The following is a 71,162-nucleotide window of genomic DNA, read 5'->3' as shown; positions in this document are numbered from 1 at the left end:
ACTAGCTCCTACATATCGTCCGTCCTCTGCCCTTGTAGTTGGAATATTGACCACAATGCCTGTCCAAGGCCACACAAGTTTCTCGTTATGGTCACAACCACTGAAAGGATCAGTGTCAGCCTTTGGTTTTGATGGGCTGCCTACATCTGCAAGATCCTTCTCCAAGTACTTAACTAATGCCAGGTGATTTGCCTTGTCCTTAGCAGATCTTTTCTTTGATGGACTCTTGCCCACCCCAGAAGCATGCTGGAGGAGATCCTTGTATAAGTAATCTCGCTTTCTCTTCTTGGGGCAGTAAGGACAAGTAAAAGTCTCATCTGAAATTTTCACAGGGTGGTTTCCATTCTTCAGTTCTTCATAAGATTGAGCTTCATACTCATCCATTTCAGATTCACTCATATCTGTGTCCTCATCCGAACTGTGATCTATTGAACTTCCCATTTAAATTGCGTTAAGGAGTACTGAAAATTGAAAGAAACATTAAAATTAAGTAGAATATTCTGCATATGATATTAACAGACTACTACTATTGATAGGCAAGCTCTTTGCAATCAGATTCCAAAAGGAGCAAGAGGAAGGCATTCAAGCCTGAATCATGTATCAAACTACAAAAATAAAGCACAAAACTGTCACCCTAAGAAAGAAACCTAACAATGAGATATGTGAGGCAAACAAAATAATATGGGAAGCGGTAAATCCAGCAAAATAAAGCTGCTAAAACAAAAAAATGGTATAGCTCCTGTGGATAAATTGATCTTTAAAGGTCTCTAGATGTTTTTGGGAAAATATAGAGCAGAACATGCACTTGAAGGTTTCTAAGTGATTAGAAAAACAGAAAGAAAATAACACATTGCAGAAAGTATCCTTTTGGTCTAATTCACATTATTTGTCACTCTCTAGAACTCAAATTCAGGATCCACGAGATAAGGGCAGTCAATTCATTAAGCAACAAAAAGTTAATAAGGGGATGAAACAAAACAGGCTGGAGTCAGTTGACACGCAGAAGTTCAAAACCCAAATATAAAAAAGTAGTGAAGAATACAAGAAAAGAATGCACAATTCAAAATGAAATGGCCCAGGCATATTCAGTGGTCAGTAAGAACCACAAAATGAAACATTTATGCTGAATGCTTCAATGAAAATATGCATGAAAAGTAGCAATAATTCCATATCAATTCAGAAAATGGAATTGTAAACAATTGAATCCCCAACAAATTACTAAAGCTTCAAGGTCCCTGTGCTTTGCCCAGGAAAACTTAGAACATTCTCCATTCTTTTCCTATATTGAGCTCTTACATATCATACACTGAAGAGACGGCAAAAATGTAATACAGAAATGAGTCAAACCGAGCATTTAATGGTCCCATTCCCGAGAAACAAACAGAAAATAGGTAAAATATCAGTTTATCTCCGCGATAACTTCCCCAAGAACCAAACAGAATCCAAAACAAAGATAAGGAAAAAAATTTTTTTACGAGACCAGAACTTCTAATACATATGATAATCAAAAAAACATAACCATGATTAGCTAAGTTTCAAACAAAAATGATACATGCAGATCAGGGAAAAGAAAGGCCACAAAACAAAGAAAAACATGAGATAATACATTATACATGTAAAAATCGAAAGCCAAAGAACCATGCATGGATCAAAATAAGGTCAAAATGAAGACTAAAACAAGGACCAGATAAAATGCGAGCAAACCAGAGAACCTCGCGGGTGGAAAAATTGGAGCCTGAGATTGAGAAACTGGTAGCTTCGTGTACAGAATCGGCGGATATGGGAGGAGTTTGGGGGGATTTGATGGAGAAGAATTTGGGCCTTCGCACTTCTGAAGGAGTTTGGTACCTGAAGAAGATGACAAGAGAGTGTCTGCGAGTGCGTGAGTTAAAGTAGCAGAGACTATGGTGGATTGCACGCGCGATTGAAGCAAGTGGTGAAAGTGGGAATTGCAGACTTGAATGAGGATGTGAGGCTAGCAAATGCGGCCTTCTTTTTCTCTTGATTTTAAACAACTTTCCATCTATTGTTTTAATATTTCAATATTAAATCACATTATAAATTTTATTTAATAATAATTATGAATAAAATAAATTTACTTTATAAAAACAAAATTACTGTAATTTTCTAATTTTTTATTTTTAAGTTAATTACTTTATATGAGGTTCATAGTGGTTTTAATTTTAAATTATGATATTTTACATTTTAATTTTATTTATTATATAATTTTTTTAATTAATCAACTCATAAAGTGATTGTCAAAATGTTTTATACCATAATAAATTTTTTTTAAAATAGCTTTCACTATTATTTTTTTAAAAGTTTTTTAGATTTATTTTTAATTTTTTTAATATTTATTATTAATTTTAATAAATTATCAATGAAATTTTGTGATCGATTATTTTCGTAATTATATTTAAATTTTTTATTTAATTAGTTACTTTAAATTATAAAATACATTTTTTCTTTTTTAAAAAAATTATTGGTTCCCATTTTTAATGCTTTCAAATTATAAAATAATGAACGAAGTTTCATATAAGGATGCTGTAAAAAAATTTCGCACAAGGATAGTAATGTCATTTCACTTGCGCTTGTTAAAATATGATTTTTTTTTTAACAATAAGATCATATAGTAAATAATATTAAAATACAAGAATATTATAAAATTTAAAATCATAAGAACTTGGTAATATTTATGGTCAATATTAACCCATTGGAAATAGCCCAACCCTCACTAAACTCAATCCCTTTATAATTTAACTCATTTTGAGATTTCCAAATTCACCATATTGTAATCTATCTAGCGCCGCGTAGAATTCGGTTAAAATCGAAAAATTGAATTGAACTGATTCAAATTGATTTAATCAGTTCGGTTTTAAAATTAAATCGGTTCAGTTTGATTTTACATTATAAAAATTTTAATTATTTCGGTTCAGTTCGGTTTTGAAGAGAAAAAATTCGGTTAAACTGAACTGAACTGAATAGTAATTTATATAGTCAAATCAAATTAAATCGAACCGAATCAATTTTTGAATTGATTTATTTTTATGAAAATTTTATGAATTATATTTAATTATATATAAATTAATTGTTTAATTTCATTGATTAATGGTTATCAGGTTCAAACTAAAGTTAAAATTAGACCAAATAACTTGAAAATCAAGTCTAAATTAAAAAATCAATAAAAAATCAAACTGATCGGTTTAAACCGAACTGAACGGAAATAGAATGGTTCGGTTCAATTCGGTTTTTCACCCATTTCGGTTCGATTTCTAAAATTTATGGTTCAATTTTTATAATTTAATTCGATTCGGTTTAGTTCGATTCGGTTTGAACCGAATGCTCAACCCTTAATCTATCCATATCTATATTTATAATCTATCTATATAGGAAATGAAAAATAATGAGATTACTAAAAATATTTTTAATTTTTTATAATTATATATTTTATTATTTAAATTAATTTTATATTATCTTGTCACCCAAATATAAGTATTAGCCACGGGATCGAAAAATCCGCAACAACATCAGCTATTAACTTTTTATTCTTTTCATTTTTAGATATTCATAATTAATTAATATATATATATATAATAAATTAATTGCTCGAATATTTAAAATTACACAGAAAAAAAGTATATATAATGAATTTGGTATATATAAATCTATATCAAAACTGCAAGGAAATAATTAATAAAATTATTTATTCACTCTTTAAATACATTATTTTATAAAAAAAATTGATATTAAAAAAACTATAGAAATAATTTTTAAGTAACTATATAAATATTTTAAGCATAGGAATATATTTCTCAAATTAGAGTATTTTTTTATATGTTGACTAAAGGACGGTATAATTATCAATTTGCATATCGATAACCGTATTATAGTAACGGTAATATATATATATATATATATATATATATATATATATATATATATATATATATATATATATATATATATATATTAATTAAAAAGATTTTACTATTATTATTTAAAATATGAAAATTTTAAAATACTAACAATAAATTTTAATCAGATAAATTAACAATTATTTTGAATTTAATAGTTATAATTTTTTTTAATAGTCATAAATTATACTTCATAAATAATAATAATAATAATAATAATTTAAAATAATAAAAATAAAATAAAATTAAAAATTATAAACATAATAATATGTGATAATTATATTTAGTAATTATATTACATCTATTTAAAAAATATAGAAAATACTTAATATTATTTTTTTTTAAATTAAAAATTAATGAATAGATATTATCTTTAATAATTCAACATGGTTAAAAAAAATTAATCATTAATTTCTCACAAAAAATTTAAATATATTTGATTGTAATTTATGACAGATATTTTAAAAGGAAATTAAACTTTTAGTTGTAATAATAATTAGATAATTATTATAATATTAGTTGAATTTTAAAATTAAATATTTTGAATTGTCAAATTATTAGTAATTAAATATTAAAGTTAATTGCTGTAAATGTGTTTAAAAATATTTTACTTTCCTTTAAAGTAATTGCCATTGACTTTTTAAATTAAAAAGTAAAAAACTTGTAACTAATGATAATTATATTTAGTAATTAATATTTTTTTTATTATTTAAATTTGAAAGATTAAAATAATTAAGAATCATATTTAAAAATAAAATTATATAATAATTATATGTTACAACTGTTTAAGAAATATAGAAAAATTATTATCAATAAATTTTAATAAAAATTTGCTTCTTACTATGAATGTGATAAATTTAAAATTTTATATTTTTTTGAATATGTTTTATAAAATCTGAACAATCTCTTCGTAAGAAAGCGAATATGAAATATACATAAATTAATATATGTGTATTCATTCAGTATAATTAATAAATTAATATGATTAACTTTTATTTTTTTCTATTTCTAATTAAACTAAGTTTTCTAAACATTTTTAATAATAATATTAACTATTTATTATAATATTAAATTGTAATAATTATATAATTTGTAACTTACATATACATAATTAAGAAATTAATAACTTAATCATAATTTAGAGAAATTGTATCATTAATTAATTTTTCTAAATAATATAACATAACATAATTAATATTAATTATTTATTAATATACTATAAAAAATATCCAAAAATAATGAAAATTGAATATTAATATAAATTTATTGTTCATGATAACTATAAAAATAAATTTTTATTTTATTTTATTTTTTCATAATTTATTTTATATAGCATTCAATATACAGTTAAAAATATATCTTTATTAAATGGATACTAAAATAAGATAAATAAAAATAAAATAATATTAAAGTAAATTAAAAATTATTAAATGTATAAAAGAAAGAGAGAAAGAAATCAAAGTGTTTAACTTCATGTGACTATTTTTACAACATAATTTTAAATTATTTTATTAATTTTAAGATATATATAATTTTTAATTTTTTATAATTAAATGAAATAATTAAAAATTTAAAAATTATTAACTGAGAAATTTATAAAATTATTAAAATATGTCTAATATTTTTAATTAGTTAATCATAGAAATTGTGATAATAATGGTAATAATAAAAATCATTAATGGTAATAATAATGATAATAATTAATTACATTAATTAATATAATTATTAAATATAACCTTTTTATATATATAAAAAATAAAGAGTTTTTCTATATCTAATTAAATTGAGATTTCTACATATTTATAATAACAATAATAATAGCTATTTATTACAATATTAAAGTAATAACTAAGTAATTAGTTTATAACTTATATACGCATAATTATTAGAGAATTAATAATTTAATCATAATTTAAAAAATTATATCATTAATTAATTTTTCTAAATGATAATAAAATAATATAACATAATTAATATTAACCAAAGTAATAATATTAATTATTCATTAATATACTATAAAAAATGTAAAAGAATGAAAATTAAATATATATATTTTTTTGGTGCATTCCCAAGAAGGTATCCCAGGCCTTTACACATTTTGCTCAGCTCAGACTAATCCCTCTGCGCCAGCTTGTGGGTGCCTCGAAGGGCAGGATGGCTGGCCCCAGGTTTTAAAGCGCTCCATACACAACGCCCGGATCGAACCCGGGACGTTGCTTAAGGGAGGACGAGCCCCAACCGCTCGACCACACCCCTGGGGTTAAATATTGATATAAATTATCTATTTGCCATAACTATAAAAATAAATTTTTATTTCATTCCATTTTTCTATAATTCATCACATATATATTTCTTAATCAATAAGAACCTTGATTATAATTTGGAGTAGATATTTTAAAAAAAATTAAATTTAATTAAAATTATTTATAAAATATAAATAAAATATAATGTTGACCTTTCATTTTTTTAATTTAAAGATTAATTACCTTTAAAATTTTAATAATTAATTTCTAATAAGAATTTAAATATCCCCTAATTTCTGATTTTAACTTAAAGCATCAATTTTAAAGTAAATTAAACTTAATGAAAATTTTTATCATTAATTTCTAAAAAAAAATTTAAATCTCTCATGATTCTTGATTCTAATTTTAAATATATATTTTTAAAGAAATTAAACTTAATTATAGTAATTAATAATGTTTTATTATTTAAATTTGGAATATTATATTAATTAAGAATTGTATTTAGAAAATTAGATTATATAATAATTATATATTACAACTATTTATGAAATATAGATAAATTTTAATTTTGATCTTTTTTTTAAATAACATTTAATAATTAGATATCTTTTAAAAAAAATCAATTATTAATTTCTCATAAATATTCAAATTCCTTGATTCTTTGTTCTAATTTAGAACAGATATTTTAAGAAAAATTAAATTTAATTAAAACTATTTAGAAAATATAAATAAAATTTAATGTTGACCTTTCATTTAAAAAAAGAATTAAATTTAGAAGTTATATAATAATTATATATTTTAACTCTTTATAAAAATACTAAAAATATTAGATCTCCAAAACAGAGTCTTTTTTATAGTTATTGTTCTTTTCTTCTTCTCCTTCATTTTATTAGTGTTTTGCTTTAAAATAACAATTATTTTTGTAATTTTTTTATGGATTCTCACTTCTTCTGCTACTATTTATAGTTTCTACTTAATTTCTCCAAAAAGAAAAATATTTCAACTTTATTTTTAAAGAATATAGAAAACATTCCTTACTAAAAAAATTATTTTTTTAGGCTTGATTTTTTACAAGAGCAATATCATTTTATTCTAATACCAGCTAAACAAAGATTGCATTTATTTATTTATTTATTTTTTCTTTTAATACTGTGGGAGGCATATTTTTATTTATTTAGATGAATCTTATGATGGATCTTTTTAGTGTTTAATTTATAGATTTGAGGTTGCAGTGCTGATCTAATAATATGTTTGTGGTACAACTTCCAAATGAAGACACGTTACTTGCAATGACTTATTTGCTTCATTTCAAATTTGAAGATTTATTACAATTCACAAATGATAGAATTTGGATCATATAGAATATAATATTATTCATTTAATTTATTGTACTCAATAAATTGAACTTTAATATTAATAAAAAAGAAAATATGTGTATTTATGCATATTGAATATTATTTTTATGTGCATTTAGACAATAAAAAATAAATTTGAATTATAACTTAAAAATTAAATAAGGGAAAAAATTACTAGCAATAAAATTAACAAATGAGGTAAAGAAAAAAATTGTTAGCAATAAATTCAATTTAATATTATCACTTACCACAGAAGAAAATATGATTACTTTAAATAGTTTTAAATAGTGCCACGTAATATAAATATAATTATTTTAAAATCCTATATAGCAACACTAGGGAAAAACCTGTCTACTTTATATATATATATATATATATATATATATATTAAAAAGTTAAATTTGAATTATAACTTAAAAATTAAGTAATAATTATCTATTATAATTATATAGGATATTAAATTAAAATTAAAGATTAAAATTATGGAAAATTAATATTCTATAAATATTATATGAAATTTAATAAATATCAATTTAATATAATTGACATATATGGCAAGAAAAAAAATTACTAGCAATAAATTCAATTTAATATTATCACTTGACATAAATGTAATAATATTAGAATCCTATATGACAACACAGAAGAAAACTTGATTGCTTTAAATATTGCTACATGGCATAAATATAATCATTTTATAATCCTATGTGGTAGCACCAAAGGAATATCACTATGCTATATATATATATGCCTTAAAAAATATAAAATTATTATTTTTATATATTCATATAATTAATTAAAATTAAAATTAAAATTAATTAAAACTTAAATATAATAAATATTATTATTATATTTTCATTTAATTAATTAAAATTTAAAATATAAAAATTAAAATTAAAAATATAATAAAATATAAAAATCAAATATGTCAGGGGAATAATAGAATGGATAGAATGATGATAATGAAGGACTGAATTTATAATGAACTATTGAAAATCAATAGATTTTAAGTAAAATAAGAATGCAAATGATTAGTTTTAAAATTTTTATTATATAATTGATAAAGCCAATAATATAATGCATTTTTAACCTTACAAGTTACAATCTCTACTCTAAATATGCTATAATAACTTTTATTAAAAGAAAGTTAAAAAATTAAAGCTATTTTGATAATGACTTTTGTTAATAATAAATTTTGATATATAAATTTAAAATATTCACTTCATGTTTTATTTATAAAATTTTAATTGCAACAATTTTTATTAAATAATAAATTTTAATTTATAAAATCAAAATATTTATATTTTCACATCAAGTATAGAATATTTAATTTATAATGTTTTAATTTACTAAAGTAATATATTTTATTAATTTTAATAGAAAAGAGAGCTTATATGAGAATTAGTTTAATAACCACTAGATTAAATATTTATATATATATATATTATATATTTATTATATACACCTTAATTAATTTTGTATAAATCTCGATAAATATATTTAGTCTAATAGTTATTAAATTTTTTTTCATTTAAGGTTAATCTTATATTAAATATATTTTATAATTTAATATAATTACATAAAAATGTGTAATATTATATCAAAAAGAGTGCAATATCACAATAAAATATAATTTATTATAAGAATGTGTAATATTACATTGGGAATAAAATAAATTATATTTTTTATATGATATTGCATCATTTTCGATGTAATATTACACATTTCTACTTCTATGTAATATTAATAATTTTTAAAACAAAAATATTAATAAATAAACACATCCAATTAATTTCAAGAAATGCAATATTGTGCTTATTAAAAAACAATATAAGAAATTATATTTTATGTGATATTAATATTACACATTTTTATTTAATATCGATAATTTTTGGCACAAAAATAATAATAAATAAATATATTTAACGAATTTCAATAAATATAATATTGTAATTATTAGAGAAACTGTATATGAAATTTTTATATATTTTTTATTAAAATTTTTTATTATAATAAAATACATAAAATAAATTTAATAAGTGTAAACCCACATGAAAATTTTATTATGTTATAAAAATCAATTGATTTATTACTACAAAATTGTACAACGTGAAAGTTTGAAATAACATTTTTCATCTGACATGTAATGGTAAATTCAACAAAGGACATTTCTTGGGTTTTGGGGTAAATATTCATGGTAATTTAATTTTATGAGTATTTTTATATAAATTATTAAATTTTAATTTATTTTATAAAAATTATTAATATTTAAATTAATTTTATAAGAGTCATTGTGATTAAAAATTAAAAATTTTTAAATTAATTTATTAATTTATCAATTATTTTATAAATAAAATTATATTATTTTATTAATTTTTTTTAAAAAAATAAAATATATTCCATTATCTCTCTCATCATCAAAACTCTTTATTTTTTTTATTTATTTTTTATTAATAATTAATAATCAGATAATTTTACTTATAAAATAATTAATAAGATAGTAAATTAATATAAAAATTTTTAAATTAAAATTTAATAATTTTTATAAAATTAAATTAAAATTTAATAATTTTTATATAAAAATATTAAAATTTAATAATTTTTATAAAAAATTCATAAAATTAAATAATTGTATGTGATAATTACCGTTGGCTTTGCCATGCCATGCTTGTTTCTTCACGTTTTCATAATTTTTTTTGGCTATTTTATTTAAAAATTTTTAATTAAAAAAAAAGTGGAAATCTAACTTAAATATAGATGATGTAATGTATTCGTGCTCAAAGCTCGTGATTTACCTTTTCCAAATTTGGATGTCAGATAGATAATTTTAGACACACAGCTCATCAGATCGGTGTACATCACGCGCGCTTGAGGGATTCGTTGCGAAAGACCAAGTAACTGGAAGATGGTACCAATCGTCACTAGCTGTTGACACATTGCTTTCATCGAAGCAAAAATTATCCAAATTTTGGAAGAGCTGATGCTTTCTCCGTTTGACACATCACTGTTTTCAAAATTATAATTAAAAAAAAAAAATTCGATTCAATTTTTTTTCTTAATTTTTATGTTTGAAAATATAAATTAATTTTGTCAATGCTTGTATTTTGAAATATAATTAGTTTGTTTGAAAAATAAATTTTATAAAAATTTAATTTAATTTATTTTTTTATTAATTTTTATATTTAAAATGAAAGAATTTAATTATTTTTAATATAAAAAAATTATTTTAAAAGAAATAAAAATTAAGGATGATGGTATTCTTACATAATTATGTTGAATTATCTTTTATTTTAAAGTGATTTTTTTTAAAGTTATAAATAATTAATTTTTTTTGTTTTAAATATGAGAGTTGTAAAAATAAAATCATTTAAATTGAATTATTATAAAATTATAGTTTCTAAATAAAGGGATATACTTTATTTGGAATAAATATTTTAAAAAAGGAATTTAATTGAATTATTGATTGATATTTATTTTTTTTTTTAATTTTTTAAGTTATAAAAAATTAAATTCTTTTATTCAAAATATAAAAATTAACAAAAAAAAAATCCATTGAATTGAATTCTTCTAAAATTTTAATTTTTAAATAGGAAGATAAACTTACTTTAGAAAATATTTATCATATTTCCAAATACAAAAACTGACAAAAAAAATTAAATTCTTGCAAATATGTAATTTTTAAATAGGCTAAACAAGTAAAAGAATTTAATTTTTTAACATAAAAAGAATTTTTTAAAAATATATAATTTTTTCTTAATAAAAATCAAGAAAAATTTAACATTCATTGTAAATTTAAGTAGGCAGGCCTTCCAAATATATCTAGAATTGAGCATTCGATTTAAATTGAACTGAATCGAGTCGAGTCATTAAAATTAAATTAATTGAATTATCATATTTTAGAAACCAAACCAAATCAAATCGAAATAAATAAAATTTAATTTTTGTAAAATTTTAATTTTTTAAATAGAAGGATAAACTTATTTTGGAAATTATTTATCATCTTTCTAAATATGAAAACCAACAAAAAAAAAATTAAATTCTTGTAAATATGTAATTTTTAAATGGGCTAAATAAGTAAAAGAATTTAATTTTTTTAATATAAAATAATTTTTTTAAAAAGATATATGATATTTTGTTAATAAAAACCAAGAAAAATTTAACGTTCATTGTAAATTTAGGTCAGCAGACTTCTCAAATACACCAAACTTAGGATTCAAAATGTCAAATAAAAAATCTAAAATAATACCAAAAAAAAAACGTTAAATAATAAGTTTGAAAGAAAAATAATTTTTTAATTTTTTGAAAGGAAGCCAAGTAAAGGAATTTAGTTTTTAAATTTAAAATAATTAATTTTAAAAGAAATAAAAATTTATAATTTTGTGAAATTTAATTCTTTTTTTTTTCAAAGGAAGTCTAAAAATTATAATTAGAGTTGCATATATTCTCAATTTTAATTTAATTTTTATTTGATTTTGATTAAATTTAATGATTAATTTTTTATAATTTTTTAATCTATTTTTGAACTCAGCCAAATTAATCGACGATTTCAGCAAATCGACATTAATTTATTTCAAAATGATTTTGATTTTTAGTTAAATTAATCTGATTTTAATTTTAAATCGAAACATAACCGAGTCTACTCACAAGGATTTAAGTGGGCCTAGCAACGCATAATCTCAGCCCCACCAGTAATTCTACCTGTATAGTGTTTTAATGGATAATTATTAAATACACCAGAAATATTAAAAAATAATACAAAAATAATACTTATTTTCTTATAAAAAAATAAATAAATCCCATTTGATTATAAAAAATAGTGTATATGTATTGAATGCACCTAATAATTTTTTGTGCTTCTATAATTTTATTGCATGCGCAAGCATAACCAGTTGTGGCAGAAGTTCTATTTTTCCTGTTACATTTTTTTCCCCTTTCACAATGGCAATAGATATCGGAACTCTGATTCATAAGGCTGAATTTCCGCCATTTTTGTTGAAGGATATTTCGTTTCTCCATTTATGCACTCCAACATCAATCTTTTGAGTGACCCAGAGCGCGGCAATTGGCTATAAATCCATTCCAGTAGTGATTCCATGCTGTCTGCAAAATCTTGCATGTGCCACTGCAGAAGCTTGGGAATCACTATTTTTCTCTTGCTTGTAACCCCAACTGAAGCTTCCAGATACTCGACTTTCGCTTTCTCCAATTCATTCGTCACTTCTTCAGGTGTATAAACCCTTAGCTGCAAACAATATCTTTCATTTATTAAACATGTAGAACATTCACACTCATGATCCAAGAATCTATTATATATGGACAGGCAAGTATTAGAAATGTTATATACTCACTGCTGGGGAGGACCAAGTGCCCCTGCAAAGAGCAAATGTCACGTTGGATTCTGGATACCCAAGACCATAAGCATGTCGTAGTAGCATTTCCTTCTCATCTGAAGGGCCCTGGAAGTGAAAACATCACCTTGTCAAACCATTATATATTAAAAGAGGGACCTTAAGGTGTACTGCATGTAGATAATGCAAGTATGGATATCTATTTGACTTACATGTTTTGATTCACATGGATGCCGGAGAATAAAATGCTCGATGGCCAAGGCATTCAGCACTATCCCGCCCACATTCAATGCAGCCTGAGTTAAAATAGTGTCAGTAAATTATTGATGATCAAGCATCATTTCACTTGAATTTCTGTTTATTCTAATATTTGGGCAATCTGTCTTGAATGGGTAATCATGTGCCACATATTGACATACCTTGTTCATGATTGCCAACAGTTTCTCCTGTGAGGAAGGCAGTCCATGCTCTAGAAATGCCTGGAAATTTCATAAAAACAAGTACACTTGATATTGATGTATAAGACATTTATTTGATTTGCATGATTTAGCTTAAGATGTCTTACTGTACATGCATTATGCTGGCGTTGTAGATATTGATCCAAAATGCTAGCTTCTGCTTGTAGGTCAAGAATGTCAATTCAACATTACCTAATTTATGAATTAAAACCCTGAAAGAAGTAGCAGAATATGACATAAATACTCAGATATGTCTGTTAAAAAAATCAGTGTCTTCTCAGGAAAACTGTTGCAACCTCAATTTTCCAGTTTGTGGCAAGCATTCTGCAAAATGACCGATATCTAACGAGTTTCTAGCAATGTGGATGAAGTTCTTGTAAGGTCCAATGTCCCTGATAGTGCTGTCTAAATCTGGCATAATGCAATAGGGATCAAGATTTGATATATTGTGGTTGAAAGGAAACATGCATGCTTTACAGTTGAAAGAGGTCTTTGAGCTTTTTGAACTCATACATGAGAGGCCAAGCTTTGGGATAATGGCTGATTCTTCTCTATCCTTTGGTGCCTGCTTTAGAGCAAGAAATATGCCTATTAGGCATTTGATTAGTTCTTCTGAGAGTTCATTTGGTTTCTCATCACAAATCTCTTTATACATATGGTGTTCCTTCTGCATTCTACCTCTTCTTGATTTTTCATCACCTGCACACAACAAACCAATGAAAAAGTTAAATTAGTTCCTGAAAGTGATACTGGTTCTGGTGGTTTATGTTTCTCATTTCGTGAAGACCTTTTACAATGTGTACATAAGTATGGCTGTTGTAGTTTTGGATCAATATTAATTTAGGCCCTTGAGGTCATTATAATCAGAGAATTATCTTATTTTAGACATTTGATACTAGTTAAAGCCTTACAGTTTAGAAATTTATTTCTATTTCCTGTTTATGGTTCATATTAATGCCACTATCTCTTCTCTTTTTCCTAGGAAATTATTGCTTAAATCTGGTTCATCATATACCCAAAGACACAAGTATGTGGGACTCATATATTTTGATATATAAGTCCCACTATGCATCTCGTATCTTAGATCCATGGTGAACCAAGTTGGATCTAGGAAAGAAAAATCCCTTCTGCCCCTTCTCTATTTTGATTCTACATTAATTTTTGTATCAATTAAAGCCTGGATTATTTTACAATTAACAATACTTTTTGTCTTCCAAATTTTGATAAACAAAAATGCCAAAAAAATCCATGAATTGCCCAAAATAAATTACATAGCTCAAATCAACTAATTTCCATTTTTCATGGCTGTAGGATACCATCAGCCAGTGCTGAAGGGATGTTATCATAGACAATCTTTTGATGGAGAAAATGGAAGCTTACTAGTGGAACCTGTGGAAAGCACATATGACATTTCCTCTGCAGAACCCAATGAAGCTCTCCTGAATTTCATGTTCTCTTTCCTGAACTCTTTATAATGCTTTGATCTAGATAGGTGACCGGAATCATCATCAAGCACCGATGAATTTCCCGGTCTGCATGGTGGTAAATGATTCTGGTGCCTCAGTTTCCTCTGCTGCTTCCTTTGTAGTTTCCATTTCTGAGTTTGGTTCCTCTCTTGGTACAAGTTCAGTTTCAGCTCATCAACTTTTCTCTCTAGCCATATGATCTCCTCCTCTACCATTGCTAGTTCTGCAAGAAGCCCCTGAACCTGCAGATGCACAATTCCTCTTTATAATATCAAACCCTTACAAAAACTAATATCATCTACTTAAATTGCTCTTACCTGAGGTGGAAGCAAAGAGGCAAGACATGGCTGTGATGAGACAGGACCATGGAGTGCACAGTATAAGACCTTGTTTATCATCTGTTCCTCTTCAAATTCTAATCTTAAATTTTCAACCTGCACCAGGTATACAACTAAAGGCTCAATATGAGTTAACTTCAATGGCATTTCTTCTATTGACCCAGATGAAAAAATGACATTATATTCACCTCCTTCTCTAGATCAAGCCTTTTCTGCTTATCATCTTTTTGTTGCATCAGGTAGTCTTCAAATTTCATTATTGGGGAAGAGAAGGGAAAAGAATCAAACTTGGCAATCTCAGCGCAACATTTTAGGTGCTGGCAAGTCAGAGACCCTTAATAAAACAGAGAGGGAGGGTTCACTTGGATCGTGGGTACCATTAAGGGTTTAGTTAGAAGAGAAAAAGAAGAGCTGAAAAAACTGAGGGCGTGGAAATAATGGAGTGGACAAAAAGGAGACTAACAATGTGCGGTGGAAAGAATCTTTAGCTGTAAATGGCGGTGGTAGTGGTGGTGGTGGGGGGTTGCCATTAGTGAAGAACATGGCTATCTCATGAACTTATTTCAAAATGTAAAAACAATAAATTTAGAACAAATGGACGAAGATGAGGACGTGAAGCCCATGAACAGTTTGAAACTTTTCTTGTACAAAAGGGTTTTCGCAGTCACCTCATCAAGATTCAAGAATGACTTTTATGAACAAAAATCTAGTAATTTTAATGGATAAATTCAATGTTTTCATCATATGAAAACAATGTACCAGTCAGTTGACTTCCGTTCGACGTCATTATCAATGAAAGTCAATCAGTTATAAAACACAAGACAAAACCGCCGTCTGTGGGAATCGAACCCACGACCACATGGTTAAAAGCCATGCGCTCTACCGGCTGAGCTAAGACGGCTAGCTAAACTAAAACCGCCGGTTAACAATTTAACTTAAATCAATTAATGAAAGAAATGTACTTGTCTTGGGTTCTGATGATTAGAGGTTTTTTGTAGTCAAGCTGTGCATATGATTTGTTGTATCTAGACTCCTCTGCAGGAGCTTCTGGTGAGGCTAGTACTTTTAGAAAATCTAATCTCAGACAAAAATGTTTCTCCCATAATTTTCTTTAAAACCAAGAATTATATTCATTAGGTATGGAAGTCAAGTCCTTTGCGCCTGGATGTGTTTTATAATTATATCAGGACTTGCCATTCATTGGTATTATTCGTGAAGCTTGAACCAAATATATAGTGTATTGAATTGTTCAACATGCTTGCATGAGATTTATGTAAATATGAATACGAATACATCAGTTAGGCAAGACAGGTTATGGTTCAAAAGTAGTTTAATCATTCGCAATGAGATGGGTGAAGTTATGGCCTTCTTGATTATTGCAGACATTCTTGATGTCTTCAGGGATTTTGATTCTTGACTTCATTTTTCATTCCTAGAACAGCCAACATGGTGGCTCATTTTTTGGCGCTAGTGATAACTCTTTCTTTGTTTGTATTAAGGAAATACACGATGTTATACCATAAATATTTTCATAAAAGTTACTTAATTAAAATTTTTTTTTATAAGAATGACTATGACTAAAAATTAAAGGTTTTCATTATTTTACAAATAAATTTACTTTATTTTATTAGTTTCTAAACAAAAAGAAAATAAGATGCATAAAATATATTTAGTTACCCTCTCCGTCATCAAATTCGTCTATTTTTTCCATTTCTTATACCATCATATTATTTATGACATAATTTTTTTAAATGAATTTTTTAAATTAGAAAGAAATAAATTTTTTCATTTATTAGATTTTTAAACATAGAAATTAATAAAAAAGACATTAATTGAATTAAATTCTTATAAATTTTAATTTCTAAACAAGAGAATAAGAGCAGGAAAACGAAAAAAGAAAAACAATTAATTCTTAGTCTCAAGCCAAGAAGAACATAAGAGTTACATAGCTGCCTAAATCCATGAAAAAATTTGATCCAAAATTAAAAGCAAATTTTTAATTTTACTATGGAAACTCAAATGTTTTGGGAAACTGAACTTATATTGTTGATCAGTATTGGCGTTGCATATATGCTAGAGTTGAGTACAAGTCTGATGTAATCTGTTAGAGAAATATTATTACCTAATACATGAGATAATTATCTACAGATACATACAAGGGATAATGAATATACAAGAGATAAACTTCACAAGACATAAAACTCTATCAATAGATAAACTCTATCACGCCCTTCAATTCTATTAAAGTAAAAATTAATGCGAAAGAATAAAAAATATTTTATTGAATAGAAAGAAATCTGTACAACTCTATTGATAATCTCAATTGATGTGCTGCTTATATAGCACTTAGATCTAATAAAATAAAATAAAAATTTCATCTAAATCTCAACCATTAGTTAAGATTAGGTCACTACTTAAAATTTGAAATGCAACAATTTAAAAAATGATGACTAAATCAAATATGTTTGAATTAGATTCTAACATTCTCTCCCTTAATTCAAACATGGACTCAAAACAATTTATTTTTTTTATTTTTTTGATTGGAGCACTTTTCTCCATCTGACAATTTGAGTGTTGGAGCACTTCTCTTCAACTGATAATTTTGGTGCATTTCTCATCATTTGTTGATGCATTTCTCACCAACATTTCCTTTGCTTCCGATTTTCTTAGAGCACTTCTCTCCAAAATTCAAAAAAGAAATTCTTCCTCTTGTGCTAAATTTGCTTCTTCATTTTTAAACGTGCAATCTTTTAACAAATGCCTATTTTTTTGCAATTAAAACATTGTAATTTACCTTTATGCCAACAATTCTTTTCTTCATAGTTAAACCTTTTGCAAATACCAAATTGTGGAAATTTTTTTCTTTGTGAATGACTTTGCTGCTAGAAAGGCTCCCTCAATTGTTCCTTCTTGTCTGATTGTTCTTCTTTGCTCCACAGCCTGCAAACCATCGATTAATTCTTCTCAGGGGGCTAACAAATATTTTTTCTACAATTCTTTTGTCAAGAAATTCTTTACCAAGCAGTTTAATTTTGTTGGCTATGGACACGAGCTTAGTGCAATAGTCTTTGACATTTTCAGACTCTTTCATTTTTTGAATCTCAAATTCTATTTTGAGATTTAAAATTTGTATGAAACTTGTTTGATCATTGCCTTCATACTCATCCTTGAGCAAATCCCAAGCTTCTTTTGCATTTTCACCAGCCATAATCTTTATAAAAATGGTTTCAGAAACTGAAGATTCTATACAAGTTTTTACCTTGTATTTCTTAGCTCTCTCCTCATTGTGAATTTTTATTTGAGCAAGAGTTGGAATTTTTTGTGGTAGTGGGGTAAGATCAGTATTATTTTCTACTGAATCCCATAAATCAAAAGCTTTAGATAGGACTTCATTTTGATAGCTCATATTTAATAATTTTCTCCTAAAATTATAGGGGTGAAGACAAGGAGAAATTGGTTGCGGCACTTAAAGGTTTGCCCATAGGATAACTGAGGCTCTGATACCACTATTAAAGTAAAAATTAATGTGAAAGAATAAAAAATATTTTATTGAATAGAAAGGAATTTGTACAATTCTATTGATAATCTTAATTGATGTGTTGCTTATACAGCACTTAGATCTAACAAAATAAAATAAAAATCTCATCTAAATAGTTAAGATTGGATCATTACTTAAAATTTGAAATGCAACAATTTAAAAAATGAAGACTAAATCAAACATTTTTGAATTAGATTCTAACAAATTCGAGATGGAGGAAGTTCGAATTGTGATTTTGTCACGGAGTTGAATGTGCTGAAGTTTAGGCAGAGGCTTGGTGAGTATGTCAGCAATTTGATCTTTTGAGGAAAGATAGTGAACTGTGATCTCCTTCTTGGCCACTTTGTCACTTACAAAGTGAAAATCAACCTCTATGTGCTTGGTTGCTCCTAAATTGTCACACCATAATTTCGGTGGTTGTGGAGGACTGAAATTGATGTCGCTCAACAATGATTGGATCCATGTTACCTCAGCTGTGGCAGCCCCAAGTGCTCGATACTCTGCTTCGGTAGAGGAATGAGCTACTGTTCTTTATTTTCTAGAATTCTAGGAAATGAGATTGGGACCAAGAAACATGGCAAACTTGTTGGTGGACTTGCGGTCATCTACAATTGCTAGCCCAGTCAGCATCTGAGTAGACATGAAGAAGACTATTTGGTGATTTGGTGATGTGTAATCCATGATGTCGAGTCACCTGGAGATAGCGAAGGATCTGTTTTGCTGCTACCCAATGACAATCTTTAGTATCATGCAGAACTTGGGCTATTTTATTTACTGCAAATGTAATGTCGGGTCGAGTAAAAACCAAGCATTGCAGCCCGCCAACTATGCTGCGAAATAGAGTCACATTTTCTGCTTGTGTCCCACTCGCACCATTAAGTTTGTCTTGTAAGGTTGTTGGTGTTGAGATGCCCCTACACGTGGACATATTGGCTTTAGATATGAGGTCTCCAATGTATTTTTGTTGTGTGAGAAGAAGACCAGTGGGTGTTGTAGTTGTTTCAATCCCTAAGAAATAATCGAGTCCCCCTAAATCTTTGACCGCAAAATGTTGTTGGAGTGAAGAAATAATGGATTTCATGAATGAAACATCATTACCTGTGAGCATGATGCCGTCCATATACACCATGCAAAATAGTTTCTTGTCATCTTTTTGATAATGAAATAATGATGAATCAGCGATGGAAGCTTCAAAACCTTGACCCAATAGGACATTTTTTAGCTTTTTTATGCCATTGTCGTGGAGCTTGACGAAGACCATAAAGAGATCTTTTTAGTTTGCAGACATGATCAGGTTTGTCAGGATCTTTAAATCCCAGGGGTTACTCCATGAAGACATTTTCATCCAAGTCTCCATGTAAGAAGGCATTGGAGACATCAAGTTGATGAAGTTCCCATCCATGAAACACTGCGATTGATAAAATAATTCTTATGGTCATAGGCTTGACTCTTGGAGAAAATGTTTCAAAGAAGTCGAGCCCAGGCCGTTGATGAAAACCTTTAGCCACCAAGCGGGCTTTATAGCAATCAATACTGCCATCTTGCTTCTGTTTAATGCGAAATATCCATTTGAATGCAATGATATTATCAGCACTGGACCGAGGAACAAGCTCCCATGTATCGGTTTGGATTAATGCATTTACTTCTTGATTCATGGCGACTCGCCAATTTTTGTCTTGCACAACTTTATTGTAGGATGATGGGATGTGAGGTATGGTAGACACAGCAGAGAATGTTTTTGGTTTTAGGGAACCTGTCTGACTTCGGGTAATCATTGGATGAAGTTTGATTGTCGGTTGGGTGGATGGTATGGGGTCAGCTTGTGTGGTAGGTTATGTGTGGTGAGGTTCAGAGGAAGAGGTGATGTCAATAATTGTTTATAAGCCATGTTGCATGGGATGGACACTTGTTGGATTAGGTGAATGGGAGACTACTTGCGGTGATAGGTGTCCTTGTGCATGTGGAGATGGGAGTGGTGGAATGTTGGATAAGGATGCATTGAAGTGGCTGTGTTGGCGTGGTGTCTTTGGGCTATTGGTCAGTGATGGAATATTACTTGAGGTAGGTTGAACACCTGGGGGTGGACCAAAGAATCCAGCTTGCGTTGAATATGTGGTGGGCAAAAGGGGCAATGGTGGTATGGTTGTGGTGGATGTGACCAATTTGGGTGGACCTTGGGTAATAACATTAGCACCTTCACTTAAGAAAGGGAAATCCTGTTCATAAAAGAAAACATGTCGTGAGATGAATAATTTACCAGTAAGAAGTTCCAAGAAGTGATACCCTTTATGAATTTTACTATGTCCAAGAAACGCACATTTGCTAGAACGAGGTGATAATTTATTTTGTGCATATGGCTTTAGCCATGGATAGCAAAGACACCAAAAGACATATAGCTCATTATAATTTGGTTTGGTGTCAAATAATAATTCATAGGGTGTTGATACATTGGTATGGACTGAAGGGATTCAATTTATAGTGTAAACGCTAGTCTCAAATGCATAATTCCAATATTTAAAAGGGACTTTACCATGATGCAACAGAGCACGTCCAGTTTCAACGATGTGCCGATGTTTACGTTCGTCATACCCATTTTGTTCAGGGGTGTGTGGACAAGAGGTTCTTTGTGCAATTCTTTTCTCTCTCAAATATGTGGTTAAAGCCTGAAATTCACCTCCCCACTTTGCCTGGAAACTTTTTATTGGTAAATTAAAATATATCTCAATAATTGTTCAAAACTAATGAAGGTGTTTAACACATTTGATTTGTGTTTAAAAAAATAAATCCATGTGTATTTGCCATAGTGGTAAAAAAATATAACATAATAACAATGACCATGAATAGATGCGACAGGAGACGGTCCCCAAACATCTGAACAGATAAGTTTCATCTGGAAATGGTAATTTATGCATTTTTCCTAAATGACAAGCATGATCCTTGTAACACCCCTGATTTTTTATATATTATTATTAAAAGTCTCCGAATTGGATCGAGGTTTTGGCTACCCCCCATTGTCAGATATCCCGAGCGCATCCCCGGAGTCGGAATCGGCAAAGGTAAACCCGAACCTTGCTTTTTCGTAATTTTCTAGTGCTTAAATAGGATTAAAAATTCATAAAATATTCGTGGTAGCTTAGAAAATTACGATTCTTTTTGCAATAGCTTAGTAATATTGCTAAGGACCAAAGTTTTATAATTTTTAGAGCTTGTTTGGGCAATTTTTGCAAAATGATCAATTATAAGGACTAAATTGAAATTTTTCCATATTGTGATGAATGATTGATTTGATGGGTGTGATGTGATTGAGTTGTGGATATATGGATTGTGGATATAGAAGTGTGTTTGAGCCGAGACTCACGATTTTTTTGGTCTTTTCTTTATTTGTATTGAGTCATTTGTGTTAAATAAATGTAATGTAATTGTCAGTGAGTTCTTCCTCCGCCCGGAGTAAAATATTAATTTTAATTATAATTTCGATATTATTATATGTTCATGCCCATGCATCACTTATATGCATATATTTATGTAGTTAAACTCTAGGCACGATTTATGTTGCATTCATAATCATAATGTGCCATGAGTGTTGTTGTGGTAATTTGGAGCGGTGATGTGGTGTGGACTATGGATAGGTAGTCACGGCTTGAGTTCTTCGGGACCCGCCTTCGAGGGGTAGTCACGGCTTGAGTTCTTCTCGATTTGGTTTATTAAGCGAAAGTCCGAGTTCTTGTTGGATTTAAGAGAGTCAGATAGGATCACCCAATATATTATGATTGATGCTACAGTGCGTGAGTGCTCCAAATTACCTTTTGATGCTATGATGTGAATATGATGTTGATGTTGCATTTCACGCGTGCATTAGTTACGATAGTTATAGAGATTATGGTTAAAATTGATATTTTACTCTGTTCAAAAATTTTTGAGGATATTTTTTGAGGTTAACTCGCTTTCTCCTCGCAGTCGATTACTTTGTATAAACTTGTTAAATCTTAGAATTTCCGCATGTGTTAGAAATGTTTATTTGATTTAACTAAATTATTATTTTTGGACAACTTAAATGTGCTATGCATGTTTGATGGATTGGATGAGGAGAGCTCCCATTTATTTTATGTTGATGAGTATGTGGAGGGTGCCAATTGACTATATATTGTGTTTGGTGAGTAAACTCCCGTTGGAAAGTCCATTTTATGTGTTTTCTTGAATTTGGGCCCAATGGGCCTTAGAAATGAACAGTTAAGGCTTACTACGGGCCTCGGGGCTTTACCATAGGTTGGGTCGTGACAAATGTGGTATCGAGCTTAGGCTCCAGATTCTTAGGGAATGTTTGTCTAAAATGTTGGGAAGAGTCTACTAGGAGTCACATGCGAGTATAGGATTCCTTTTCCTGTAATTCTTTGTTTCTAGATTCTACGTTATACCTGGAAATATAAGATTACCTCGGTTAGTGTCTTGATTTTCGTGGAGTACATGAAATGTGAAATAGAGTTAGTAGACATGTGAGATCTATCATGAGGATCAAGAAATGTTATATTTTTGTCGATGGGTTTAAATGGTGTGCCCATTTCGTAAGACACGAGTACATAAAAGTGAGTCTTAAAAGTCTAGATAAGGATGAGGATACCACTATGACCAAATAAGTTTGTGATAATAGAAGATTCGGAGAGATAAGAAATTAGGAGACCTAGTATCGTAGTAACTATACAATGTTCTCGATGTCCGCCATGAGATTATTGTGTACATCCCCGTGGTGCTCCATAATGAGGGTGTTTGAGATGGCTTTATGAGTTCTATATTTGCAGAGGAGTTGGGAACTCAGAGTCTAGAGTTAGAATATTGAAAGGTCACGGTTGGGTGATAACTAGAGTCTGAGCTAGATTTACAACAAGAGTTGCCATCAGACCAGAGGTTTCGGACTAGTTGCAAAGTAAAGGTGACACTTATAGAGTGAGAATAGTATACCTTGTGTGTATCAGTATGGAATAAAGTACAACTCTACTACCTAGAGAAGGTCGAAACTATGAATTGATGATTTATAGAGCTATGATATGATAAAAGAGTCATTAACTTGACATGGTTCGGCAAGGTGGTAGATGTAGTACCTTTGTTGCGAAGTTAGGATATAGTCCTATCTTTCGTAATGGATCAAGGTTATTATAATGATGACTTATGGAATAGTGTCCCATGGGACCGTAGAGTGTGGTAGAGAGTAGTTGGCTGAGAGGATACAAGTTCCATTATAGGAATCATATATAATCGATCACGATGGATGTAAATCCTTTGAATTGGATGACGGGTTTGGGTGCCCAAATCTTAAGTTTTGGAATTGAGTAAACATGGAAAATAATAATAATAATAATAGTGTTAAGAGTAATAAATTAGCGAAGATAAATCACAGAAGGCCAATGGATAAAGAAAGTGCAGAATGAAAGTTTGGGCAATTGATTGCAGATGCAATATAATCTAAATGCTAGTGGAAGTACTAGCTAGAGTGGTCAAAGGACCAAATCATATGATAACGCGATAGAGACTAAGATATAGTTAGCAAGTACAAATATTATGTTAGGAAGAAGAATGGAACCAGGATAGAATAGTCAATTTATATTTTGGTTAAGACAAATGAAATAAATGAAAGGACAACCTAAAGAGCGCATAATAAAAGGAACAAAGTTAAGATATAGGATAGGCTAAGTGTTATTCTTGGCAAGGAGAATGACAAGGATGGAAAACCCAAAATGGGACCACATTAGTGAGAAAAGTGATGGAGGTATGGAATACAATAATAATGAGTAAATGTTAGAAGGTGTGCGATGGTATTGGACTACCTAAATAGGTAGAGAAAGAGAAGTTAGTAAGAAGTTGAATAAAAGTCACTAAGGGATCAAATAGGTATGATGAGAGGAAAAGAATGATAGATAATGACACATAGGTTTTAGGTTAGACTTTTGAGATAGTGAGAAGGTAGTTAGAGGTTCGTTATGAATGTCAAACATTTTTAGTGTGATCAAAATCACTTTGTAGTGAAGCAATAACGGACAATAGTAGGGTAGAACGAAAAGTGACAAGTCCGATGGTTATAAATCGAAAGTTCAAGGATCAAATTAATGACCCTAGATAAGGGTGGAATTAGTGTTGGAATAATTTATTAGTGAGAGAAATCTTTCAGAATCAACAAAAGTTAATGGCACAATAAAAACGATGATAGATATGAATCATAGGTCGAGTATAAGTAAAGTTAATAAATTATAAAATATTATGTCAAGAAGGAAAATGGTAAAGGGTTCATGCAGATGATACCTTATAGGTAGAGCATAATTGTGCTAGGAGATGATGAAATTTGGAGAGAAAGACCAAGAAACTTAGGTGAAACGTTATAATATGACAATCGGGTGTAGTTGAATATAAGAGGATATTTTCTTTCTTTTCAAGTTTAGCTTGTGCTTTTGGTTCTAGAAGGTTATATAAGGCAAGGAGACCTAGTTATTGAGAGTTTAGTAGGCACAAATTCATACATAATTTCGATATGAGAATGAAGTGCATACCTAGTATTAAGTATGAAAGGACGAATGAGTAATGACAGAGTTAAATTGAGTTAGCTACTAAGGCTTGTTAAACTATGAGTGGAGGAAGTACTATTTATGGTTGAGATTCAATAGATGAAATTGTTGCCGATGGGTAATTTGAGGTTGAAGTTTAGAAAGCTATGGGCGATATATGATTATATTAAGGAGAATGAACACGTGAAGTATCTTGTTTGGAATTAAGGCATGACACATATTTCCTACAGCCGTGTTAGTTCAGATGGAACTTATAGTTTATGGGGCTCATATTCATCCAGGATAAGCAATTTCCTACTAAGGCTGATAGGGAATGATAATGTTCTGATAGTTAAGTTGAAAAAATAAAAAAAAAAAAAAAAAAAAATTTCTATGGGTAATTATAAGTGTTACATAAGGTGAAGAATGTGTAGTAGTAAATCATAGGGTTAGAATTCTTGAAGTAATGAAACTAGTATTCAAGATAAGACTAAGAAATAAAAAGAAAGTTAAAGTTGATGATGGGATAGACATCTTTGAAGGAAAAGGTGTAAGGATGAGATAGGACTAAAATTAAGGAATAAGTACAGCAGGTTGAAATGATACCAACAATACCAAAAATAGGAAAAGGGAAGTGGATAAGATGCAAAGGACGAAGAGAGCTCGATAGAGTCTTATAATGATGAGGATAAGGAGTGTCTAACCATTGCCCCTGTTAACACTACCTATGAGCTGAAGGATACACGTGACGCCTCGAGTTGGCCTAGGGTGTGTTTTGATGCGGAATGGAAAAGTAGTGGCTTATGCTTCAAGGCACCAAGAGGTATGAGCGTAACTATCCCACCCATGATTTGGAAATGGCATTCTTTGCACTAAAAACTGGAGACACTACTCGTATGGTGAAGTGTAGATATACACCGACCATAAGAGTTTGAAGTACATCTTCCAACAGAGGGATTTAAACTTGAGACAGAGGAGATGGATGAAGCTTCTGGAAGATTATGATTGCCCCATCCAGTACCACCCTGGGAAGGCCAATGTAGTAGCAGATGCTTTAAGCAGAAAGACTGTTGATTCAGGAGGTACATGAGTTGATGGATCAAGGTTTAATCCTAGATCTTTCAGATGATGGGGTATTGTTGGCTCACTTTTCGAGGCCGACTTGAGGGACAGAGTTAGAGTTTCCCAGACCAACAATTGATGAAGATCATAGAAAGAGTAAGGTGAAGGTGGTGAGTTTGGGTTTGCAATGATGGCGCCCTAGTGCAAGGTTCTAGGATATGTGTGCCCGATGTGGACAACCTCAGAATGAAATCATGCGAGAGGCACACTATACAGATTCACCTGTGTTCCACCAAGATGTACCATGATGTGAAAGATAGCTATTGGTGGAATGGCATGAAGAGAGACATAGCCGACTTTGTGTCCAAGTGCTTGACTTGTCGAAGGTGAAGTTTGAACACGACCGTCAAGGAAGAGAGCTCCCTATCCCGTAATGGAAGTGGGAAATGAGTACTATGGATTTTGTGTTGCCTGAGGATATGATTCGATATGGGTAATTGTAGACCGCTTGACCAAATCACCACTTCTTAAAGACTACATACTGATGCCCGGCTACATTCGAGAAATAGTCGATTGCATGGAGTTCCTGCCCATAATATCCGGTCCCAGTTCACTTCTTGGTTTTGGAGAAAGTTGCAGGAGGCACTTGGCACACAGCTGAACTTCAGACGGCTTTCCACCCTCGCATGCATTTGACAAGGACGATCCAAACATCAAGACATGCTTCGCATGAGTGTTTTGGATTTTGGAGGTCAATGGGATGAGCAGCTTTAGTGGAGTTTGCCTACAACAACTATCACTCCAAAGATAGGGTTGGCACCCTATGAGGCACTATATGGAAGAAAGTGTAGGTCTCTCTGTGTTGGATGTAAATGGGGGAAGCAAGGGTGCATGATGTAGATCTAGTGCAAGACACTTCGCAGGTAGTTCCTTTAATCGAGAACGATCGAGGAAAGTTATGCACCCAGACGAGGGATGTGGAGTTTGCAGGCGACTATGTATTCCTCAAGGTATCTCCAATGAAGGGAGTCATGAGATTCGGAAAGAAGGGCAAGTTGGCACCTCAAGATATCTGACATTTTGAGGTTACGGATAGAGTTGGAGCAGCTTGTCTGGAGCTACCACCCAACCTCTCTCACGCTCATCCCGTGTTTCACATCTCCATGCTCAGAAATACATTCCGATCCTTCTCATGTCACTGGATGTGATAGAGCTAAAAGAAAATTTGACATTTGAGGAGCACAGAGCCATAGTGGACTACCAAGTGAGATACCGAGATCAAAACAGATCCCTATGGTTAAGGTTTTGTGGAGGAGTGGAAGAGTGCACTGAAGTCGAACGGGACATGCGTAGCAAGTACCCTTATTTGTTCAATGTATAATCATGTGCTTTATTCGCTTGTGTAAAATTCGAGGACGAATTTTAAGAATGTAACACCCCGATTTTTATATATTATTATTGGGCTTCGTAGGTATTCTCAATTCATGAATTAATTTCCGCGAACAGACTCTGGAAAAGTCTCCGAATTGGATCGAGGTTTTGGCTACCCCACCATTGTCGTGCATCCCGTTCGAAGTCGGAATCGCAAAGGTAAACCCAACCTTGCTTTTTCGTAATTTTCTAGTGCTTAAATAGGATTAAAAATTCATAAAATATTCGTGGTAGCTTAGAAAATTACGATTCTTTTGCAATAGCTTAGTAATATTGCTAAGGACGCAAAGTTTTATAATTTTTAGAGCTTGTTTGGGCAATTTTTGCAAAAATGATCAATTATAAGGACTAAATTGAAATTTTTCCATATTGTGATGAATGATTGATTTGATGGGCCCAATGGGCTGTGTGATGTGATTGAGTTGTGGATATATGGATTGTGGATATAGAAGTGTGTTTGAGCCCTTTGCAGTTGGGTAGGTCCTAGGTATAGGAGACTCACGGATTTTCTGCATGACTTAGGACGATTTGGTCTTTTCTTTATTTGTATTGAGTCATTTGTGTTAAATAAATGTAATGTAATTGTCAGTGAGTTCTTCCTCCGCCCAATTGTCACAAGTCCGTGAGTAAAATATTAATTTTAATTATAATTTCGATATTATTATATGTTCAAGATGCCCATGCATCACTTATATGCATATATTTATGTAGTTAAACTCTAGGCACGATTTATGTTGCATTCATAATCAATGTGCCATGAGTGTTGTTGTGGTAATTTGGAGCGTAGCAGGCGTGTGATGTGGTGTGGACTATGGATAGGACGGGTAGTCACGCTTGAGTTCTTCGGGACCCATTCCTTCGAGGGGTAGTCACGCTTGAGTTCTTCGACCTCGATTTGGTTTATTAAGTCCGCTTAAGTTCTTCGGCACGTTGGATTTAAGAGAGTCAGATAGGGATCACCCCAATATATTATGATTGATGCTACAGGTGCGTGAGTGCTCCAAATTACCTTTTGATGCTATGATGTGAATATGATGTTGATGTTGCATTTCACGCTACAGGTGCATTAGTTACAGATAGTTATAGAGATTATGGTTAAAATTGATATTTTACTCTGAGTCGAACGCCACTCCTGCTCAAAAATTTTTACGAGGATATTTTTTGAGGTTAACTCGCTTTCTCCTCGCAGTCGACATGTATAAACTTGTTAAATCTTAGAATTTCCGCATGTGTTAGAAATGTTTATTTGATTTGGGTCTGTAAACTAAATTATTATTTTTGGACCTGTAAACTTAAATGTGCTATGCATGTTTGATGGATTGGATGAGGGAGCTGAGCTCCCATTTATTTTATGTTGATGAGTATGTGGAGGGTGAGCTGAGCTCCCCAATTGACTATATATTGTGTTTACAGGTCGGGTGAGTCGAAAACTCCCCGTTGGAAAGTCCATTTTATGGCCGGACTCTGTCCGTTTGTTTTCTTGAATTTGGGCCCAATGGGCCTTAGAATTGGGTAAATGAACAGTTAAGGCTTACTACGGGCCTCGGGGGCTTTAGGCTGGCCCAGGTCCTAGTGCCGGTCCGGCCCATAGGTTGGGTCGTGACAATCCTAAATGACAAGCATGACATGGAAATTTAGAAGATGAACTACAATATAATTTATTTAAATTGAGCACTTTAGAGACAATTGTAGAATTGGTATGATCGAGTCTCTCATGCCAAGTTTGAAAGGTGGTAACATTTGCTTCAAGGTAGATGGATTTGGACAACTAAACTGGAAATTGATAAAGCCCATCCTTACTCTGGCCTTGGAAGAGTATCTGTTTCGTGCGGATATCCTTCACAAGAAACAAGTTAGGAAAGAGTTCCATAGAAACATTATTTTGTTTTGCAAAAGCATTCACAGAAATTAAGTTGTGATGAATAAAAGGAGATTGCAGAATATTATGAAGACTGAAAGGAACATTGTTAGCACAAATATTAGAAGAGCCAACATGAGTGACAGGAATTGTATTACCATTTCCGAGAATAACTTCGTCAGTTCCTTGATATGGTTTGTGTTGAGCAAGATTTCCCATATCCATGGGAAGGTGGTAATTTGCACCTGAGTCCATGGTCCAAGTGTTCATTGGTGGGGGTTAGTTGGCAACAAAATTTGATGAAGGTTTTGGTTGTGTAAAAGGAGGACCATTGAAATTGGTGATTCGTGGAGATGGACATTGTCTTGCTACATGTCTGGTACCATTACAATGATGACAAATGATAGAAGATGGATGACATGGCTGTTGATAGGAGTTGTAGTGGGAAGATCATCCACGACCCCGGCCAAACTTGACATCCATCTTAAGTTGGGCCTTGTCACTAAGTAGGAAAGCATACAAATCATGATTTCCATTGAAGTATTTTGCGCTTCAATAGCTCTTATGAATGGTCTGTAGGATGAGTCCAGACCCTCCATAATATCATTCACTAACAATTCGTCGAAGACACCACATTGTAGAGCTGCAAGTTGATCTGAAATATTCTTGGCCCTTTTCATGTATTCATCAATTGTCTCATTGCCTTTCTTTGGGTGCTTTAGTTGTTTTCTTAATTGCATAATCTGAGTTCTTGATCCATGAGAGAAAATGGCCTTTTACTTTAGCCATACTTCACGAGCAATAGTCAAACCAACAATTTGAGGTAAGAGTGTCTCCAAAATTGAACAAAACAACCAGCTCATCACTAACTAGCCTCGGCAGAACCAATCATCATAATCAGGATTGGGAGTGTCATCATTATTGCCTTGTGCAGGAGGTGTTGACTTTGCTGAGATGTGCGAAGCCAATTTGCAACCATGCAAAATGGGCAGAAGTTGGGCTTTCCATAACAGGTAATTCGCGAAAGTTAGCTTGATGGGCTAACATTTGGTAGTGAGGGAGTAGACGAAGAAGAGGAGGAGCTAGAAATCAAGGCTTGAGTGGCGTTCATGGTTGTACAAAAGAACGGAATGTGAAACCAAGAGAGGGTCTGATACCATATAGAAACTCAAATGTTTTGGGAAAACTGAACTTATATTGTTGATAAGTATTGGCGTTACATATATACTGGAGTTGAGTACGAGTCTGATATAATCTGTTATAGAAATATTATCACCTAATATATGAGATAATTATCTACCAATACATACAAGGGATAATAAATATACAAGAGATAAACTTCACGAGATAAAACTCTATCAATAGATAAACTCTATCAAGATATAAAACTCTATTATTTACATGCAAACAAACTTGCAAGAAAACTAAAAACAGCTTTCCTTCCACCCACCATACTCTTCTTCTTCACGGTTGCCATTTTCCACCTAATACAACCAAACCAAGCAAGCAACCATAAGATTACACAATAATGAATGTGTGCATTAGTGAATCATATATATTTAAATTCAATTATAGCACGTTACTCATGAAACTTTTCTGTTTAGATAAGCTTTCAAAATACCTTGAGGGTGAAAGTGACTCCAACTTGAATCTCTCCATTGTAACATTGATCAGATTGAACAATGCTATACTTTTGAGGATGAAGTTCAGCAGTTCCATTCTCCACTCCTAATTCCAACAAATCCTTCACATAGATCCTATATACAAAAATTTTTAAAACATTAATTAATTTCTTTAATTTGCTAAATCAATTTTATTAAAGACTTAGACTCCCATTTCATATTTTCTTCCCTCAGGTAAAGTTAAAATAAATAAATAAATAGAGGTAGTCTTACGTAGCATGGCCAAGCAAATCATCAGCAGAGAAGGTGTCCTTGTCCATGATTTTTAAAATGAGCTTGTACTCTTCACCTTGCCCTGGATATTCCACCTTGAATGTGAGTTTCTCATTCCACACTGGATTTCCACCTTGACCTACATTATTGATTCATATCTTCACATTAATCAAGTTGATTGTGCTTGTTTGGTATTGAAATTGGAGAGTCTTCCAAAATCACTTCAGAAGAAAAAAAAAGAAACATCATTTTAAATGCTGTTCTCGACAACAGCTCCAAGAATAATGTCAGACAGGCCTAAGCATAAGCATCATTAATCTGGTGGAAACAGCTATGCATGCTTGTCCTTCAGAATCAAATTCTTGACTTGCACTATTAATTAATTCTTACCTAGTGGGTTTATAAACGTCGGATCTCAGGTGTTGAGAAGTATGCAAGGGTATAGGGCATTCACCGAAAGCGATGCGCCATGCCGGCGCCCGGGTGTGGTGTTAAGTGAGCAAAGGTTCCCACGTCATGGACGGGTGTGGGTAAAGAAGTTAGTCCATATGACAAATAATAGAACAGATAGTGGAACATAACACAAAATAGACATAGAAAACAATAGAAGATATCATAGAAGGAGACCAACTAGGAAGGAACAGGATAGGAGAAGGATTAGGGTTGGTACTTGGAATGTTGGATCACTTACAGGAAAATTAATGGAGCTTGTAGATACCTTGGAAAGGAGAATGGTGAATATTGCTTGCATTCAGGAGACTAAATGGGTAGGAGAGAAAAGCAAGGAAGTGGGTAATTCAGGGTACAAACTGTGATTTACCGGAAAGGAGAGAAACAGGAACGGAGTGGGCATAATCACAGACAGAACATTGAAAGAATAGCTGTGAAAAGAATAGGAGATAGAATTATACTAGTAAAGATAGTACTAGAAGGAGAAACAATAAATATAGTTAGTGCTTATACCCCACAAATAGAACTAGATAGTGAGAGTAAACAAATGTTTTGGGAAGATATGGATGATTTAATGCAAAGCATTCCGAATGAAGAGAATGTTTTCATTGGTGGAGATTTGAATGGACATGTAGGAAGTGATAGGCAAGGTTATGAGAATGTTCATGTAGGTTTGGGTTTTGGCAGTCGAAATGAGGAGGGAAAAAGTATCATAGATTTTGCTATGTCATACGATTTAATACTAGTAAATACCTACTTTATAAAAAGAGAGTCATATTTAGTAACTTTCAAAAGTGGGCAACATAGAATCCAAATCAACTTTTTCTTAACCAGGAAGATAAATAGAGCTCTGTGCAAGGATTGTAAGGTCATTCCAGAACAGGCTTTAACAAGTCAATATCAGTTAGTGGTCTTGCATGTCAAGTTTAGGAATAATTCAAGTAAGGTCAGAAGAAATAGTGTAGCTCGAACAAAGTGGTGGGAGTTCAAAGGAGTAAAGCAAGTGAAATTCAAAAATGAGTTTCTCGAGTCCGAAGCATGGAAGCTGGATATGGAGGTCAATGATATGTGGATACAGATGGCATCAAAGATTAGAGAAATAGCTAGAAAAGTACTCAGAGAGTCTAAAGGACATGGACCACCCTCAAAAGAGAGATGGTGGTGGAATGAGGAAGTACAAAAGGTAGTGAAGAGAAAAAAAGAAATGGTATAATAAATTAATTAAATGTGATAATAATGAGGCATATAAACAGTACAAGATAGCAAAGAAAGAGACAAAAAAGGCAGTTAGTCAAGCAAGAGCACAGGCCTTTGAAAAATTATATGAGAAACTTGGAACTAAAGAAGGGGAGAAAAATATTTATAGATTAGCAAGGAGGAGAGAAAGGAAACGTGAAGATCTCAATCAAGTTAGGTGCATTAAGGATAAAGAAGGAAAAATGTTGGCGAAAAATGAGGACATTAAAGAAAGATGAAAAAATTATTTCAATGATCTCTTTAATAATACTCAAAATGATAATAGCGTGAATATAGACTATAGAACAATAGAAAAGAATGTGAATTATACTAGAAAGATTAGATCTTTAGAAGTAAAGGAAGCATTTAAGAGAATGAAAGTGAGCAAAGCCTGTGGACCCGATGGAATACCAATTGAAGTGTGAAAGTATTTGGGAGATATGAGAGTGACATGGTTAACTAAATTATTTAATAAGATTATAAACTCAAAGAAAATACCTGATGAATGGAGGAGGAGTATTTTAGTACCTATTTTTAAAAATAAGGGAGACATACAGAGTTGCTCAAACTATAAGGGAATTTAACTCATGAGTCATACTATGAAGTTGTGGGAGAGAGTTGTGGAACATCGACTACATCATGATACTTCTATCTCTGTCAATTAATTTGGCTTCATGCCCGGTCATTCAACTATGAAAGCGATCTTTTTTATTAGAAGCTTGATGGAGAAATATAGAGATGTGAAGAAAGATCTACACATGGTTTTTATTGATTTAGAGAAGGCTTACGATAGTTTTCCAAGAGATGTCTTATGGAGTGTGTTAGAACAAAAAAGGGCATCTATTAGGTACATACAAGTGTTGAAAGATATGTATGAAGGAGCAACTACTATTGTGCGCACAGTAGGAGGGGACACAAGAGATTTTCCGATCTCAATTGGATTACACCAATGATCAACTATAAGCCCTTATCTTTTTACATTAGTTTTAGATGAATTGACGAAACATATACAAAAGAGTATTCCTTGATGCATGATGTTTGCGGATGATATTGTTCTGATAGATGAGACGCGAGAAGGAGTCAATAGAAAGCCAGAGCTTTAGAGAAGTACTCTAGAGTCAAAGGGCTTAAAGTTAAGTAGAACGAAAACAGAATACATGCATTGCAAGTTCAGTGAAGGCCAAACTAGTGATAGGGAAGGAGTTAATTTGGATGGAGTGTTACTGTCCCAAAGTAATCACTTTAAATATTTCAGCTCAATCCTTCAAGTAGATGGGGGATGTGAGGAGGATGTTAGTCATAGGATTAAAGCCGAATGGTTGAAGTGTAGACGTGTCACGGGAGTTTTATGTGATCACAAGATTTCCAATAAGTTGAAAGGAAAATTTTACCGTACAGCCATACAATCTGCTATGTTATATGATAGTGAGTATTGGACACTGAAGGAGTCGTATGCGTTTAAGATAAGAATTGCGAAGATGAGAATGTTAAGGTGGATGAGTGGCCATACTAGACTAGATAAAGTCTGTAACGAGAGTATTAGAGAAAAGGTAAGAGTGTTGCCAATTGAGGATAAGTTGAGAGAAGTGAGATTAATGTGGTTTGATTATGTGAAGCGTAGATATACGAAGGCTCCAGTTAGACAAGTAGAGCACGTTAGGTTAAAAAAAGGGTAGACCTAAATTGACTTGGAGGAGACTAGTACAACATGATCTAGAAGTATTACAGATTTCTAAAGATTTAGCCCAAAATCATTTAGAGTGGAGAAAGTGAATCCATATAGCCGGCCTCAAATTTTTGGTATAATGGTTTAATTGAATTGAGTTGTATGCTCAAGATGGGTTGGTGAAAGACATTTAGCCGACCCCAAATTTTTGGTATAATGGTTTAATTGAATTGAGTTGTATGTTCAAGATGGGTTGGTGAAAGACATTTGTGAAAAGTTTCATGAGCATGGAATCTTTATATGGTCCCAATGTTCAGAATTAAAATTGGCTCGAAACTAGATGACTTTAATTTTGAATTGAAATCAAACCCAAATGAATAAGAATTGAATGATTAAAATCATATTTGAATTGAATCAAAATTGATCAATTTAATTTTGAATTGAAATCGAATTTTCATTTCTAAATAAATAAATAAAAAAGTTCAATTATGCTATGTTTGTTCAAACTGAAATCCAACCAGAACTAGATTTGATTTGAGTAAATGAGAAACTAACCTCTGGCGACACTGCTCTCGCGCTCTTGGTTTTTGTACTTCACGATAACATATGGATCAATCTTACCTATCATCACATATCAAAATCAAACAGATCAATTTCTCAATTTACCATAAAAATGTCCAGAAATCAAGAAAATCAAAGTTTTTAAAATACAATTTTATGCGGTTTTATCTGGATTTTATGATCCATGAATAAAATTGATTGGCAAATACATAATAGCCCTCTGTAACTGAGTGTTTGAGTAGAATCAATCGGCAAATCATTTGAAACAAAAGGCAAAGAGGAGAACAGGAATAAGAGAAGACAGAAACCAAAGAAAAGAAGAGAAAGAAAAATTATCGCAGAGATGGCCTTAAGCTCTAACTCTAAATACCTAAGAAATCAGTGCCTCTGAGGCCTTTTGCATTCACCAGCTGCACTTCCAATAGCCCAGTAGCCATCTCCGTTTCTTGAATCTTGCTTTAGGATTGAATAAGACACCTCTGGAGATCAAGAAGAAGAAATTTCTAAAGGTATATATAGAGCTTACGGGAAATGAGCAAGTGGATTGGGATAGTTCCAAGAAATTTCTTCTGAAAAAAAATGTTAGTCAAAAGGGAGAATTTTAATTTCTTAATTAGGTTCTCGCAAAAAAGAGAAAGGAAAGATTTAGGAAAGCTCGATTGCCATTAACAATGCTTTTATTATTAATTCTTTTAAAAATATCTAAAAGCTTTTTTTATTTAACCTATTAATTCAGTGGATAGAGCATATTTTCTCTTTATAATTTTTTAAAAATGTGCCAAACTCTTTATTTTAAATAATAAAAATTTTTAATTTTTTAAAAATAGGAAAAAAATATTATTTTAAAAACCTTTACATAAAAGCCTTATCCCTTTCCGAACAGAATTTAATTGAGTTTTATAAGAGGTTTTATCATTCAAAGTGTCCCTTCAAACTAAACCCAATATTTTTTTTTTCATATTTATAATTTTATTTATTAAATATGATTTATATATTTATTACTCCAATATAAATTTGAAATAAAATATATTAATTTAACTTTTAAAATACATTTTCTTATTATACAAATAAAAAAAATTATACACGAATAATAAAATAATAGTTGGCCAATTCCTTTCGGACATATCCAAGCTACACTCATTCAGTCCAGCCCAGCCCAAATCAACCAAACTCAATCTAGTCACACTCTCGTGCTGAATTCTAGTTTGGTCGAGAGCATATGCTTCCTTAGTCGCATAAGCATGAGATTCACTTCTCATGACTTATAGAAAAGTCAGGATTATGAGCATTAAAATTTAGTGATGCATCTAATAATTTACCTTCCATTGACATTAGTGCCAAATCAGACTAGCATTTCACATAGAGAAAGGGTTCTCTCACTGTTTAGACTAGAAAGTAATATCTGATGGAAGTCTCCAAAAACAAGCATTTGGGATTCAGAAAATTGAACACATATCTCTTCCTCCTCATGATTCAGCACAAGAGCACAGGTATGGCTCTGCCATGTTAAAATCTGCTACATAGAAATTGGCAGCCAAATAACAGCCTCCGGATCAATCCTTCCTCATCTGCTGCGCCTGGGTGACAAGTCAGCTGATCTAGATCTAGATCCAGAGAGTGACCTTGAAGCTCTACCAGGTGATGGCCTCCAAGCTCTTGCTTCCTCAGAATCATATGGAGGTTTCCTACAATAATATATTTCACATATTGCTGTTCAGTTGCTTAAATTACAAAACAATAAGTCATTATCTAATCATAATTTTAGAAACAAGTTAAACAATACATCTCTATTCTCAGAAGAAAGGTTCACAATCGAAACTCAGGTTTAAAAGTTCTGGCCACAATCAAATGCTTCGGATGAAGGACAAGTCGGGTAAATGCATCTAACAGGAACGGAGGACTAAATGACAGAGACTTGAATCAAACAAAAAGAACAATTCAACTAACTGGTATTCTAATGGGGTTTAAAACAATTCATAGCACTCCTCCGTTAGTTCTATTCACAGTTACGAAGGCTACAAAATGGACTATTAAAAATATCATAAAATAAAGCAGGAGCAATCAAATGCTTCGGATGAACGACAACTCGGGTAAATGCATCTAACAGGAACGGAGGACTAAATGACAGAGACTTGAATCAAACAAAAAGAACAATTCAACTAACTGGTATTCTAATGGGGTTTAAAACAATTCATAGCACTCCTCTGTTAGTTCTATTCACAGTTACGAAGGCTACAAAATGGACTATTAAAAATATCATAAAATAAAGCAGGAGTTTCACAATGGATTCTGTTAATCCCATTTTTCTTGTGCAATGAAACAATCACTTCTTGATTGCACTGCATGACATGACAACAAAATCTTAAAAATGATAGAATAGAGAAACCACTTACTCGCCATAACCATGGCCATTTTCATCCACACCATATCCAGGAGAGTAAGACCTGTGAATGTGATCAGCATCTCGCTCAGGTGGAGGACTCCCAGGAGACCTTAGATGGTCTGTATGCCTTCTACCGGAGGAAGCAGAGTAGTCCGGCCGCCTTGAGGCAGGAGAATATGATCTGTAAAAGTTTAAATACATCTAATCACCAACTTTGACATGCACAATGGCAAGCAATGACAAAATGCTATTATGAAAGCTTACCTTGAGCGATACCGAGACCTAGAACCTAAATGATGATGAGGGGAGCGTGATCGGGATAGTGATCGAGACCGAGAACGTCCTGATGCATATTGGATACAGAACAGCGATTAGTTTTGTTGGGAATATTAAGGGATTTTGACCTTGGAAGAACAAGGACACTCAGACAAACATAGAGAACAATATAGAGATTCAATATTCAATTAGAAATTGTAAAAAAAATTTACTAAATATCATTTTATCCAGAAAGAGTTTAATTTGAGTGCAAAATTTTCAGGCTGTATCAGCAGCATACACTGAGATTCAATCTAATCACAATTTCTTTATCTGTGGACCCAAAACTTAACAAGTAGTCCTATAGACATTCTACTTCCAACAACAACAAAGATCGGATAAAGCCAGAAAATTTTGTGAGGAGGATGTTAGGGATAGGATTAAAGCAAGATGGTTGAAGTGGAGACGTGCCACGGGAGTTTTACGTGATTACAAGATTCCCAATAATTTGAAAGTAAAATTTTACCGTACAGTCATATGACCGGCCATATTATATGGTAGTGAGTGTTGGACACTGAAGGAGTCGTATGCGTCTAAGATAAGAGTTGCAGAGATGAGAATGTTAAGGTGGATGAGTGACTATACTAAACTAGATAAAGTCCGTAATGAGAGTATTAGAGAAAAATTAGGAGTGATGCCAATTGAGGATAAATTGAGAGAAGAGAGATTGAAGTGATTTGGTCATATGAAGCGTAGACATACGGAGGCTCCAGTTAAACAAATAGAGCACATTTGGTTAGAGGATAGAAAAAAAAAAAAAAGGGGCAGACCTAAATTAACTTGGAGAAGAGTAGTTCAACATGACCTAGAAGAATTACACATTTCTGAGAATTTAACCCAAAATCGTTTAGAGTGGAGAAAGCGAATCCATATAGTCAACCCCAAATTTTTTGGATAAAAGTTTAGTTGAGTTGAATAGACAAATATATAGGTGAAAACACCCATCATTCAAAGTACATAGTGGTTTAATCGAATAGGGAAAAACCACACCTTTGAAAGATGCAAAGCAGCCAGAAACATGCATGGAAAACATACAGTCTTTTGTTATGAAGGGAGATGTGTACATATATATATATATATATATATATATATATATATTAAACAAGTCAGGTACCTAAATCCATCAAAGTAAACAAAGGGCTAGGAAGATATATATTGACCATTTCATAACCGTGTAAAAGAAACCTATAACAAAACCCTGGAGAAACGCACATAATAATGAAGCTCACTACTATATAAAGGTTCTCTCATGGTTAAGCTTTGAGGAAAAGAACATGGCAACAGATGCAGAAAACTTGCAATCACACGCAAAATATGTGCAGTTGTTATAATTATAAAAATGAAAGCAACAACTTCAATAACTAAAGAGTAAGCTATTGAAAAAAAAAATGACAGGTGACAGCATACCATACCATAATAAGATGATCGTCCACCATAGCCTGATGGTCCTCTGTGGAACATACAAAACATCAAAAAACTACCTTAAAAAAAATTAAGAATCATAAAGGACAAAGTGTATGATATGTGAGGCAGGGAAAGAGCTATACCTAACCCTGGCTCTTTGCCGCATATCCTGAGGCCTTTTCCTCGTCTCCGCTGCTACCACCACTGATATTTCTCTCCCAGCAACAATTTGTCCATTCATGCGATGCTGAGCTTCCATGGCATCATATGGATCCACAAACTGCACAAATGCAAAGCCACGAGGTTCCCTGCATATAACACAAGGCAAAGCATCAAAAAGAGGACAAATATTGCAGGAGCAAATACTCAGTGTCTGAGAATAGCAACATATTAAAATTTTATCATCAAGTTTTTGCTATAACACAAATACTGTAACAGCTTTCTTTACATATCCACAGTTTAGCTCCAGGGCACTTACACATATCTGGACACTGAAAGCAGGCTAAGTGGCTGACCTTTTCTTTAACAGCCAAGTATCAAAGGCAACTTCAAAAGAGGCAAGTGACTTGATAATTCTTCATATGCTTGTTAATATAAGATGAACTTGAAATCAACATTTCCCAAACTTAAAAATCTCCAAAAGTTGTCTTCAATTGATCAAGAATCAATCCTCCCCCTCATCAAACTTCTAGTGATTTTGTAATTATATAATTTCTCTTCATAAAGGAACATTCTTCATTTGAACATTACTCTTAACACCCTTGAGACCAATATGTTAAGGAATGATAAACAGTAGGCCTTCATCAATTGTGGGGCTTGGTCTTGATTTTAACTTCAAACCAACACACCCCCTGACAAACCAGTTGAAAATTTAATTCACTATGAAAAAGAAAAAGAATACCTTGACAAATAGTTTAGATTGAGACATTTTTTTCTCCATTCATATTGCACTTTTATATTATCTATAAAAGTGGCTCAAAAAAAAAAAAGGAGATTTTATTTTAGATTGGATATTCAAGCTAAATTTACCTAGACAAACAGAGAAAGAAAATACACAAATCCGAACACAACAACAAATCATTCAATCATATTCCCAAAGTGAAAAAACTCACCCTGTGTAATAGTCCTTTGGAATATACACGTCCCTTACAACTCCAAATCTCTCAAATGGAACTCTAAGTTCTTCTGGTCTAAAAACAGCAAGAGCAGAAATCACCAACAACCTCCAACAGATTGCTTTTTAAAGCCATGGACCACAATCCTCCCCAAGGAAAAGGAGAAGTAAAGGAGGAAGCAGCCGATGAACTGCAAATTTACCTGCAATCAAGTGGTATGTTTCGAACCAGTAGGCTTCCATGATTCTGGTCCTTGCGTCTCCCATACCTCCCACCACCTCCATATCCTCTCCTTGGTGGGCTTCTTACTCGGCCTCCATATCCTCTCCTTGGAGGACTATAATATGGTGGACTGTACCTTCTCATAATATTGCCTATAAAAATAAACATAGTCTAAGTAAATATAACTGCCCATTTTTTACTAACAAATTGAAATTCATCAAAACATTACCCCATGGCACATTTCCCTTCTCCCTCTCTTTGTTCTAGCAATACATACAAGCTACCATATTATATATATAAAGTTTTTCCTTAACAAAAGAATATCAAGTCATTCAAATAGATGCAGGGTATAGCAATTCAATCACATGTACATAAATCCCAGGCATAATTCTTGCACACATTTTTACCTGGGTGATTAAAACTTTCCAATACCAATTCAATTGTGGCACTTATAAAAACCAAAAAAATAAAGACCAAAAAAAAAAAAAAACTCAAAATCCCAGAATCCGTTCTTGGTTGCTAAATAAGCTACAAATTAAATAAATTAATTAAATTCATTCTAATCATCAGCGAAACATCTGAAAAGGGAACAAAATCTCACTCGAATCTGATTACACTAGACTCAGTTTGACTTCTACCATTACATCAAGGTGAAAATATCAAATATTTAACCTAAACGATCAAAATTCCTTCCTTTTTCAGAAAGATCCGAATTTTAACCAAACAGAAACAATAAACCATCTAAAACTGGAAGAAATCAATAAGAAAACACATTTAGACCTCGATTTCTGCATTAGCAAAAAAACAGAGAATTAGGGTTTTCAATTTTTTCATTATATGATACAAGAACAAAAATTAAAAAGGTAAAGATAATTCGGAATTAAATAACCTGTGAAGAAACCAGAGAGAGAAAATTATGAGCTAAGAGAAGCGAAGCTTTCACTTGGACCTGAAGCCTGCAAACATTACAGTAAATTTATAAAGAAGTTGTCGTTTTATTTGCTTTCGCAAAGGTGTCAAAGGTGGAGCCTTTTAATAAACCCCAGAGATTAGACTGAAATTTTGGGCTGTATTCCTGGTGGACTCTTTTAGACACGAGAATATTAAAAAATAATTTAAAATTAAATTTAATAAATTTTGATTATAAAAATATTAAAATAATAAAATAAATTTTTAATTATTTTTTAATAATATTTAAAATAATATTTTTATTTAAAAAAATAATTTTAAACCACTAAATACAATATCTAATAGGCACTACGATAAACGGATTGACTTAGTTGGTGATGACTTTGTTGGTGATGACGTGTAAGTAACAGGTCTATATTTCAAAATTACCTCATAATTTTTATCTATTTGAAGGAAGGAAATGATGGGATAACTCTATATTTATAAAATATACTAATAATAACTCCATTTTTATAAAATATATTAATAATTAATTAAATTATTTTTTATCTTATTTAATTATTTTTTTATAAATATTTATTATATTTAACAAAAATAAAAAAAGCAATTCACAAACGAGCATATTGAGAGTCTGAAATCAATACACTTAATAGGTTTTGGCAGTGCTTTCAACAAATTCTTTTTCTCTAACTTCAAGAAAGGAAAGGAAAAAAAAGAAATGCCAAGCCATGCTACTTTTATGGCACAACCAGCATTGATGCCAAGTTGGCTACGTAGAAAATTAGAAATCAGTGATGGGAGCGGGAAGATCCTGGAAAAGTATGGATGCTCCAATGCTCTTGCATCAGAAGTGGTTAGGTATCTAGGTGAAGAAGTGATGGGAAAAGAATATTTTATAGGATAGTATACATTGTTGGATGGAAAAAAAAATGCATTTATCTAATTGCAATGATGCTTAAAATAATCCCTTTAAACAGCAATCTCAGCCTACAGATTCAAAATAATCAATGGTTAAGTTGGAAGTAGGTTACTGTAATGCTACACTACCATTTCCGTGATCATGATCCATTTATCCTTTCTCCCTGCAATAAAGTGAACTGTCCATGAGAAATTAAGCCCTCCATTCTTCCGTCATGCTCTTGCTTGTTATAATCCAGCACCGCCAGGAAATCAGCAAAGGTAACTATCTGTTTGACCACTTAATTTCCACATCATGCATGGAACTATGTCGAGTTTGATTGAGAGTATCGAGGCTTTTTTTTTTCCCTAATTAAAATTGCTGAAGAACCAACTGGCCTCATCACCAAACATCAAGGTTTTTGTGGAAGGGGAAGAATGGCTGTGTGTGGAATGTGGATATAGAAAAACCTAGTACATAGGCAGCCAACCAGAATACTTGTGGCATCAGCATGCAACTGCAACGTCTGGTTGTGACTGTAAGCTGTTGGAGTTGGCAAGTAAAGGACTTTTCAGGAACTCATTTCTTAGTTGACGGCAAGCTGCACTTGCATCCAGGCCTCTTGTTTGAGGTATGCTTACGGTTATTTTATGGAATTCCAAAGCAGGTGCAAATGCTTATACCTGCCAAATGCAAAAAAATGGATTCATTAGATATAATAACAAATGCAATGGCTCTTATCGCTTATTGATGAGAATCAAGCTACATCCACGCCAAAAGATTTCATCCAAGGTCCAATTACTAGAACTAGAGCTAAATCACTTCAAAATTTAATTTGTGAAATCTTAATGAGCAAGGATTATAAGCTGGAATGGCATGGAGAAAATTATAAAGGATTAAATTTGGTGAAAATTAAGTTTGGAAGTGATCAGGTGTCATGTGGAGCATTAGGTTACATGGAATAACCTGTGGACATGCATGCACCAGATCCAACCCATATACATGCCTCTGCTGGCACCTTTTTGAAGGAATATTCCTTATCGTTATAACCACCTCTCTTTTAGTCTTTTGATAGATTAATCTTTGTTTGGACTTAAAGCCCCTTACAGCTGTTACTAAAGTAGGAATATTTTTGTCTTTAGCTTTGAAGCCAAGATACTATAAATACAAGTGTAATGAGAGAGTGGAGGACACACTTTGAATATTAATGAAAGATTGTTTCTGCTCCATTAATGAGTAAATTGGCTGTTGCCTTTGTTCTTGTGAAGCTCATTAACTTGCATAGATTTCTATCTTGCAAGGTTTAACGTACATAATATTCTTAGTTTATTCATTCTCCATATGAATTAGGTCAAGAATCTCATTTCTGATATTTTCTTTGAATTACACAACAATCTGATTGTGATGGTTCAAATAATCAAATTCATCCATCTTGATTTGGTGCTTTTTATATTGTTCATTTAATTCTTGAATGTGGATTTTCAAGTCACCAATTACTTGAGGGTTCACATCACTTATTCTTCTGAAAGTGATGAAAAGGCCACATGTTCATACCGCCGTCTTCTGTGGTCGCTGATAATCAGAGCCTTCAATTGGATTGAAAGGTATCAAATTCACAAGAGAACCACGACCTCACTCGTGGAGTATCTTGGCAAGTTCTATTGCATGCTCTGCTCTATCATTGACCCCAGCTGCCCAAACAAATGACAAATTGGTTTCAAGAAAATACCTTCACGTCAGCTTTCTGTTGTAAAACTTCAAGTGGACATGGGGAGATGAGGGAGAAATTGTTTATTGAAATGAAGCTATAGTACTTAAAAGTGCATACTCAAAGGACACTCGTCGACTGGTCTCAAGGAAGTAGTCCCTACAATCATTCATGATTGCATCCAGGGGGGATGATTTTGCACTTGGCAGAATTATTTCTCTAAGTTTCTGGTTTGGAGCATGTAAACTGACTCAAAATATGAGAAAATTTCATCCCCAGAGACAATATTTTGGTAACAAGAGAACAATTAACATGAAATATTTCAAAAGGGTAAGCTAAAAACAAGCTTCTAGTCTAGATATTTGCTGAAATAAGATAGACAAACATATCCCACCATAATGTGTCCCTAACTTAAGTACCTGAAGGCCAATGACAATTGAAGTTTATAAGGAGCCAGCTTTTTAATTGTGTTTGGGACCCCTACAGTGGAAACTGTAATCATCCTTTGCCCAATTTGCACATCCTGAAAGAACAACTCAATAGGAGTGAGTTTCCATTCAAAACCTTCACACTGACATTTGTTTGAACATTTCGCTAATTGTTTTAAGAGCAAAAGGAACCTAAAAAATAAATGAGACAATCTCTGCTGACAATGCAATGTAGCAAATTTAGGAAGCATGCATCCCGCGGTTATATGGCTTATTATGATAACTTCAAGAGAACCAGCATATCGACCCATCTCTGTCTAATGAACATCAAGGTAACAATTACAAGCAAATCTGATCTTTATTCCATAGTTTTTAAAATTAAAAGTTTACCTCTAAGTTTTATTTTTTTTTTTAAATTACTGTTTGGCCCCGCAAAAATTTTTAAATAAAAAATTTACCAATAAATTTTTATGTATTTTTTTTTTTTTTTAAAAAGCTATTGTTTACTCCACCAAATTTTTATTTTTGTTTTGACCCATGTACTTTTATGTAAATTTTATTCATATTTTTGTATTATTTAATATTAATCTCTTAATATATAATATTTTTATTTTAATCCCTATATTTTTACCAAGATTTCATTTCGTTTCAGTAATTATTTTTGGCCCCCAAAATAAACTTCTAGTTCTGCCCTTGTCTTCAACTGGTATGCCAACAGTTCCAATATATTGTCCTCCAATTTAATCAGTAGCTACAAGATCAGTGGCAAGCTGAAGTAAATAAGATAAACATAATAGCAAATCAGAGATAAGTATATGTAACTTTATCTTGCTCAAAAAAGGGGAAAAATATTGAATTGAGATGCCAATAAACAAGTAGTTGATATAAACAAGTAGATCATTTCTGAATGCCTGAGGCACTTAATTTTTCTCTAAGGGAAGAAAAGAAAGATTAATTTAAACCCCATCAAAGAAAAATGGATAAAGTCTTAAAGAAAGTATTGAAATAAATAAAATAAACTCACATTGACTAAAATCCTGGATTTCTTTGAGCTTTCTCTGGTATATTAGATGGTAGAGTTGTTTTCCTCTATAGCTTTTGTAGGAGGGGAAATTGAATATAAGCATGTAAAATTAACACCAAAGACTGAGAAAAACTTTTCTTTTCTTCTTAGTTCAAATCAATTCCCTTTCAATTACTGATAATTATTTGTTTTTCTAACATTTTCTCAGCTAAGGAATAGACATGAAACTTGTTTAGTAAAAGGAAAATGTCTTGCAAACATTTTCATCAGTGCAAAGGCACCTAACAAGCTGTTGACAATTTACAGAAGTTGCATGTTTATCACCACCGAAAGGCGAAAAGAAAACACCTCAAAGAAATATAAATTTTACATTTCATGGAAATGAAGAACTGTACAACAACATATCGTTATGTTACATACCATTTATACTCATACAATGCAATTCATGATTTTCTTTGGATGGAAGCGAGTAGTAAAGCATGCATATTTTACTCTTCTATTTATGCAGAGGAGAAGCAGTTGGTTTTGGATGAGAGACAGCTTTTCTATCAGAAATTTCATTAGTACTTCTCCTACGATATTTAGGACCGGTGCTTGAACTTTGATTCCTTTTTCGGGGGTTTTCGCTTTGAGAGCCCCGAGACCCCTCGGGGTCATTGGACTCGAGCAATTGTTCCAATGCTTTTACCAATTCTTCCACATTTGGTCTAAACCTTGGCTCTGTTGATAGGCATTGTACTGCAAGAGTAGCTGCTTTTAGTGCATCTTTCAATGAATACTGGCCTTCAAGTCGGGCATCCATAACTTGGAAAATTTTGCGTTTGCTGCCAAGATAAGGCCTTGCCCAGTCAACTAAATTTTCTTCCCTGGATGGTTTGCTTTTGTCTATAGCTCGCCTGCCGGATAAAATTTCAAGAAGTACAACCCCGAAACTGTATATGTCACTCTTCTTAGTTAGATGACCTTCATAAGAAAGAAACAAAGTGAGATACAAGTAGGTAAAAACCATAATTCATATCAAATGGACAACCATTTTAACCAATGCACAAGCAATTGATTGATTAGAATGCTGATAGTTAATGCACATAGTGGAGAATGAATTTTTTTATGAACTTGAACAAAGTAAAGAATGGAAGGAAAGATACCTGTGGCCATATACTCGGGTGCTGCATACCCATAGGTACCCATTACTCGGGTTGAAACATGGCTTTTACTCCCTGTTGGCCCATCCTTGGCCAACCCAAAGTCAGAGAGTTTGGCATTATAGTTCTGTAATATTACAATTTAAACAAGAAAAGAAAGGGCATGTGTTAGGGAGATGCAACTATTGTGACTCCTGTACAAACCAAATTTAAAACATTTTCACATACTGAATCAAGCAGGATGTTGGAAGCCTTAAGGTCTCGATATATCACTTTGGCCTTATCACTGTGAAGAAATGCCAGACCCTTAGCAGCATCAAGAGCAATCTTAATTCGAAGATTCCAAGAAAGTGGTTGAACATAAGAAGCCCCTGTTACACCAATATTATTACTTCAAACAAGGTTTTTTTTTTTAATTAAAAAAATTGATATCTGAAGTCATAGAAAATGTTACACATGCCTAAAAAGTTGAAATGGCTACATAAAGGAGGATATGAATTACTCACTTCTAAATAAGTGATTCTCCAAGCTGCCCTTTGGCATGAACTCATATACCAGAAGCCGATGGTCATCCTCTAAACAGTATCCAATCAATTTCACAAGATTTGGATGATAAAGCTGGCCGAGAAAGTTGATTTCGGTCTAGATTCCAAGATGCACCACAAAATTTATCAGTGACGCTGTCTTTAATTGTTAACCATCTACTTACATGAGTTACCAAGAGCAAGATCCTTAAAGATGTTAGTCTGTCTATTCTAAGTGAGTTAAAAGTTTTAAAAGCATTTTGAAGCATTACATTACATGTTGCTTTATGGCATATTTGAATGTCATTGAGAAAGCCCAATGACAGCTTTAAGAAGAGGCAATAAGCCAAATCACAGAAGCAATACTTACCAACCATTCCTGGTGACCCTGGAAACTCTCTTGGTTAAGCCTCTTCACAGCAATAACCATGCCAGTTCCAGGCCTGGTAGGTGTCAGTGAATGTTCATCAATCCATCCTTTGTAGACACAGCCAAATCCTCCTTCACCCAACACACTATCCGGACGGAAGTTCCTAGTGGCTGCCCTCAGTTCACCAAAGCTAAAGTTCTTCAAATTGGAAGACTGTAAGATCTCACCCTCTGTCCGAGGAGTTGAAGGCACCGTGACAGACGAGACCTTGCTGCTAGATCCACTTGGATCATATCCACCTTTGCTGCTATATTTTGGGTCTGCCCCTACACAATTGACAATTAAATATCATAAATCTTATAAATCCACCAAAACATCTATAACGCCAAATCAGAAACGAGCACTCTGACTGAACATCCAGCCATTAGATGCCAAGAACAATACACCCAAATCTTGCCAAAGTTGCCAATCAATTTAAGGGAAAATAAATAACAGGAAGCAAAATTTTGAACAGCAATATCATATCTTTTTGCACAAACAAAGCCTCTGGTCAGCCATGCCAATTGCCAAATGGTTGAAGCTAGTTAGACTCAATCGACTAGAGGTTTGTGTTCTTCTATCTATTTTTGATTGTTTCTACTTTAAGAAAAGAAAATCAAAGGACCGAGTAGAATTCTTTGATGGTGATATAAGAGTTCTAACGAGAAGAAAATGGTAACTTAATAAAATTCTGCAGGGAAATCAATAAGATAAAACAGAAAAGATTAATTGGATCTTAGAACCTGAAGTCTAAAGTTTAAAGAATCAAAATTCTTACTTTCCCTTATTCCTTTACCTTTTCTCAAGAACCAAACAGAATCTAACACCGACAATGTAAGCAAAAAAGAATCCAACAAGACTATACTTACTCAGGAAAAGCTAGGTAAAGCTGCAGTCTTTCCTGTTTCACTAATCAAAACTAAACAACTTCACATTAAAGGAAAGATCCCAAAAAAAGAAAGAAAAAGAAAATTCCTTTGGTAATTAAAAAGCTCAAATTAGCATTAAGAAATGAGAAAAATGCAAAAACATACCATGGTGAAAAGGAATCTCAGCTTTGATTCTTACACTAAAGCAGGAACCCATGAACAAAAACCTCAAAGCTCAAGCTTAGAGTTGCTCACTCTTTCTCACCAACCCTCAGCTGCCAAAGAATATAGAAAGTAATAGAAACCCAAGCTCTAACACCCGGCAAAAACAAACTAAAGAAGCTTGAGCCCGTGAACAAAGAAAGAAAACTCGTGTGCCAAACCTGGCCTTATAGGTAGAGTTAGCTGTCACCCACGATGATGACGGCCAATTGCACACTTTTGACTGAATAAAAAAATTGAAGAGAGAGAGAGAGAGAGACTATTAAGAGCAAGGAACGAGCATACAGGCAGAGGCAGGTGGCTGGTTTTTGCTGTTTTGTGCTTATTTGGTTTCTTGGAAAGTTCTATTTCCTACAGCTTCGCCAAGGACAAGGTAGAAATGGTTGACTACGCCTTCGATTATGCTTTTATTTATAAAGAAAGTAGAAAATTATAAAGGGAAAAGTCTTTCATATGAAAACTAATCTTATGTTCACATTCTCATGCATATAAAATGTTGATGATTGTATTTATATTTATTGTATTCTTTGAGTATAATATAAGATGTTAATGGTTAAATAATCTCTTTATTTCTTTTGAATTCAAAAGAGATCTAATAAATCGACTATAGTATGCGAAATACTCAGTTTTTTATTATTATAATTTAATGCTTATTATTTATATTATTTTAATATATTATTATTATTCAATACGTTGTCACTTTACTTTTTCTTTTTAGAAGATGTGTATCTCATAATATCTAATGTTCATTGTTTATATATTTTTTTTTATTTTTTATTAATTATCAGAACAGGTAGATAAGAAGATTTAAATTTAAAACTTCTGACTCAATATATCTTAAAAAAGAAAACCAACTACATTATATTTATCTCTAATCGGCTTTTTGTATTATTTATTATATTTAACAATCATTTTTTATTATATTTTTATGTGAACACAAATTACTATTAATTTAAAATCTGTTAATATTTACCTAAATATTCAACTTCTCTCTTATGTATATATAAATATATTATATCCAGAAATGAATATTATTGCATAACCCAATGGCTATGGTATCTTCCCAACAATCTAGAGTCAAAATTTCCAATCCCCATTTTAAATTAAAAAAAATATTCTTATTAATAACCATAATGTCCACAAAAAAATCCACAAATTCATATGGCTACACATTAAAAAAATAAGAAAAATGAATAATAAAAATTTATATGATTCGATAAATATGCTTATGTAATTCATACATTCAAATTGTTTTAAAATTTTGAGATCTTATATTTGAATTTTAATTAAAATTAAATAAAAGTAATTATATATAATATTTATCTCATATCAAATTTTAAAAAATATTACATTTAAAATTTTCTTTTGTATATATATATATATATATATATATATTGTCAACATTAGGCAATTCTCATAAGAATTGGAGGATGAAGTTGCAATACCTGCCCAACTTCTTCTATTTATTAATGCCGGCATGGGGAAAGTGACGGTGGCAGCTTGTGAAGTCTACTACTGTGTTCAGATGCAGGGCCCTACTTTACCACATTAATCAAAATTTAACAACTGCCAATTCCTGCTTGCACCTTTTCTTTTTATTTAATATATTCCCATGCCTAGTTTTATATATTTCAATCTTGTTTAATAAATAAAAATTAAATTTCATTATTATTTAATAAATTTATAAATTTTAATTTTATAAATTAATTTTTAATTTAAATTTTAATTATAATTAAATACAAAATATATATATAAATTTAAAAATATGATAATACGTTGAATACACCATATAGTGATGAATAATTTTTCCTCTTTATTATTGTAAAGATGACTGAATCGAATACTTATTATCGTATCAAAAACTTAAATTGATGCGTAATTTTAATCTCTTTTAATATAGCAATCTGTGTTATTGGACGAAAAAGTGTTGATAAAATATTGATTCACTAAGCTATTTAGATACAGTGTTAATAATTTATCAACACCAACTAAAGATTTAAATCTATGACTTTTAATTTTGATATCACTTACACGATCGAGCACTTATTAACGTATTAAAAGTTTAAATTCTTAATAGAGGTATAATTTTAATTACTCATAATATATAGTCTAAGCATCATAAATTAAAAAATTTAGACGTAATGCTCAGGATCAACAGTGATTAATCACAATTAAGTAAAATTTAATATTATAAATGAATGATTTCGTAATATGGTGTATAATAATTATGTTCAATGGATCATGAGAATTATGGATGGCGTTCGACGAACGTGGAGATAAAGAGAAAAGAAAGTCTCTCTCGTGAAGCCAAACTTATTTGGATTTGACTTTGTGCAAAACAAGGAAAAAACACAGGTTTCTTATTTACTCATTCACGTACCCATCCCCAGCATCCGCCATTGTTTGACTCTTATCAATCTCTCTGCCATTCTTTGACTCTTATCAATCTCTCTCTCTCTCTCTCTCTATGTATTATTATGTTATGTGCGGTGTATGATGTTGACTATTAAAGGTTCTTGCTTTTTATCAACTTGGCTTTTTGAGCCATTCTGCTTTTTCTAGAAATTCGTAGACCAATTACAACCCTTCATCTAATCTGTCTATACATTAAAGATATAAGGAAAATGTTTGGTTTAAGGAAAAAATTTTACAAAAAATGTAAAAATAAAATGAGATGTTTATTTTATTTTTAAATTATTTAAATTCTAAATTAATTTAGTTTTTTATTAAAATTATTTTTCTTTAAAATGCTACTCATTATAATTCTCTTATTCTATGATCAATCAGCTATCATCAATCTCTTAACCAATTATGTCAACCAATTAATAGCTCCCATTAATATCGTAACTAATTATAACTCATCAAAAATTAACTAATCATGTCTAACTACATCAAAAATTTAATAAATCACAATTAATTTATATAGTATGTTAGAATTTAATCAAATCAGACTAGTCAAACTAATTTAATTGAGAACTAGGCTAATAGTTAGTTTAGTTCAAGCTTTAATCTTTTTATTTAGTAAACTGAAGTTGACCTATCTGAATCAGGTGAATAACCAATGAATTAATTAAATTATAAATTAAGTAATTATGATCAATTAGATTAATTAATCAAGTAACTATTAACAATTAGATCAATTAATTAAGTAACTATTCATAGTAAATGAAGTACCTGTACTCAATTATAACATAATCAATTGGATAAATTAATCAAATAACTATTAAAAATTAGGTCAATTAATCAATTAGATGTTAAACAAATAACTATAATCAATTAGATCATAATTAAGTACTATTAAGTATTTTATTAGTTAATCAAGTATATCATAAATTAAGTACTATAATCAATTAAATCATAATCAAGTATAATTGGATATTTTATCAATTAATCAAGTAGATCATAAATCAATTAATTATAATTAATTACATTATAATCAAGTATTATCTATTATTTTATCAATTAATCAAGTATATTATAATTAATTAGATCATACATCAAATAACTATAATCAATTATGTCATAATCAAGTATTATTGAGTATTTATCAATTAATAAAGTATATCATAATCAATTACCTAATAAATCAAATAATTATAATTAATTGCATTATAATCAATTAATCAATTAGATAAGGGTGAGCATTATTCAATTCAAATCGAAATAACCTACTGAATCAAATTAATTCAGAAATTCGATTGAGTTTTTGTAAAAATTCAGTCCGGTTTAAATTTTATTTATGAATTTTTTGATATATTTGATTCAGTTTTGAAGACAACATAATATTTTTCGTTTTTCCCCTCTTGTGAAAATTGGATTGCCTAATCAATTAAATCACAAATTAAGTAACTATGATAAATTAAATCAAAATTAAGTAACTATGATCAATCAGATCATAATCATGTACCATCGAATTTTTTATCAATTAATTAATTAAATTGTAATCAATTAGATCATAAATGAATTTATTATGATCAGTTATATTATAATTAAGTATTATCGAGTAATTTATCAATTAATAAAGTAGATCATAATCAAATAGATCATAAATCAAGTAACTATAATAAATTAGATCGATTAATCGAATAACTATTAATAATTAAATCATAATAAAGTATTAACAGGTATTTTATCAATTAATCAAGTAGATCACAATTAATTAGATCATAAATTAAGTAATTGTGATTAATTATATCATAATCAATTAATCAATTAGATAAATATGAGCATTGTTTGGTTCATATCGAAATAACTGACTAATCGAATCGAATCAATTTAGAAATTCGGTTATATTTTTGTTGAAATTCAGTTCGGTTCAATTTTTAATTTTGAATTTTTTTGTTTATTCAATTTAATTTTAGAGATAACATAATATTTTTTTCATTTTTTCCTCCCTATTGTGAAAATCGGACCGCTTAATCAATTAGATCATAAATCAAGTAACTATGCTAAATTAGATCATAATCAACTACATCAATTCACCAAATAACTATTAATAATTATATCAATTAATCAAGTAACTATTAATCAATTAGATTATAAATTAAGTAATTATAATTAATTACACCATAATCAATTAGATCAATTAATCAAGTAATGATCAGTCAATTAAATTTTAAATCAATTAACTATTATCAGTTAGATTATAATAAAGTACTATCGGGTATTTTATTAATTAATCAAGTAGATCATAATCAATTAAATCCAAATCAATTAATTATAATCAAATACATTATAATTAAGTATTATCGGTTATTTTATCAATTAATCAAGTATATCACAATCAATTAGATTATAAATCAAGTAAATATGATCAATTACATCATAATCAATGAGATCGATTAATCAAATAATTATTAACAATTAGATCAAGTATTATCAGGTATTTTATCAATTAATCAAATAGATCATATTCAATTAGTGCATAAATCAACCATGATCAATTAGATAGGGGTGAATATTATTTGGTTGAGACTGAAATAATTGATTGATCAAACATAATTAATTTGGAAATTCGGTTCGCTTTTTGTAGAAATTTAGTTCAGTTCAATTTTTATTTTCGAATTTTTTGGTTTACACGGTTCAGTTTTGGAGATAACATAATATTTTACCTTTTTCTTTGTCTCTCTTGTGAAAATCAAATTGCCGAAATAATTAGATCATAAATCAAGTAACTATGATAGATTATATCATAATTTATTAGATCAACTAATCAAATAATTATTAACAATCAAATCAATTAATTAAGTAACTATTAGTCAAATAGATTATAAATTAAGCAACTATGATCAAATACATCATTATTAATAAATTAAATATCCTAAGGATAAGCATTATTCGATTCAGACTAAAATAATCAATCTGACATATTTAATTTAGAAATTCAATTTAATTTTGTAGAAATTTGGTTCGATTCAATTTTTATTTTTGAATTTTTCAAGTTATTCGGTTTGGTTTTAGTGACAACATAGCATTTTACTTTTTTCCTCCCTCTTACGAAAATTAGATCATCTCCCGTTGTTGTATAACTTGAAAAGTGTATGAGATGAAAAATATAAATTTAATTCAAAAAATAAAAAATGAATACATGAATAAGATATTTCAAATGAGTATGGAGTCTCTTACTTAATAATTAGTTATGGAATTAGAGGTTGAGATGTGTCATTATTAGTTAGAGTAATGATGGACTCTGATAGGTTAAAGGAACAGTAAGTTCTGATGGGTTAAATAAATGGTGAGATGGTCTCTTATTGGTTGAATAATTAATGGAACATGATAGGTTAGAGAGTTTGTGGTATTTAATTAGATGGTCAGTAGTAGAAGAGAGATAAATTATAAATTTTGAAATTCAAATATGAAAATTTCATAAAGAACTAAAAAAAAAGTATTTAAAATTTACTGAATTACCCTCATTTATATATTTTTACACACATATTTTTATACACCTAGTCAAGTCCAAGATATAATCCTCATTTTCCTTCTTAAAAAAAAAAAAAGTAAAAAACATATTTGAACTCTTAATTTTGCCTTGAAGAATATTATAGGACTAAAAAAAAAAATTCATTAAGGGTTGCTGCTATTCAGTATAAAAATTTATAATATAATTTCTTATTTAAAATTTTGGTATTTAAATATAGCATTACAGTAAGAGTTTATTGCTAAAAAATTCTAAAATTTGACCATTTTTTCAATTAAACTTTAAAGTTTGTATGATTGACAATTAAACTTTTACATTTATTGATGTCTTAAATTGACTCTATTGTGTAAAAAATCATTAGTATACTTATTAAAAGTTTCGCGTCAGCTAGCATATCATCACTGGATAAAGTCACATCAATAATATCAAATTAGAGTTAATTACTAAAAAATTATGAAATTTGTTAATTTTTGCAATTAAACCATAAAATTTACATAATGGTTTATTTACAGTTAGAATAATTTAAGACATTAATTAAATATAAGTGTTTAATTGATAATTATATGAACTTTAAAGTTTTAATTACAAAATTAGCGAACTTCATAGTTTTTTTGACCACTAACCTTAATTTTAGAGTTTTTTATGTGGCTTCTCTAGTGATGATATAATAGCTGACGTAAAATTTTTGTTAGATATATTAATTGTTTACTGACAGTTAGGTAATTTGATACATTGATAATTTAATACATTAATCAAATATGAGGGTTTAACTGATACTTACTAAAAGTTTAGGATTTAATTATAAAAATTAATAAAATTCAAGGTTTTTTTTTTTTACAACTAATCCTTAAATTAATGTTTTTTAGAATAAATTAAAATTTTTAATAGACTATGGAATAGGTTGATGGGTATTTTTCTATTTTTTGAAGAATATTTTGATCTTTAATAGAGTGCTTAATTTAGGAAGTGGAGTTCTACCCAACTTTATACATGATTCTTCCCATTTTATCAGTGTATCGTCATGATGCTTGTTCAATGGTGATGTCATCTGAAGAACACCTAATTATCTAATTATTATTATTATAATATTTTATTAGTTTGGTATTCGTTGACTGCCACATCAATCACTTATTCATTTTATATCTATTTTATGTTTTAATTTATTTGGTTTTTCTTTATTATTATTTAGTCAGCATTTGATTCTCTCTTTGCACAATCTGGAAAAATAGCATCTTATCCATCACAGGAAAACTGAGTTGCATTATTCAAGTAATAATGATCAAATTTTAATTATAGGTATGCTATGAAAACTCCATTTAATTTTTCAATATATAGATATTTTTATATTTAATAATAATTATATTTAAATTTAAAATTACATATACATATATTCAGTCTGCTGTTATCTAGATTTATTATTATAATTTTTTTTATATAGGCTCTTGTACGTATTTTTCATAAAAATATTTTTTATTATTTAATTATAATATTAAATTAATTATATATGTTTATTGATATTGTTTGAGATACCCGAGTCAATGAATGATTAGAGTACTACATATAATAAGAGGAAAAGGTGAGGTCAGTGGCTTAGGTAAGGCCACTTTAACACTCATGTAACACCCTCATCGTAGTTAGTCTATACATTTTACTGTTTCGACGACTAATGTCTGTCCAGACAGCTAGGATGTCTGGAACTACACTTAAATGTTAGTGAGCAAATATAAAATGATGGAATAAATAATAAGAAAATACAAGAAAAATTAAGGAAAAATAAAAGACATGAAATGCAATTAGGTTAAATGAGCTGGAACCGCAGCGATGAGTGATCGTATCGGGAAGTTACTGCGTAGGCAGTTGACGATCTTAGACCTGCGAGGAACCCTAGGAAATAATTTCTGGGACGTAATTAAAGGTTTACTGAGGTACAAATGACATTAAAAATGTCAAAAAAATTTGGTTAATCGGTACAGATGAAAATAAAAATTAAAGGAACCGTCGGATCAGGGATTTAATCGGTATTACTGAAAAAGTCCGACTATAACCCGAAGAGGGGCATTTTGATCATTTGGCACCCAAAGTTGATTTTTGACCTAAATGTCCATTAAAATAAGTGACATTATAATTTTAAAAATTTCATGAAAATAAGAAATTATATGTGTAATGTAATTAAAGAAAAACGATGGGGTATAATTAAAATTATGAAAGTTTAATTATTATAATTAATATTTAAATACTTAGTGGGGTATATAAATAGCATTAGAAGACAAATCCTCCACTCACTTCATCATCTTCTTCAATCTCTCTCAAATGGCCGAATTCCTTCATTTCTTCTTCTATGGAGTTTTCTTCATGCAAGCCTCAAATCTCTCCCATTTTCCACATGAAATCACAAGTCCACTTCATTAAAGTTAGTCTTTACACCTTGGGAAGTATATATGCAGCAAAAATAAGGAGAAGTTTTGAAGTTTTACAAGCTTGGGAAATTCTTGAAACAAGGTTAGTGCATAATTTCTCTTCCTTCCTTAGTTAAATATTGAAATGAGTTGATATGATGAGAAATTTGAATGAAAATGATGAGTAATTGTGAACCCCCATTTCGGAAGCCTTAGTTTCCCTTGAGAGTTTGATGAATTTCTACTTATAATGGTGATAAGTGATGTTGATTAAAGTGATTATAAGTATTAGAATTTAATTGCTTGTATATGTTTGAGGTTGACAATTTGAATTAGGGTTTGAACAATTATTGAAGACTTAGTGTAATTGTTCAATTCGGTAGCCTTGAGGAACTTAGGAGATTGATAATTTTATGAATTTAAATGGTGATTAATGGTGTTGATGGATAAGTGGAAGTGAATTATATGTTGATAGTTGAAGTTACATGTACTAGCAAATTGTTTTCATGTGTATATTGTTGACTTTGACCATTTGAATTAGGGTTTTGAATTGATTATTGAAGACTTGTATAAATTGCTGGAAATTGATTGTATTGAGATGATTGATGATATTTAGAAGTGCCATGTATGCTATTTGAAGTAAGAGATTTGGAGGAAATTGAAAATTTGAGAATGTTCTTTTTTGTAGGTTGAGAATTGTTGAAATCCGTGAATGTTTTGAGCTATAATCGAATTTGTGGCTCCAATTAGCATGAGGCCAATTGGAGGTAAAACTAAACCTAAAATGTACCATTTTTTATGAAGAAACCATGCCCAAATTCTGTCAAAAAAGTTACTTAAATTCTGCCCTAATCTAGATTACCAAATAGTGAACTCAGAAAATGACCAAATGAACAGTGTACATTCATTTGGTCATAACTCACTCCAGACAGATCCAAATGACATAAAATTTATACCATTGGAAAGATTAGACATAAGGCTATAACTTTTGTGGAGAACGCAAAGCCCAGAAATGCCATTAACCCAACCAAATTGCTTGCCTAAGTTGGGTCACGAAAATTGTCCATTACCAAAACTGTCCTGTCACGACCCAACCTATGGGCCGGACCGGCACTAGGACCTACCCAACCTGCAAAAGGGCTCAAAACACACTTCTATATTCGCAACTCATATATCTACCATTCAATCACATCACACAGCCCCTCCTGGGCCCATCAACTCAGTCATCCATCACAATATGTAAAATTTTAATTTAGTCCTTATAATTGATCATTCTTGCAAAAACTACCCAAACAAGCTCTAAAAATTCTAAAAATTTACCCCGCGGTCCTTAGCAATATTACTAGGCTATTGCAAAAAGAATCATAATTTTCTAAGCTACCACGAATATTTTATGGATTTTTAATCCTATTTAAGCACTATAAAATTACGAAAAAGCAAGGTTTGGGTTTACCTTTGCCGATTTCGACTTTGGGAACGCGCTCGGAACGTCTGACAATGGGGGGGTAGCCAAAACCTCGATCCAATTCGGAGACTTTTCCGATAACGGGTCTGTCTGGCCGGAAATTCACAGACCCAGACAACTGTCGAATTTCGGCGAATTGAGGATACCTACACAAATCCCACAACACGGGGGTTAGTACATAAATTTTTTAGAATTTTCTAAGCTCATTTAATGCTCGGAAAAACACTGCGAAGTTCAGTGGGACCCACCGAAAAATGGTGTCAGAAAAATTTGAAATTTATGTCGCCGCGAAGCTCTCGACGAATGGAGCGCTCTGGTACTCTCGGTTTTCTCGTGGGATTCACGGTTTGCGAGAAATCTAGCCCGAAAGTCAAAATGGGCTAAAACTTCCCGGGCAAAAATTGGACAAACCGCTCAATGGATTTCGGCGTTCTTGGTGTCTATGGAAAGCTCTCGCCGAGTAGATAATTTTAGACACAAGACCCGGTCCAATTGGTGGCCGGATCGGCCGGATTTTGGTCGGGAAGTCCAAGCGTCGCGCGTGCACTGCGCGTCCCTTCAGAGGCCGTTTTCCGGCGTTCCAGGCGGCGGCCGGCCGTGGGGGAGGACCGAGGTGAGGCCCCGGCGAGGTGGGAAGGCAGGGGAGGCGGCGGCGCGGCAAGGGGAGGAGGGAGGAGAGAGAAAAGAGAGAGAGAAGGGAGAGAGGTCGACGCGCGCGGGGAAGGGAAGAAGAAAAAGAAAAAGGCCGGTCCGATTCGACCGGTCAGATCCGGTCCGGTTCGATTCGGCCGGTTCGATTCAGGATACAAAATTTTAAATTTTTACTCTACCTCGGGACTGAAAACGAGGTCCAAAATTTTCGAAAAAATTCCAAAAAACTCAGAAAAATTTGTAGATTCCAAATATATTTTTAGTTTTGCCACGAGGTCTTTAAATTAATTTTTAAAAATCATCAAAGTTTATATTTTCGAAAAATCGAACCCGATTTTTAAAATCCGAAAAATCTCAAAAAATTCCTAAAATTTAAATAAAATAAAAATACCAATAATGCTCATAAAAAAAATAAAATTTAAAATTTTGGGGTGTTACATTCTTCCCTCCTTACAGAAAATTCGTCCTCGAATTTTACACAAGGTAGAATAAAGCACATGATTATACATTGAACAAATAAGGGTACTTGCTACGCATGTCCCGTTCTGACTCCCAGGTGCACTCTTCCACTGACTGACTCCTCCACAAAACCTTAACCATAGGGATCTGTTTTGATCTCAGCTGTCTCACTTGGTAGTCCACTATGGCTACAGGTTGCTCCTCAAACGTCAAGTTCTCTTTTAGCTCTATTACATCCAGCTGTAGCACATGAGAAGGATCTGGAATGTATTTCCCGAGCATGGAGACGTGAAACACGTGATGAATGTGAGAAAGGTTGGGTGGTAGCTCCAACCGGTAGGCAACTGCTCCAACTCTATCAGTAACCTCAAAAGGTCCGATATACCGAGGCGCCAACTTGCCCTTCTTTCCAAATCTCATGACTCCCTTCATTGGAGAAACCTTCAGGAATACATAGTCGCCATCGCAAACTCCACATCCTCTGCCTGGGTGCATAACTCTTCGCCATCGAAAGTTTTGATCGTTCCTCGATTAAAGGAACTACCTCTGAAGTGTACTGCACTAGGTCTACATCATGCACCTTCGCTTCCCCCATTTCTGTCCAACACAGAGGAGACCTACACTTTCTTCCATATAGTACCTCATAGGGTGCCATCCCTATGCTGGAATGGTAACTGTTGTTGTAGGCAAACTCCACCAAAGCTAGCTGCTCATCCCATTGACCTCCAAAATCCAAGACACTCATGCGAAGCATGTCTTCCAGTGTTTGGATTGTCCTTTCGGACTGTCTGTGCTGCGAGGGTGGAAAGCCGTACTAAAGTTCAATTGTGTGCCAAGTGCCTCCTGTAACTTTCTCCAAAATCGAGAAGTGAACTGGGGCCCTCTGTCAGATATTATGGAAGCTGGAACTCCATGCAATCTGACTATTTCTCGAATGTAGAGTCGGGCGTATTGTGCCACAGAGTATGTAGTCTTTACAGGCAAGAAGTGAGCTGATTTGGTTAGACGATCTACAATTACCCATATCGAGTCATATCCTCGCGTGGTACGAGGCAACCCAGTCACAAAATCCATAGTGATCATTTCCCACTTCCATTCTGGGATAGGGAGCTCTTGCAGCTTCCCCGACGGTCTCTGGTGTTCAAACTTCACCTTCTGACAACTCAAGCACTTGGACACAAAGTCTGCTATGTCTCTCTTCATGCCATTCCACCAATAACTATCTTTCACATCATGGTACATCTTGGTGGAGCCTGGGTGGACATTGTACAGTGTATAGTGTGCCTCTCGCATGATTTTATTCCTGAGGTTGTCCACATCGGGCACACATATCCTAGAACCCTACACTAGGGCGCCATCATTGGCAAATCCAAACTCACCACCTTCACCTTGCTGTACTTTTTCTATGATCTTCATCAATTGTTGGTCTCTGTGCTGGGAAACTCTAACTCTGTCCCTCAAGTCTGGCCTCACTGAAAAATGAGCCAACAATACCCCCTCATCTGAAAGATTTAGGATTAAACCTTGATCCATCAACTCATGTACCTCCTGAATCAACGGTCTCTTATCTGCTGAAATGTGCGCCAAGCTACCAGAAGATTTTTTGCTCAAAGCATCTGCTACTACATTGGCCTTCCCAGGGTGGTACTGGATGGTGCAATCATAGTCTTTCAGAAGCTCCATCCATCTCCTCTGTCTCAAGTTTAAATCTCTCTGTTGGAAGATGTACTTCAAACTCTTGTGGTCGGTGTATATCTCGCACACTTCACCATACAGGTAGTGTCTCCAGATTTTTAGTGCAAAGATTACAGCCGCCATTTCCAAATCATGGGTGGGGTAGTTCTGCTCATGCCTCTTCAACTGCCTTGAAGCATAAGCCACTACTTTTCCATTTTGCATCAAAACACACCCTAGGCCAACTCTGGAGGCGTCATAATACACAGTGTATCCTTCACCACTCATAGGTAGTGTCAACACAGGGGCGGTGGTTAGACACTCCTTAAGCTTCTGGAAGCTCTTCTCACAGTCATCTGTCCAAATGAATGGAACATTCTTCCTGGTCAACTTAGTTAGGGGAGCCACTATCCTGGAGAAATCTTGCACAAAACGCCTATAGTAGCTAGCTAGACCCAAATTTTTAAATTTATTATTTTGTGAGTAATATTAATGTTTTAATTTTATTTAAAATTTAGGAAATTATTTGAAATTTTTCGGATTTTAGAAATCGGGTTTGATTTTCTGAAAATATAAAACTTTGATGATTTTTAAAAATCAATTTAAAGACCACGTGGCAAAACTAAAAATATATTTGGATTATATGGATTTTTCTGAGTTTTCTGAATTTTTTTTTCGAAATTTTTGGACCTCATTTTTGGTAGCAAGGCAGAGTAAAAATTCAATTTTGGGTACCCTGAATCGAACCGGACCCGATTGGACCGGCCGAATCAGGCCAGCTCCTTCTTCTTCTTCTTTTTCTTCCTGCTCGCATTTCCTCTTCTCCTCTCTCTCCCATTTTCTCTCTCCTCCCTCAGCCCGAGGTCGTGCCGCCGCCTCCCCACCTCGCCGGCGTGTCGCTCCAGTGCCTACCCATGGCCGGTCGTCGTCCCAGGTGGTCGGAAAACTAGCGCGAACTCCTCCCCTGCGCACGCGAGACGCTTCAGCTTCCCAGCTGAAATCCGGCCGATCCGGCCACTAATTGGGCCGGGACTTGTGTCAAACACCATCTACACCTCTAGTGCTTTCCATAGATACCAAAATCCATCGAGCGGTTTGTCTAATTTTTATCCGGGAAGTTTTAACCCATTTCGATTTTTGGGCTAGATTTCTCGCAAACCATGAACCCCACGAGGAAACCGAGAGTACCAGAGCACTCCACTCGTCGAGAGCTTCGTGGCAATATAAATTTTGAAATTTTTTGACACATTTTTCGATGGGTCCCGTGAAACTTCGCAGTATTTTTTCGAGCATTAAATGAGTTTAGAAAATTTCGTAAAAATTTTATACTAATCCCCGTGTTGTGGGCTTCGTGTAGGTACCTTCAATTCGCGGAAATTCGATAGTTGTTCGGGTCTGTGAATTTCCAGCCAGACAGACCGGCTACCGAAAAATTCTTGGAATTGGATCAAGATTTTGGCTACCCCACCGTTGTCAGATGCCCTGAGCGCGTTCTAGAGATCGGAATCGGCATAGGTGAACCCGAACCTTGCTTTTTCGTAATTTTCTAGTGCTTAAATGGGATTAAAAATTTATAAAATATTCGTGGTAGCTCAGAAAATTATGATTTTTTTTGTATTAGCCTAGTAATATTGCTAAGGACCTCAGGGCAAAGTTTTAGAATTTTTAGAGTTTATTTGGATAGTTTTTGCAAAAAGGGTCAATTATAAGGACTAAACTGTAATTTTACATATTGTGATTGATGACTGTTTGGATGGGCCCAGGAGGGGCTATGTGATATGATTGCATTGTGGGTGTATGGTTGGTGGATATAGAAGTGTGTTTTAAACCCATTTGCAGGTTGGGTAGGTCCTAGGTATAGGGGAGACTCTGTCGGATTTTCGGCACGACTTATGACGTCTTTGGTATTTTTCTTAGTTTGTATTGAGTCAAATTTATTAAATGATTATAATAAAATTGTCAGGTAAGCCGGGACAGCCTTCTTTCTCTACCCAACCGCCACAGTGACTGCTGTCAAGTCTGTGAGTAAAATATTAATTTTAATTGTAATTTTGATATTATTATATGTTCAAGTATGCCCATGCATTACTTATATGTATATATCTATGTAGTTAAACTCTAGGCATATTTTATGTTGCATTCACAACTGTTAAAGTGCCATGGATGTTGTTGTGATAATTTGGAGCAGAGTGCGTGCGTTGGCTTGCGTGTGATGTGGTGTTAGCTATGGATAGGACGGGTAGACATGGCTTGAGATCTTTGCTAGGACCCGGTCCTTCGGGGTAGACACGGCTTGAGTTCTTCACTGGGAACCCGATTTGGTTTATTAAGCGAAAGTCCGACTTGAGTTCTTTGCTGGCACAGGTTTGATTAGCTGTATAGGGGGATCAACTCCCATATATTTATGATTTGACATTACTGGGTGTGTGAGTGCTCTAAATTACCTTTTTGCTGTTATGATGTGAAAATATTACTAATGTTGCATTTCACTCTACAGGGTGCATTAGCTTTAGATAGTTATAGAGATTATGGTTAAAATTGATATTTTACTCTCTGAGTCGAACGCTCACTCCTGTTCATTATTTTTTAGGCTACAGGAGGATTTTTGTTATGGTTAACCTGCTTTTCTCCTTCGCAGGTGTTTATTAATGTTTGTGTAATTTTGTTAACTCATAGAATTTCTGCATGTGTTAGAAATATTTATTAATTTTGGGGACTGTAATATAATTGTCATGTTGAGCCTGTAAACTTATTATTATATGCATGTTTGTTGGACTGGATGAGGGAGCTGAGCTCCCATTTATTATTATGACATTTGAGTATGTGGAGGGTGAGCTGAGCTCCCCAATTGATTATATATTGCGTTTATAGGTCGGGTGAGTCAAAAACTTCCCGTTGAAAGGTCCACTTTATGGCTGAACTCTGTCCGGTTAAATTATTGAAATTAGGCCCAAATGGGCCTTAGAATTGGGTTAAGGAATAGTTAGGCTGACTACGGGCCTCGAGGGCTTTAGGCTGGCCCAGGTTCTAGTGCCGGTCTGGCCCATAGGTTGGGTCGTGACAAATGTATTATCAGAGCTTAGGCTCCAGATTCATAGGGAAAAATTGTCTAAAGTGTTGGCAGGAGTCTAATAGGAGTCACATGTGGAAAATAGGGTCCACATTCGTCTTGCATTGTCATCTTTGCTTCTAGTTTCTGCTTCATATAATTATGTATAAATATGAGTCTATAGAGCTATGTAACATCCTGTTTTGAACATTGTGGGCTAATGCTGCTGAATTTCAGGAAAACGCGTAGAAGTAGGAGAGCTGCCATTACACCAGAACCAGATGTGCCTGACGAGGTATCAGCACAGGATGAGGCGCCTGCCCCGAGGAGGCGGGGTAGGAGGCCTAGAGCTGCTCAAGTAGAGGAGCAGCCACCACCAGTTCAGGAATAGTATTTTATGGCACAGGGTCCCATGGACTCAATGGCAGCTACTCTAGCTGGGTTGCAGAGAACCATCGATATGATGGCACAGTATATGGTTCACCCTCCACAGCAGCAGCAGTCCACCGCACCAAGAGGGGAACCTTACAAACAGATAATCAATTTCAAGAAGTTGGTGCCTGGTACTTATGATGTGTCAGACAATGCATATCGGTTCTTGGATTCTTGCAAACAGGCAGGAATAGAGTTACAGTTGACTGATAGAAGACTTATAGAGTGTATGCAACATGTCATGGGGCCTATGCCTAGACAATGGATGAATGACTACATATTACCTCGGGTGGAAGGTTTGTCTTGGACCCAGTTTGTAGAATTGTTTATCAACCAGTTTGTACCAGAGAGTTTCAGAGATCAAAAGCAATGGGCCTTTGAGGCCTTAAGGCAGAATGGCAGGTCTGTAGATGAATATGCTACAGAATTTCTGGAATTGAGTAGGTATGCCCCTACAGCATAGCTACAGAAACTATGAAGGTGAAGAGATTCCTAAAGGGGCTTGACAGGAGGTATGCAAACCTGGCCATGATGTCTGATCAGTCTTTTGATGTGGTGGTTGATCGAGCCAGACAGATTGAGATTAGCTATACTGTGGATGACAGCGGAAGGGCAAAGAAAAATAGAGCAGAGGGTTCTTCAGGTGTTCCCCACATGGGTGCTCCGGATAGCGGAGGCCAGAGTAATTACAAAGGAAGAAGTAGGAACAAGAAGAGTAGTTTTAGACATAAATCTCGAAGATTTAAACTAGGGTATGGATCCAGCAGTGGTCATAGTTCGGGATACATCAGTTCTAGGTCTGGTTCAGGATCCTCCTTTGCACCTTGTGCACAGTGTGGAAGAGGACATTCAGGACCTTGTATGATGGGTTCAGAAGTATGCTTCAGATGTGGCCAACAAGGTCACTTTGCCAGGGAATGCCTCGTGTTTAGCGAGCCACAGATGGGGTCACAATGTTCTGTTTCAAATGTTCCTCGTCAGTTGTATCCTGGTGCTTCCAACATGGCAGGCAGTCAGTTCAGTGGCCAATAGGGCCGAGGACAAGGGGGACATGGATTTGGAGGCAGATCAGGGGGCAGAAGTCAGTATCAGGGTTCTGCAACGTAGGGTAGGGGTCAAGTTCGGGTTTTCACCATGACCCACCAGAATGCTCAGGCTTCCAATGCAATTGTGGCAGGTATTCTTCTAGTCTGTTCCTATAAGACTCGTGTTTTGATAGATCCAGGTGCTACGCACTCATTTGTCTCCCCTATGTTTGCCATGAGATTGGGTAGAAACCCTATAACTTTAGAATACCCTTTGTCTGTAGCTACCCCACTTAATGACAACATAGATGTAGACATGGTTTTTCTGGATAGCCCAGTAATAGTGGACGGAAAGATCCTCCCAACAGACTCAGTTCCTCTACCAGTAATAGATTTCGATGTAATTTTGGGGATGGATTGGTTGGCAACTCATTATGCCACTTTAGACTGTAACAACAAAAATGTGTATTTCCATATACCTGGTGTGGAAGAATTTAGCTTTGATGGTGACAGGAGCGTGGCTCCATATAATTTGGTGTCAGTAATTAATGCTAGAAAAATGTTGAGGCGTGGATGTCAAGGGTATTTGGCATTGGTAAGAGATACATCTGTAGAAGATGTCAACATGGAAAATGTTCCTGTTGTCAGAGAATTCATGGATGTCTTTCCTGAAGAGCTTCCAGGGTTGCCACTAGGAATGAAAATAGAGTTCTGCATTGATTTTGTGCTGGGTACAAACCCCATATCAATGCCACCTTATAGGATGGCACCAGCAGAATTGGAAGAGCTAAAGGAGCAACTACATGAGCTTTTGGACAAGGGTTTTATACGTCCGAGCACTTCACCCTGGGGCGCTCCTGTTCTATTTGTGAGAAAGAAAGATGGGTCCTTGAGGTTGTGTATTGACTATAGACAGTTGAACAAGGTGACTATGAAGAACAAGTATCTAATTCCTCGGATTGATGATCTATTTGATCAGCTCCAAGGGGCTAGATTCTTTTCCAAGATAGACCTGTGATCAGGTTACCATCAGTTGAGAATCAGGAATGAGGATGTGTCCAAAACAACATTTAGGACAAGATATGGTCATTATGAGTTCTTGGTGATGTCTTTTGGACTCACTAATGTATCAGCAGCCTTCATGGACTTAATAAACAGGGTGTTTAGGCCATTCCTGGACCGTTTTATCATCGTATTCATAGATGACATTTTGGTATATCTCGGACCGAGGAAGAACGCGTGTGGCACTTGAGGATGGTATTGCAGACTTTGAGGGAGCACCAGCTATATCCCAAATTTTTAAAATGTGAATTTTGGCTAGAAAGCATCTCATTCTTGGGACACGTGGTTTCTAGTGAAGGCATTCAAGTAGATCCCAAGAAAATTAAAGCTGTAACTGATTGGCTTAGGCCTACAACAGTCACTGAAGTGCGAAGTTTTCTAGGTCTAGCTGGCTACTATAGGCGTTTTGTGCAAGAATTTTCTAGGATAACGGCTCCCCTAACTAAGTTAACTTGGAAGAATGTTCCATTCATTTGGACAGATGACTGTGAGGAGAGTTTCCAGAAGCTTAAGGAGTGTCTAACCACCACCCCAATGTTGACACTATCGATGAGTGGTGAAGGATATACCGTGTACTGTGACACCTCCAGAGTTGGCTTAGGGTGTGTTTTGATGCAAAATGGAAAAGTAGTGGCTTATGCTACAAGGCAACTGGAGAGGCATGAACAGAATTACCCCACCCATGATTTAGAAATGGCGGTTATGGTCTTTGCACTAAAAATCTGGAGACACTACCTGTATGGTGAAGTGTGCGAGATATACACCGACCACAAGAGTTTGAAGTACATCTTCCAACAGAGGGATTTAAACTTGAGACAGAGGAGATGGATGGACTTCTGAAGGATTATGATTGCACCATCCAGTACCACCCTGGGAAGGCCAATGTAGTAGCAGATGCTTTGAGCAGAAAATCTCCTGGCAGCTTGGCGCACCTATCAGCGGAGAAGAGACCGTTAATTCAGGAAGCACATGAGTTGATGGATCAAGGTCTAATCCTAGATCTTTTAGATGAGGGGTTATTGTTGGCTCATTTTTTAGTGAGACCAGACATGCGAGATAGAGTCAGAGTTTCCCAGCACAGAGACCAACAATTGATGAAGATCATAGAAAGAGTATAGCAGGGTGAAGGTGGTGAATTTGGATTTGACAATGATGGCGTCCTAGTGCAAGGTTCTAGGATATGTGTGCCCAATGTGGACAATCTCAGAAATGAAATCATGCAAGAGGCACACTATACACTGTACAATGTCCACCCAGGCTCCACCAAGATGTACCATGATGTGAAAGATAGCTATTGGTGGAATGGCATAAAGAGAGACATAGCAGACTTTGTGTCCAAGTGCTTGACTTGTCAGAAGGTGAAGTTTGAACACCAGAGACCGTCAGAAAAGCTGCAAGAGCTCCCTATCCCAGAATGGAAGTGGGAGATGATTACTATGGATTTTGTGATTGGGTTGCCTCGTACCACGCGAGGATATGATTCAATATGGGTAATTGTAGATCGCCTGAATAAATCAGCTCACTTCTTACCTGTGAAGACTACATATTCTGTTGCACAGTACCCCCGGCTCTACATTCGAGAAATAGTCAAATTGCATGGAGTTTCTGCTTCCATAATATCTGATAGAGGGCCCCAGTTCACTTCTCGATTTTGGAGAAAGTTGCAGGAGGCACTTGGCACACAGTTGAACTTTAGTACTGCTTTCCACCCTCAGACAGACGGACAGTCCAAAAGGACAATGCAGACACTGGAAGACATGCTTTGCATGAGTGTTTTGGATTTTGGAGGTCAATGGGATGATCAGCTACCTTTGGTAGAGTTTGCCCACAACAACATTTACCATTCCAACATAGGGATGGCACCCTATGAGGCACTATATGGAAGAAAGTATAGGTCTCCTTTGTGTTGGACGGAAATGGGAGAAGCGAAGGTGCATGATGTAGACCTAGTGCAGTACACTTCAGAGATAGTTCTTTTAATCAGGGAACGATTGAAAACAGCTTTCAGTAGGCAGAAAAGTTATGCAGACCCCAGATGGAGGGATGTGGAGTTTGCAGTAGGCGACTACATATTCCTGAAGGTTTCTTCGATGAAGGGAGTCATGAGATTTGGAAAGAAGGGCAAGTTGACACCTCGGTATATTGGACCTTTTAAGGTTATTGATAGAGTTGGAGCAGTTGCCTATCGGTTGGAGCTACCACCCAACCTTTCTCATGTTCATCCTGTTCTTCACATCTCCATGCTCAGGAAATACATACCTGATCCTTCTCATGTGCTATAGCCGGATGTAGTAGAGCTGAAAGAAAACTTGACGTTTGAGGAGCAACCTATAGCCATAGTGGACTACTAAGTGAGGCAGCTAAGATCAAAACAGATCCCTATGGTTAAGGTTTTGTGAAGGAGCCAGTCAGTGGAAGAGTGCATCTAGGAGTCAGAGCGGGACATGCGTAGCAAGTACCCTTATTTATTCAATATATAATTCTGTACCTTATTCTATCTTGTGTAAAAATTCGAGGATGAATTTTCTGTAAGGGAGGAAGAATGTAACACTCCAAATTTTAAATTTATTATTTTGTGAGTAATATTAATGTTTTAACTTTATTAAAATTTTAGGAAATTATTTGAAATTTTTTGGATTTTAGAAATTGGGTTTGATTTTTCGAAAATATAAAACTTTGATGATTTTTAAAAATCAATTTAAAGACCACGTGGCAAAAATAAAAATATATTTGGATTCTATGGATTTTTCTAAGTTTTCTGAAATTTTTTTTCAGAATTTTTAGACCTCGTTTTTGGTCCCAAGGCAGAGTAAAAATTCAATTTCGGGTACTCTGAATCGAACTGGCCGAATTGAATCCGACCGGATCGGACCGGCCGAATCGGGCCAGCTTCTTCTTCTTCTTCTTCTTCTTCTTTTTCTTCCCACGCGCATTTCCTCTTCTCCTCTCTCTCCCGTTTTCTCTCTCCTCCCTCACCCCCAGGTCGGGCCGCAGCCTTCCCAGCCTCCCCACCTCGCCGGCTTGCTGCCCCAGTGCCTCTCCACGGCTGGCCGTCGTCCCAGGTGGCCGAAAAACGAGCGCGAACTCCTCCCCTATGCGAGCACGATGCTTCAGCTTCCCGACCAAAATTTGGCCTATCCGGCCACCAATTGGGCTGAGTCTTGTGTCAAACACCATATACATCTCGAGAGCTTTCCATAGACACCAAGAACACCAAAATCCATCGAGCAGTTTGTCTAATTTTTATCCGGGAAGTTTTAGCCCATTTCGATTTTTGGGCTAGATTTCTCGCAAACCATGAACCCCACGAGGAAACCGAGAGTACCAGAGCACTCCACTCGTCGAGAGCTTCACGACAATATAAATTTCGAAATTTTTCGATACCGTTTTTCGGTAAGTCCCACGAAACTTCGCAGTGTTTTTTCGAGCATTAAATGAGCTTAGAAAATTCTGTAAAAATTTTATACTAACCCCTGTGTTGTGGGCTTCGTGTAGGTACCTTCAATTCACGGAAATTCGATAGTTATCTGGGTCTGTGAATTTTCGGCCAGATAGACCGGCTACCGAAAAATTCTTGGAATTGGATCGAGATTTTGACTACCCCACCATTGTCAGACGCCCCGAGCGCGTTCCCGAGATTGGAATCGGCATAGGTAAACCCAAACCTTGCTTTTTCGTAATTTTCTAGTGCTTAAATGGGATTAAAAATTTATAAAATATTCATGGCAGCTTAGAAAATTATGATTCTTTTTGCATTAGCCTAGTAATATTGCTAAGGACCGCGGGGCAAAGTTTTAGAATTTTTAGAGTTTATTTGGGTAGTTTTTGCAAAAAAGGTCAATTATAAGGACTGAACTGTAATTTTACATATTATGATTGATGACTGTTTGGATGGGCCCAGGAGGGACTGTGTGATATGATTGCATTGTGGGTGTATGGTTGGTGGATATAAAAGTGTGTCTTAAACTCATTTGCAGGTTGGGTAGGTCCTAGGTATAGGAGAGACTCTGCCGGATTTTCGGCACGACTTAGGACGTCTTTGGTCTTTTTCTTAGTTTGTATTGAGTTAAATTTATTAAATGATTGTAATAAAATTATCAGGTGAGCCGGG

General features: G+C 33.1%; 6 protein-coding genes, 1 non-coding gene and 1 pseudogene across 14 annotated transcripts in view; all 8 read right to left on the bottom strand.

Annotated features, from left to right (window-relative positions):
• LOC110645048 (protein INVOLVED IN DE NOVO 2) overlaps positions 1–1,905 on the bottom strand; it is a 7,205-nt gene extending 5,300 nt beyond the window's left edge. Inside the window, exons 1-2 of one of the 3 annotated variants that reach the window (XM_058151761.1) lie at positions 1,713–1,905; positions 1–461 (exon numbers count right to left, since the gene is read on the bottom strand). The exon at positions 1–461 is cut by the window's left edge and continues 481 nt beyond it. In XM_058151761.1, the coding sequence (XP_058007744.1) occupies positions 1–441 (441 nt within the window). In that variant the 5' untranslated portion in view covers positions 442–461; positions 1,713–1,905. Of the gene's footprint in view, positions 462–1,704 lie in introns of all 3 variants that reach the window. The other 2 variants (XM_021798046.2, XM_021798045.2) reach the window with 2 other exon arrangements.
• A 10,452-nt stretch (positions 1,906–12,357) lies between these two features.
• LOC110644125 (uncharacterized) lies at positions 12,358–15,758 on the bottom strand. Of its 3 annotated transcripts, XM_021796753.2 has the most exons (10): positions 15,311–15,758; positions 15,102–15,218; positions 14,699–15,026; positions 13,832–14,017; positions 13,615–13,729; positions 13,431–13,530; positions 13,280–13,339; positions 13,073–13,156; positions 12,861–12,968; positions 12,358–12,754 (listed from the first exon to the last, which is right to left on the bottom strand). In XM_021796753.2, exons 1-10 carry the CDS (start codon positions 15,377–15,379, stop codon positions 12,446–12,448), a joined length of 1,476 nt encoding a protein of 491 aa, XP_021652445.2. In that variant the 5' UTR covers positions 15,380–15,758; the 3' UTR covers positions 12,358–12,445. The 3 variants fall into 3 exon arrangements, with proteins under 3 accessions (XP_021652445.2, XP_021652446.2, XP_021652444.2); XM_021796754.2 differs by having other exon boundaries at positions 13,615–14,017; positions 15,102–15,235; XM_021796752.2 differs by having other exon boundaries at positions 13,615–14,017.
• A 192-nt stretch (positions 15,759–15,950) lies between these two features.
• On the bottom strand, positions 15,951–16,023 carry TRNAK-UUU (transfer RNA lysine (anticodon UUU)). Its single transcript has one exon. It is a non-coding gene; the product is annotated as a tRNA-Lys (tRNA).
• A 1,304-nt stretch (positions 16,024–17,327) lies between these two features.
• On the bottom strand, positions 17,328–36,057 carry LOC110644131 (16 kDa phloem protein 1). Of its 2 annotated transcripts, XM_058151760.1 has the most exons (6): positions 35,720–36,057; positions 35,344–35,409; positions 31,437–31,575; positions 31,163–31,298; positions 30,936–31,025; positions 17,328–17,346 (listed from the first exon to the last, which is right to left on the bottom strand). In XM_058151760.1, the coding sequence occupies exons 1-5, from the start codon at positions 35,784–35,786 to the stop codon at positions 30,966–30,968; spliced, it is 468 nt and encodes a 155-aa protein (XP_058007743.1). In that variant the 5' UTR covers positions 35,787–36,057; the 3' UTR covers positions 17,328–17,346; positions 30,936–30,965. The 2 variants fall into 2 exon arrangements, with proteins under 2 accessions (XP_058007743.1, XP_021652455.2); XM_021796763.2 differs by lacking the exon at positions 17,328–17,346 and having other exon boundaries at positions 30,717–31,025.
• LOC110644126 (uncharacterized mitochondrial protein AtMg00820-like) lies at positions 19,983–20,435 on the bottom strand. The gene has a single exon (XM_021796755.2). It carries the CDS (start codon positions 20,433–20,435, stop codon positions 19,983–19,985), a length of 453 nt encoding a protein of 150 aa, XP_021652447.2.
• A 594-nt stretch (positions 36,058–36,651) lies between the features above and the next one.
• On the bottom strand, positions 36,652–41,848 carry LOC110644129 (serine/arginine-rich SC35-like splicing factor SCL30). Its single transcript, XM_021796760.2, has 8 exons — positions 41,678–41,848; positions 40,769–40,940; positions 40,564–40,641; positions 39,595–39,759; positions 39,460–39,497; positions 37,997–38,075; positions 37,743–37,913; positions 36,652–37,034 (listed from the first exon to the last, which is right to left on the bottom strand). The coding sequence occupies exons 2-8, from the start codon at positions 40,930–40,932 to the stop codon at positions 36,914–36,916; spliced, it is 816 nt and encodes a 271-aa protein (XP_021652452.2). The 5' UTR covers positions 40,933–40,940; positions 41,678–41,848; the 3' UTR covers positions 36,652–36,913.
• Positions 41,849–43,101: 1,253 nt separating this feature from the next.
• LOC131182170 (uncharacterized) lies at positions 43,102–45,042 on the bottom strand (annotated as a pseudogene).
• Positions 45,043–46,104: 1,062 nt separating this feature from the next.
• On the bottom strand, positions 46,105–49,294 carry LOC110644133 (receptor-like cytoplasmic kinase 176). 3 transcript variants are annotated; one of them, XM_021796765.2, is made up of 7 exons: positions 48,865–49,292; positions 48,700–48,749; positions 47,792–48,117; positions 47,404–47,539; positions 47,126–47,268; positions 46,901–47,024; positions 46,105–46,718 (listed from the first exon to the last, which is right to left on the bottom strand). In XM_021796765.2, exons 3-7 carry the CDS (start codon positions 47,849–47,851, stop codon positions 46,252–46,254), a joined length of 930 nt encoding a protein of 309 aa, XP_021652457.2. In that variant the 5' UTR covers positions 47,852–48,117; positions 48,700–48,749; positions 48,865–49,292; the 3' UTR covers positions 46,105–46,251. The 3 variants fall into 3 exon arrangements, with proteins under 3 accessions (XP_021652457.2, XP_021652458.2, XP_021652456.2); XM_021796766.2 differs by having other exon boundaries at positions 48,700–48,739; positions 48,865–48,990; XM_021796764.2 differs by lacking the exon at positions 48,700–48,749 and having other exon boundaries at positions 48,865–49,294.
• Between the last annotated feature and the right edge of the window lie 21,868 nt (positions 49,295–71,162).

Source organism: Hevea brasiliensis, chromosome 8 (assembly GCF_030052815.1).
Source record: "Hevea brasiliensis isolate MT/VB/25A 57/8 chromosome 8, ASM3005281v1, whole genome shotgun sequence".
Taxonomy (NCBI): Eukaryota; Viridiplantae; Streptophyta; class Magnoliopsida; order Malpighiales; family Euphorbiaceae; genus Hevea; species Hevea brasiliensis.
Note: the sequence above shows the minus strand (reverse complement) of the source record. Positions and strands in the feature narration are given on the sequence as shown.

What these genes read in the sequence shown, in the direction of transcription:
- LOC110644129 (XM_021796760.2), bottom strand. Translation starts at nt 40,932, where the DNA reads ATGAGAAGGTACAGTCCACCATATTATAGTCCTCCAAGGAGAGGATAT. An exon ending in CCAAAGGACTATTACACAGG is followed by an intron (nt 39,760 to 40,563) that starts GTGAGTTTTTTC and finishes TGTTATATGCAG; the next exon opens with GGAACCTCGTGGCTTTGCAT. An exon ending in AGGTCTCGGTATCGCTCAAG is followed by an intron (nt 37,914 to 37,996) that starts GTAAGCTTTCAT and finishes AAACTTTTACAG; the next exon opens with ATCATATTCTCCTGCCTCAA.
- LOC110644126 (XM_021796755.2), bottom strand. Translation starts at nt 20,435, where the DNA reads ATGATTACCCGAAGTCAGACAGGTTCCCTAAAACCAAAAACATTCTCT.
- LOC110644133 (XM_021796764.2), bottom strand. Translation starts at nt 48,916, where the DNA reads ATGGGTTCCTGCTTTAGTGTAAGAATCAAAGCTGAGATTCCTTTTCAC. An exon ending in CCAACATCCTGCTTGATTCA is followed by an intron (nt 47,025 to 47,125) that starts GTATGTGAAAAT and finishes GTAATATTACAG; the next exon opens with AACTATAATGCCAAACTCTC. An exon ending in ACCCGAGTATATGGCCACAG is followed by an intron (nt 46,719 to 46,900) that starts GTATCTTTCCTT and finishes TTTCTTATGAAG; the next exon opens with GTCATCTAACTAAGAAGAGT.
- LOC110644125 (XM_021796752.2), bottom strand. Translation starts at nt 15,379, where the DNA reads ATGAAATTTGAAGACTACCTGATGCAACAAAAAGATGATAAGCAGAAA. An exon ending in CCACAAACTGGAAAATTGAG is followed by an intron (nt 13,531 to 13,614) that starts GTTGCAACAGTT and finishes TACTTCTTTCAG; the next exon opens with GGTTTTAATTCATAAATTAG. An exon ending in ATCCATGTGAATCAAAACAT is followed by an intron (nt 12,969 to 13,072) that starts GTAAGTCAAATA and finishes TTTCACTTCCAG; the next exon opens with GGCCCTTCAGATGAGAAGGA.
- LOC110644131 (XM_058151760.1), bottom strand. Translation starts at nt 35,786, where the DNA reads ATGGCTACTGGGCTATTGGAAGTGCAGCTGGTGAATGCAAAAGGCCTC. An exon ending in CGAGAGCAGTGTCGCCAGAG is followed by an intron (nt 31,576 to 35,343) that starts GTTAGTTTCTCA and finishes TCAATAATGTAG; the next exon opens with GTCAAGGTGGAAATCCAGTG. An exon ending in GAGTCACTTTCACCCTCAAG is followed by an intron (nt 31,026 to 31,162) that starts GTATTTTGAAAG and finishes TGGTTGTATTAG; the next exon opens with GTGGAAAATGGCAACCGTGA.